At 48.0% G+C, this 72089-nt stretch overlaps 1 protein-coding gene across 1 annotated transcript; it reads right to left on the bottom strand.

The window, feature by feature from the left end:
* Positions 1–25724: 25724 nt before the first annotated feature.
* On the bottom strand, positions 25725–33039 carry LOC149356159 (endothelin-converting enzyme 2-like). Its single transcript, XM_089576264.1, has 2 exons — positions 32728–33039; positions 25725–27767 (listed from the first exon to the last, which is right to left on the bottom strand). The coding sequence occupies exons 1-2, from the start codon at positions 33037–33039 to the stop codon at positions 25725–25727; spliced, it is 2355 nt and encodes a 784-aa protein (XP_089432390.1).
* Between the last annotated feature and the right edge of the window lie 39050 nt (positions 33040–72089).

The raw sequence follows: 72089 nt of genomic DNA, 5'->3' as shown, positions 1-72089 counted from the left end.
GGCCGAAGAAAAAAAACTTAGAAACCTAACCTAACCTAAGCATTAGAAACCTAATCACCCTCAATATAGTCTCCTTGGGACTCGGCACACTTCTCCCAGCGGTGCTGTCATTGTTGGAAGCATTCCGAAAAGGCCTCTTTCGGAATAGAGTATAGCTCAGCTGTCGTTGCAGCCATAAAGTCCTCTCTTGTCTGAAATCGCGCTCCTTTCAATGACCTCTTGATTTTGAGAAACAGGCAAAAGTTGCAGGGGGCCATATCAGGAGAGTAAGGAGCCTGCTCAGCTGCAGGAGTCTGGTTTTTCGCCCAAAAATTCTGAATCAAGTGCGAGGAATATGCTGGAGCATTGTTGTCATGGATGCGCCATTTTCCTGCAGACCTCAACTCCAGTCTCTTGCGCCTCACTGCATCACTTAGGCAAGGGAGGACATCCCTGTAGTACTCTTTGGTCATTGTTTGACCCTGTGGTGCGTACTCGTGGTGTACCACACAGCGGGAGTCAAAGAAAGCAGTCAGCATCACATTGACGTTGCTGCGCGCTTGGCAGGCCTCCTTTGGTCTTGATGACGTGGAATGCTTCCACTGTGACGTGTGGGATTTGGTTTCCGGGTCGTACCCGTACACACAAGACCCGTCACCAGTGATTATGGTTTTCATGAAGTCGGGGTCACTGTTTGCGGAATCCAGCATGTCCTGTGAGACTTCAACACGAAGCTCTTTTGCGCCACCGTGAGCAGCTTCGGCACAAATTTCGCCGCAGATTTCTTCATGGCCAAATCTTCCGAAATAATGGAATGTGCAGAAAACGTGGTGATGTCCAACTCTTCCGCAATTTCTCGGATATTCACACGACGGTCCCGCATCAGCACAGCGTTCATTTCGGCATGTTCATTTCGGCATGTTCATTTCGGCATGTTCATTTCGGCTGGTCATTTCGGCATGCTGATGGCCGACCAGAGCGTGGCTCGATCTCCACCGATGTGCGGCCGTCTTTAAACCAGTTGTACCACTGCTTAATCTGTGTGCTGCTCATGGCATCATCACCGAAAGCCGTCTGAATATTCCGAATGGTTTCCATTTGGCTGTCGCCCAGTTTCTGGCAAAATTTGATGCAGTAGCGCTGCTCCAGTCGCTCCGCCTATTTCCTTGCAATAAAAAACCCACGAGAGCACTGCGCACTACCTTACTCAAACGCTGCGTCCCAGTGACTGACGCTATCGGCAGGCGGGAAAAAATCCGCGCATGCGCACGGAGGTTCAAGGTCGGCTGATGCAAGCGCGCTTGTTTCATATCCATCAGGTGTTCGCAAAAAAATATAACATCGGATACTTTTGTAAGAAACCTCGTATTAGGTCCTTTAGGCTGCTGCAGACAGCAGCAACGTGCAATTTTATTCTTATTTGCGTGTTTTAGACTAACTATAAATTGCCGAACACTTGATCACCCCGCTGTCCATGTATAGAACTTGACTTCGGTCTCATCCAAGGAAGCCATCGTGCAGAGAAGTATTGTGTTGCAACCCTCTTAAAGAGGCCACGACAGGGTTGTTCTTCATATTGGAATTTTGTACTTCAGCAATGAATACACGAGCCTCTGATTCAATTTCCAAAATTTGGGTGCCTGGGGCGCACTGTATATTCGAAAAACTGCGATCGAAATTGAGACCACGAAACTCCTCCCACCGGCAGCGACCGCCATATTGAATGCTGTCGTGTCACTAGGGCATACACGGAGCAACGTCGTCTGTTATCGTTGATGCAATGCGGGCTGCGAGGTCTCTTGTCCCCTGTACTTTCGCGGGCGACTACAGTAGCAGCCGTCCCTCATATATGAGTGACAAGTGCCCCACAGTAACGTAGTTTTCCGGTAGGGTCCGATCACACTAGGCCGATGCGGCGTCGGTCAACGGTCGGTGGGCTGGTCGGTATGCAGATGCCGTCGCTGACGCACCGGTATGTCACGTAGGAACCGACAAAGACGCCAACAAGACCAACGACCGCGTATCGCAGTAGTGTAGAGAGTGAGCTTCGGTGAACTTTTGCCAGATTCTTAAATTTCGGTGGACGGCAGACCGCCGGCCCCATGTTGCTTTTGTAACGAGGCATAGGGAGTCCGCAGGATTCGTGTGTGCGATTTCGGCGATTGCGGAGAGGGAACTCACAGCTCTTAGCGCATGGAAATAGCCGTCGAGCGTAGTTTCGGCTACAGTGACTTCAAAGCGACGACTATCTATATCGAAGGACGCCCTGAGGGAGAAGTGCCGATGTTACGCGGTCTTTGGAGCATGCGTGTTGAAGGTCGGCAGCCGGCAGCAGCTGTCGGCGGCGACTGTGGACAACAAATTTGGATGTTTTTATTAATACAAGTGGAACCCAAACGTGTTTTCAGGTAAACCGATTTAAAATCAAGTATTGGTGACATCGGAGGAAGCAGATGCAATTGGCAAGAAGGGCCTCACGTACGCGAAGCGTTTCCCATGCAGGCGATAGCAGCATCGGCTCTTATTGCACTGTTATCGTAGTGTGTAAACCAGTCAATATACATTATATAAGGAAGAGTAGACAATATTTAAGATATGGAGAGCCCACCTTGCGCCATGCCAAGCAAATGATCGGTACTGTTTGAGCACAGCTATGTAAACAACTTCAGCGTGGGGCTGCAGTAATCGTAATCGTCGCATTCCTGGCGGATCTAGCGCACGCAGAGTAAATGCTAAATGATGTGGTATTATCATCAAGCACTCATTTAGGTGGTGGCGACTATTCGTCGGTGCGGGCAGTGAAACATTCCAGCCGTGTTGGCTTCTGCTAGCGGTTTGGTTCTGCAAAAGGGTTCTACTTGCCGAAAGAAATGTTCGACTTACACACACACACACATACAGCGAGGAGGCAGTCGCATTTAGCGCTCTTCTCTGCTCCTTTCGTGCCGCAAGCTTACTCTTGTGCCATCTGTAGCGATGTCGCGATGTGGCGCTACTAACACGATTCACAATACTAACAAACTACCAGAGGGCGCTACCTTTGTTTTGTGTTATATACCTAAAGCACGCAATAAAGAGTGCGGGACACTTCCGTATGAGTGGACCCAGGCGCTGCCCCGTTCTTCGCGGACCACTACACTACATTGTGAAAATATGATTTCATAATATGAGGCGTGCATGACACGTGCCGTTTTTCATTGCACTGCTTCACGGCTTCTAGGGTAAATAATAAAGCAGGGATGCACCGATTTCTCTTTCCTCATAAATCAGAAAACTGGCGCCACGAGCAAGTCCGTTTTTCCCAAGGATCACTAAGCTCGTGCACTAAGCTGAAGGCTTCTGAAAAGAAAGCACGGAAAATACATGTTATTTCGCTACGCTAAAAGAAACAAAACCTTTTCGGGCAACCGTCGTCCACGTTGTGCGAGCAAGCACCTCAGCGAAGCGAACAGTGTGCAGCAGACGGCGCGGGGCGAGTATGCCTTTGTGACGTCAGCGATCAGAGGTTGCCAGACCAGCAAACAGGTCGCAAGACAAACGAAGAAAATTTGTTGAAAAAATATCTACCGCACACAATAAACTGAAACTTCGGGGAATTGCAGTTTAACGCGTTGGGAATTATATGCAATAAGCAGGGTATGCGCGAAAATAGGCTGTCATGGCCCCAGTAATGACTGCACTCTTTTCTACCACCATTCTTCCATCTTTACTCCCCTATTCCCTCCCCTACGCAGAGTAGCATGTCAGCGAATATACACGCCGACTAAGATCTCCATTTTTCATTAAAGAGCTCTCTGGCTATTTCTCTCTCTCAATATGCAGTCATCAACGTTTTGGGTTTTAATCGCCGCGGTAACCTCTCTCCTCGTTAGTATAGTGGTCACTATCCGCGCCTGTGACGCGGGAGACGGGGGTTCGACTCCCCGACGGGGGTGCGTTTTCTTTTTCTGCTTTCTTTCTCTTCAAGGTCAAAAATGAAAGCACGGCGACTTTGTCTTTGCATGACCTTGTGAAGCTGTGGCTTCAAAATACCTAAAGGTGTTTCAAGGAACTGAGCACACAATATTCCGTCATGAATGTTTGGGGTTTTAATCGACGCGGTAGCCGTTTTCATAGTTGGTATAGTCGCTACAGTGTGTCCCGTTACCTCCGTGAGGTTGTCGCATCTTATCGATTCCTTGTCACCCGTTTTTCCAGAGAATATTTGGCAACTGTGAAGAAAAGGCAACTTAAGAAAGACTTATTACACGTCCTTTTTCCCGCTCCCTTGTATCGGTCGGCCTTTGGGGCCTCACCGGGGCAAAATGTGTTAAAGAGGGTAAGAAGAATGTGGGTAACGCCTTCAGCAAAAACTTTCTTCTTTCAGCTGCACACAGGTAGAGCCTTTGTCAAAAGTTGAGAGCCCAGGGGGTTTGCTTCTAAGCACTATTGTGGCGCTCCTGTAGTAGTAATGGAAGTCCTACGCATCGAGGGAGCAGGACCAAAAATCTTCTTACCTTCAGGAGATTTGGGACGCTGAGGACGCATTACGAGCAAAGCAATGTGGCATAGAAGCAGACCCCCTGGGCTCTAAACTTTTGACAAAGCCTGTACCTTACCTGTTAAAAGCTGGTTACATGAAAGAGACATGTACGTCCCGTGGGGCACCCATTGCCTTCTGTGTAGGAAGGAGGAAACAATTGACCATGTTTTTGTCGACTGTAATAATGCAATCTTCTTTTGGGACGTGTTGCTGCGAACCATAAAGAAAGATTTGCCGCTCACTCCGCACGGCATTAGGTTTCTGCCTGTCGAAGACGATGGAGCTCCATATGACACCATTTTTCTACTTGGCTTGCATGCAGTGTGGCGTAGTGCCATGGCATATCGCCATTGCGATCCTGGAGCCAAATATGTGTATCAATATTTTTTTGAGAGTGTCCTGAAAATTTACGATGTGTTAAAAGACCGAGGTTTTGACGAAGAAATTGTATCCCTTTTCCAGAATCTATCCCAACTGAAGAAGTTGGAATGGTCGCTGGAAGCGAGGAGTGCTGTAGCCATGTAAATAGCCATGTAAATAGTCACAAATGTTGTAATGCACTGTATTCCCCCGCCTTTGAAGGCAATAAAGAAAAAAAAATCATAATTGGTATAGTGGTCAGTATCCACGCCTGCCACGCGGGAGTCCGGGGTTCGATTCTCCGACGGGGAGCTTTTTTTTTTCACTTTGGTTTGCTTCAAGGTCAAAATTGAAAGCACGGCGACCTTGGCTTTAAATGGCCTAGTGAAGCTACCGCTCAAAAAGGTTCTGGTTCAACGTAAACGTTTGCCGAAAAGCGCAGATATTCACGTACAGCTCGGCAGCAGAAATAAAAGGGAATATTTGTAGAAAACAAGGTAAGTCTGCTGGTGGTTAGGGAAAGAAATCGAATTATTTTTTCCTTGCTCAAGTATGTTTACCCCTCCTAAACTCTATGCGTCTTCGCTCTGCATCTAAAAACAGCTGATTCCAATAAGCACGGACCCGTACACAATTACACACCTTGTTCTGGCCGCTTTTCCGCATTTCCGCTTTTCTGCGCTAAAGATTTGCCCAATTACAACAGAAACAAGAACACCGAGGGCGTTTTCAATGTGCATTGTTGACTCAAGACCGTCTCTATAACCCTTTGCTCACGGAACAGACAAAGTTTCACTGCCTTCTCAAATAGATGCCTAAAGGGATGCCATATATTCCCTCCTATATACTCTCGATGCGGTGTTTACGCAGCGGGCATGTAAAAGTTGAATTAAGGGCTCGCTATATATATTCCAATTGTGTCTCAAGGTGCCACTCGTATCCGACAAACGCTTTCAATACGAACGCTCCTCAGATTGAGTTCTAGCACTCTAAATAGTCATATTGTCTATTGTGCCTCTTGTAGGTGTTGACTTCATATCTTACTGGTGAACAGTGCATACAGATTCCGCAGCTGGGACACTGTCGCCGTTAGGAATATATACGCAAGGGTGAATGCTGAGGTTTATAATCATATTTGCTAGCGCTTAGTGAACACATGAGCCAAGAACACAAATGCACAGGACAGACGCTAGTTTGTGTTCTTGTCTCGTGTGTTCACTAAGCGCTAGAAAATATGATTCCAAACGCATTCCAACTAGCCGAAGTTTCCGCCTTAATAAGTTGAGGAAGCCGCCGCGGTGGCTCAGCGGTTATGGTGCTCGGCTGCTGACCCAAAAGAAGCGGGTTCGATCCCGGCCGCGGCGGCTAGAATTTCTTTGGAGGAGAAATTCTAGAGGCCCGTGTACTGTGCGATGTCAGTGCACGTTAAAGAACCCCAGGTGGTCGAAATTTCCGGAGCCCTCCACTACGGCGTCTCTCATAGCCTTAGTCGCTTTGGGACGTTAAACCCCATAAACCAAACCAAACCAATAAGTTGAGGTTTATATCATTCCAAAATCTGCAAGCGTTATTTGGTATATCGATGACAAGTCGAGAGCAAACAATGGACGAGCGGATTTGAGCAGCCGCAATATTCTTTACAATGTGCTTTTTATTTCCGGAATGCACACGGAAGGCCATTTTTCTTCGCCTGCCTGAACAATCGTTTTTTCTCTCCATTTAGACGCCGGAATTTCATATCGTGTCTTGGTGCGCTGCTGCTAGGTTTAGCAATGATGACTGCTATGACGTTATTAAAGGTAGGTTTAGAGTCGCTCCAGTTTTCTTGTACGCAAAGGCTGGTTCGATGGCGACCATCAGGAATGATATCGTGAAGTCGTGTTTCTAAGTTGCGAATTCTCTACATATCGATTGCACGCCTTGTACTCCTTTCCAGGTGAATATTGCATGCAAAGTTTGACGCTGATGCACGTACCTCTCGCGACTGCACATTTTAAGCCCCATGAGAACCGCTGGAGAAGGCCCTTGATTCGATTGCTCGATGGACAACTCTTTTTTCTAATATCGCCTTTTACTGTGCGCGTTCGTCTTCCAAAAGAACATATGTACACTGTGGAAAATCGGAGTAGAGCATATTGACTGAAGCAAGTTCGGATCCTTAACACGTACTACGCAATAAACAGGTGTTTTTTTTTTGCTCTTCGTCTCCATTGAAACGCGACCGGGGCAGCCATGAGTTCAACCAACCCGTGAAATCGTGCTCGCAAAAAAAAAATGAAATCTCATTACTTTGACTGCGAGGCCATTTTAATTTCATACACTGGGGCCGGAAAAAAACTACAGATTAAATAACTAGAGCTGACGCAAAGTAGTTTATTACTCATGTAGCAGTCCTTTTCATTTCACTCTCGGAACTTCGGAGCTACTCACAGAGGAGATCACTGTTGAAAAAACCGAGCGGGAAAATCCGCCGCATATCTTCGCTTGTTTGTTTGCGTTTACAAAACCAATTTCTTCAAGCGCTAATGCGATTTCGGCGCCTTTGCCGGTCAGTTCTTTACTTGCGTAGTAGGAGTCTACGTGCACAGAGTCAGCCGTTTATTTCTTGAGCTGCTGCGCCCAGGACCGTGCTCGGGCCGGGCATGGGCCGGGCTCGGGCCCGAGCATCAAAAAGAGGCCAGTGCAGTGCTCTAACTCTTCGTCCGCTTTTATTTAGGAAAGTTCGCGCAATAGGCGTCTCCGCCGCGCCCCCCGCCCTATGCGACGAGCGCAATCGGACACCGCTGTGACCTTGGCCGGTTCAACTATGGGAGCCGCTGCGCGCGCTCTTGAATTCTGACTCGCCTGAAAACTCCGCAATGTGTTATCTGCCTCTGAAGAGGAATAAGCCTATGCGGGAGTGAAAAGGGAGTAAGGTGTAATCGAGCGCACTCCCGTTTAAAAGCATTGAATGCTTCTCATGTTTTGGAGCAGATTTCTGTCACTAGATGTGCGGAATGCTTTGATGCAGTTAGCATTGGGAGGGGGCTTCTAAACGCGACACCGGAGGTCCTGAGGTCAACAAATAGAGGAGGTTGAAAACTCGGTTCAAAACATCGTAATTGCTAGGACTTCGCATTTTTGAAGAATTTGTTTCCCTTCCTATCCGTAAGTGTTTCGCATTTTTAGAGATGGAAGTCTAACCCAGTGCTTGGGCAGCCTACCCTGCCCCTTAAAGAGAGCGCGCAAGAGGACAGCATGCTACCATTTTATTCATTTCGTGTTTAGAGTCTACGGTGGCCCAAGACCAGTTTCGTCTGGTTGCCTGGGAGATGCTCGCGACACGTGCAGTCCTCTGGTCCTCGTATACCCGCAGGCAGCGACCAGATAACGGAGGTCACCGGTGGCCTGGACGCAGTGCGGACGTACGGTCTTACCCAATTCTGTCTATACCTGCAGATTCGTTACACTGGTCCAGAATTGCAGCGCATCGTTCCTGCTTTCAAGCCGCCTATAGTTGGCATACGAGAGAGCAACGCCTTGCTGACACAAAGAGCAGTGGCGCATAAAAAAATAGCTGAAACTAATTAATTACTTCTGCTACTAAATTACTCAATCAAAGTAATTCATTGTATTACTAAAATTATTACACCAGAAAAGTAATTAATTACAGCATACATTACCAGAAAAAGTAACTAATTTAGTTTCATTTCATTGCACTAATTCAATCAGTGCCATGTCTGTACGACAGGAGTGGGTCGAGTAAAGTCTCGCCTACCCGCACGGAACGAACTTGCCCACGAAATCTGCGCACCAGACACAGGCCTGGCGGCACGCTGGCGTACCTTCGGTGGGCTGCGCCAGATGTGCGACGAAAAATGGCGGACGGCGTTGCGGTGATTTCAGCGTTGCCAGACGCAGTGTGATACTTTTGTTAAACGAAATGCAAATAAAAGCGGCTTTGAGTTTGCAGTCAAACTTTACTTTATATCGTGGCATCAAAGAGCACAAATTATTATTTACAGTTAAACTGAACGACGCGGAGAAATCGCTTGGGCTGCTCTCAATGGTCAGGAGTGATCAGGTCCACATGCTCTCATGCAATGACCTTTTTTAGTAATGGCTTTGTAGTCAAGGCGTGAGCAATCCCACGACATCTGTCGTTTCTGGATGATCGTGATCAGTTTGTCCTTGTACCCACACGCGCCGCTTTCGTCTTCATGCTCAGCTGAGTTGAGAAAACGCTTACATTTTCGTCGCGGTGCTCACTCCGGCCGGCTATAGGCAAGCGAAAAGAGGCGAGAAGCCGAGAGCGTCCTCGTTGGCCCGCCCACCGAGCGGCCGACTGCCGGCGAACGTATCTATGTAGCAGGTAATTCAGGGAAGCCCGCGACTAATTTTTTAAGGCTTTTTGGTTTAGTTTGGTTTATGGGGTTTAACGTCCCAAAACGACTAAGGCTATGAGAGACGCCGTAGTGGAGGGCTCCGGAAATTTCGACCACCTGGGGTTCTTTAACGTGCACTGACGGGGCCTCTAGAATTTCGCCTCCATCGAAATTCAGCCGCCGCGGCCGGGATCGCACCCGCGTCTTTCGGGTCAGCAGCCGAGCACCACAGCCACTGAGCCACCGCGGCGGGGCGATTTTTGATGTATACAGACCGATGCTGCGGAATAGCAATACCTTAGTTGGCGGACATCAGAAAAAAGGTGAATCATGCTAACTATAGTAAGCTAGCTGGTTAACCAATTTCTGATAACTAATTTTTTAAGCACTATAGTTAGGGATCTGGTTGCGATTAGACATTTGTAGCAGGTCCTTAGTAACAGCCGTATCAGTTTTTGGAATATATGGAAAACACGATTACACCGGCGCTGTGGCTCAACGTCTCACCCGCAGACAGTGGGACTCCCTTGAAGCTATCAATCGTGAGGCTATGCGCGCAATAACATTTTTGCCTCGTTTGACGCCCATACCCGTGCTTCAGGAGTTCGCCCAAATTAATACTCTCAGTGAACTCATCGACCAGCGGGTGGCAAACAGAGCTTGCAAACAGTCTCTACAACTTCATCGTTTAAAGACGCTCCCTCCGTGGTCGTATTGTCAGCTCACAGACAATCGCCCCACTGTTTCCCCGTCGGTATCAGCCGCGCATCTGCCTGAAGGGTGCATATTGTACACCGATGCGTCACATACTGCAGAGCGGGGAGTTACCGCTGTATATAGTCCCTCCCATCCGCATCTCAACTCTCGTGCGACGTACACCGCAGATACATGTACCCCCCTGGCAATGGAACTTCAAGCCATTTACAATGCCATTGCTTCCCTTCCGCTCGTTCCCACATTCAATGCAGTTCATATTTATACAGACTCCCTCGCCGCCCTTAAACAGCTTAAGGCTGTTCGACGCACATTCCAGATTACACAATCAATTCACCTACTCTGCGCAAAATACCCATGTCCTGTACGCATACACTGGATTCGCGGTCATGCTCACGATCCACATAACATTCAAGCAGATGCTATGACTCACATTGACACATCAGACGACCCGCCACCTTCCCCTCTTCCCCCAGATCCGTTCCTGTCCCATGTCTCCGATTCACAAGCTCTGCGCCAGCGAACACGCGCTCTAATTCCTCCGTGTTCGCACCCTCTCCCCCGTAGTCTAACTCGGCAGGAGGAGGTATCAGTGCGCCGGATTCGGGCAGGGGCGGCCCTGACTCCATCTGTCCGTTATCGCTGGGGTGATAAATATCTGCCAGCAACTGACAGGTGCCCTCACTGCGGCGCTGCACCGGACATTTGTGATGTGCGGCACCTGTTGTGGACTTGCCCAGCGACGGCCCCTATTAGGAAACGGCTCCTCAGGGAGGTCGGCCTGTGGTGGAACCGCGACGGGGACTATGTGAAGTGGACTATGGACAATCACTTCACCAGCAGCCTATGCGAGTACCTCGCCGAAACTGGTCTACACTCCTTCTTTTAACTTTCTGTAACCTACATTCCACTCCCCCTTTTCTCAACTTATGCCTGAAGGCAGACTTCACGAATAAAAAAAAATTAATTTTTGCCATACCGCGCCCGTGACGGCCACGCCAAAGGCCCGCGCTTTGGAAAAGCGCGTGTCATTAGCGAGAGCAAAACAAAGTCCACATCGCACGTCATTCCGCGGCGCACGTGTCAGGTGACCTCGCTCTTAAGTGATGTTAGCTGTGAGCACCACACCGCGGGTGGGACAGAAAAGGCCACGTGGCACGCGTGCTACGGAGTGAAGTGCGCTGGGAGGTGTTGTTTTAAACTGAGAAAACGTTTATTTGCAAAAAAAAGCGGGGACTAGGGGAGGGTGGTCCGACGTCAATAGCCTATGCAAGCTGTCCATTCGACCCCATACTGGACTGATGTGGGCTCGGCCGGCTTTTTGGTCTTTCCGCTTCAGTCCCCTTGCGATCAACGACAGCAGAGAGGGATAGTGGTCAATTCAAAACTGCAAGGGCACTTTATCCACCTTAAGGGTACGACGCGATAGCGCTCTGGATTAATTAGTGCCCATATACGCGGAATTGGCCATTCTGGACTTTATATTCATAGATCCTAGGGAGTCATACCACTTCTAGCGCAATAGTTCAGCGTTTAAGCGATGGTGGAAGGTGCTGCCACCGGTGGAACATGTGCGACCCATGTTGCTCTTCCCGAGTGGCCATTCATTAATGTAGCTGCCATCTGTCACTGTGGTCAGTTTGCCCACAATCCGGTGGGCAGTTTGTGATGACGCCACAAAGGCTCATGACCTAGGTGGCGCATCTGGTTGTTTCTCCGGGCAGCTTTCGCGCACAACACCTGCGATGCCAGATTGTCTGCACGACGGAAGCTTTAACGCTGTCGCGTTAAAGTTGGAAGATGGGGTAGTAGTCACCACCGGAGGTGCATCCAAAGCTGGCGGTCTTGCAAGATCCACGACGAAAGGGAGAGGTAACCACTACGGGTGTGGTCAGGAGTGAGTTTGACCCATTGGGCGACAGCTCATGAGAAGCGCCGGAAGGTGGCCCGAAGCGGAGTGCAGTGCCCGTTGCTGGCGGCCGGGCTCCTGTAGCGGGCATCTATGAAGGATGGGCTCGATGTCGGTCGGGACCGAGCAGGAAGGGCAAAGGGACGGGGAGGGAGGGTTGGAGGAATGGATTTGGATGACGTGTTGAAGTTGCAGGGAGAGAAGGGTGTGAGCCTGGAAATGTCTGATGACCGCAGTCGGGGCTTTCGCGGCGCCTCTGCGTGGGGGAGGGATGAACAGAGACGGGTAAGGCGCAGGCGGGCTCATAACTTGATTTAACTCTTCTTGGCTTCATGAATGTATACTCCGTTTCATACATCAGGTGCAACGCTGCCAAAGCTAGCGCTCTTTTTTGCGCAGCCTGCATCAGTGACAGAAAATAGTGCGTTGCTTGTGGTGAGCGAAAAATAACAAATGCTTTGCCGACAGGCATCGTGGATAATACATTGGTCATCAGCGTGACAGAAAACGATGTTATTGCGAGCGAATTGGTCGAGATCTGTGATTTTGTATTTTGCGTTTGTCGTCTTTTTCCATTTCACGTTTTCGCTGTCCCCGCTGGCCACCGTGTTTACTCTTTCCATGGAATTCTTTCCTTCCTCCATGACTCTCTCCGTCCGCCTCCCTTTCACTTTTGAGAAAATGGCGTCCAGCTCAGCGGCCGCGGCCACCTCTCCTGTACGCATTTTCCCGAAGGTTCGTGCACGCCAAGCAATTGCGACTGTGTTCTGCTGCACCAGATCCGTTTTCCGGAGAAGTCTGTTCAGGAAGTACTGAGTGCTGTGAGCGAAGACACCGGAGTATCTCCCCGTAGCGTTGCCAAAATCAAGGCGGAGCGTCTGTGCGGGCCTGTGGCGCCTCCGAAGAAAACACCTCGCGACGTGAAGATTTCAAGCTCGCGAATAGTCAAGAATGACAGCTTCACAGTCCATGCCATCCGTCTGAAAGTGCACTGTATGTACGCGAAGAGGGAAGTCCCAGCACTGGGCAGTGTGCTAAAGGCTGGCACTGAGGACGACGACCTGCCGAACTTCAAGAAAACCACATTGTGGAGGTTGATGAAGGACATCGGATTCACATTTCATAAAATAAAACGGAATCCTGCACTGATCTAGCGAAGTGACATCATTGCCTGGCGTCGCAGGTAGTACCTGCGGGCGATCAAGGAATTCCGAGGACAGGGCAGGTACGGGTCGTTCCTTGCTTATTTTTTTACGCAGCACATTTAGACTGGCTTCACATAGAGCTTGATGTTAGCTTTGCAACCTCGTAGTCGGAACAGTGAGTGTTGCTTCAGGATAACACATTTAGAAGAAATCGTCTTAACCAGGTTGCTGTACCTTTTGCGTAGTGGTGATGTTTCACGACCAGTTTTGCGCTACGTTTCGGTGGGCACGTGTCATCATGGGTCGGATTAAATCGCTAAATCCCAATTGGTGCGGCAAGAAAAAACAGCAAAACTGCCAAAAATGTAGCACTGCAATGGGTAGTGCCATCTTGTCGTCACCATAGGAAAGAATGGACACCCACTGTACACCGCCAGTTGCTCCGATGGTGCGAGTTACTGACGCTACTGCTGCGAACGTTGCCAATTTTTGTTCGCAGTCGCCGCGAGTGAAGAGATTTCAAACGTTGCCGAATTAGTCAAGTACCCCATGCAAACATACAGTGAATACAAACTGGCTACCAAATGCCGCCTGGGCGTGAAATATAAGCCCGAACAAGGGAGCAATTAAGCCGAGAGAATTCTTTTTCTCGAGTGTCTTTGAGCGCTTGTTTGTGAGACAGGGGTCAGCAGTGTGTTTTTTGCAGTGCAATGCCTACAGCATGTTTGTTTACTTACAAGCATTGACTAGTGTACTCGGTTGTTTTGCATTTACAGGTGCATCGTCTACCTAGATGAAACCTGTGTCAACGCAGGGCACACAAAAGAATACGTCTGGCAGGACAACACTGTAAAGTCATCTCAGGATGCCTTCCTGAAAGGTTTAACAACGGGATTGGCTGCTCCTTTGGGCAAATGGGCTCGTTTGATCCTTGGACATGGCGGGAGCAGTGCAACTGGATTAGTCGAAGACACTGCTGACTTCTTCAGAGCAAAAAAGGGAAACCATGGTGACTACCACTCTGAGATGGATGGCAACTACTTTGAGAAGTGGTTCACCGAAAAGTTTTTGCAAAACATTCAGGCCAATAGCATTGTCGTCATGGACAATGCTCCATATCATAGCGTGGGTCTTGAAAAAGCACCACTGGCTCTTTCCAGAATAAACCATTTCTCGCAAACACTGCGGGGTCAGCATTCTTTATTGTCCTGTCTCAGTTATTGTTTGCTCTTTCGAAATATTTCTACCTCGCATTGTACAACTTTTTCTGCATTCTTACTTGACGCTCCCACAGCTTGGAACTATTTTTATCTGGCTGCAGGAAAATCCTGCCTGAGCATCTTCTGCTCTTCTAGGAGAGCAGGGAAATCGAGACAGGCTGACTTGCCTCTGTATTGCCTTCATATAAATTTGTGCACGATAACAAATCTAACTCTTGAGGCAGTACTATTTTCTCTCACTGTGTGAATCAACACTATGTTCTAAATTTAACAATTAACACGGGAAAACAGGCCATATCGAGGTGGTGTGTGTAAAAATAATTTGACCCGAAAGTTGCAGACGGCCACTTATTAATCGGGCCACGGCGGAGCACTCACCACTGTGCTAATTAATTAAACCCGACGAATGAACGTCATCTTTCGCACAAACCTCTCGCTTGCATGTAAAACGTATAGTCACAATTCTGCAGAATCGGGAAGAAAACTGCTACTGGTGACCAAAGGCCGGTGGTAGCCCATTGACAACGCATTTAGGACAGCTCATATTAACGCGGTATGCATCAAATGAACAGATGCATGCAATTCATTTCAGAACACGCCATAATAGATTCTGAACAGAACGAGTTTTCTCATTCAAGCACGCGAAATTCAACTTGCGATAAAAAAAAATGTGCGAAAAAAAAAAGTTTCCTATCCGGGATTTGAACCCACGCACCCCCATTGCCTGTCGACTCGACGGAGTGACGTGTTAAACCACACGGCCGCAAAACAGCGCGGAGTGATACAACTCTCTTTATTTTTTTTTCTGCGGACTACTTCCGTAGCCTTCACAGCGTTGAACATGATGTATGAAACGGAGTGTAGTCAGGAGAGAGTGTGTACGGGGTTCAAGGGTCTTCGTGCTACGCCCGCCTTGGTTTATGGGCCTGGGCGGCAAGGTTAGTCTACGATTATTTGCAGATGACTGTGTAATTTACCGAGTAATATCTAGCCCTCGCGACATCGTTGCTCTCCAGACTGATCTTGATGAGCTAACTAATTGGTGCGGCAGGTGGCAAATGGTAATTAACGCCGATAAAACTAAACACCTCAAGTTTACTTCCGTTGCCAACATGAGCCCTAATGCCTACTCAGTTAATAATACTACCATTGAAACTGCAGCGTCGGTAAAATACCTCGGTATAAATTTTAACTCTAATTTATCCTGGAGCACTCATATTGAACATGAGCCGCCGCGGTGGCTCAGCGGCTATGGTGCTCGGCTGCTGACCCAAAAGACGCGGGTTCGATCCCGGCCGCGGCGGCTAGGATTTCTTTGGAGGAGAAATTCTAGAGGCCCGTGTACTGTGCGATGTCAGTGCACGTTAAAGAACCACAGGTGGTCGAAATTTCCGGAGCCCTCCACTACGGCGTCTCTCATAGCCTTAGTCGCTTTGGGACGTTAAACCCCATAAACCAAACCAAACCAAATCATATTGAACAAATCACTAACAAAGTCTTAAAAAAACTTGGTCTTCTTAAACGCCGACTGCACCAAGCCAACCAGGACACAAAACTACACGCATTCAACATGCTGATCAGGCCTGCGATAGAATACGCGTCGGTGATCTGGAACCCTCATCACGTCTATCTCATCAACATGTTGGAATCTATTCAAAACAAAGCTGCTCGTTTCATCCTTTCCCGTTACTCTCGGTATCAAAGTGTAACAGCACTGAAACTATCGCTCCATCTCTCGCCTCTGGTCATGCGCAGAAAATTCAGCCGTTTATCCTTTTTCCATACTATCTACCACAGCAACACACCATTTTCAAGCTCTCATCTTCTCCCGGCACCGCACACATCGGCTCGTGTAGATCACATGCAGAAGATTAAACCTATTTTCGCTCGGACAGAACGATACAAATACTCACCATTGGTCTTGTCTATCGAAGAGTGGAATTCGCTTCCTTCTAGCATTGCGACTATCGCTGAAACATCCTCATTTCAAACAGCTCTTTGGTCCTATTTAGAAAATTCTAACATATGTTGATGTGCGTTCTTTTTTTGTTGTTTTTTGTTTTTTTTTTTCTTGGTTGCTCTAGTGTGTGTGTGTGCTGGCCGTAACGTTCCGCAAAATGTTAGATGCTGTGTTTAGTAACTTTCGAAGCCGGGATTTTTCTTGATTTTTTGCGCGGTTTGCTACATGTGAATGTTTTTCAAATACCTCATATTAGCCTTTTTTTTTGTTCCTCTTATTAACTTGTACCTGCCTTCTTAACTTGTTTACTTCTGTTTTCAGCCGTTTGTATTCTGTGTTTTATATCTGTTGTTTTCTTTGATGAATCCCCCCCCCCCCTATGTAATGCCCGCATTGGGCCTTTAGGGTATTGAAATAAATAAATAAATATCGCCTCGGGATGAGGGTGCCCCAGGGATTCAGTTCAACTTCACAGGTGAGTCTCGTTGTGCGAGCTCGGCTGCGGCGTGATTGATCGCCTGAACAACATCCGAATGCTGAGCGATTCGTCTGAGGCCGTTGATGAGCACAGCAGAGTGAGTGAAGATGGGACTTGTGGGTGTGGAAGGGTCAGGCCAGTGATCTTCAGCAGATGGAGCACTGCCACGGCCTCAGTTTGACTGACTGTTCGATGATGACGTATTTTCCTTTTTGAGCAATGGCATTTCTCATGTAGAAGTAACTGAGAACTTTCCAAGCCCACTGCTTTTTCCCTCATTTCTTTCAATCGCTCTTCAAACTCTATCTTGGTGCTAGCTCCTCTGCTCTTGAATGATGCTCATCCCATGTCTCCTTGTACCACCTGATTTGGAGTATTGCCATGTGCTCCCAAAGCAGGTCTATACCTACCTCATGCTGCTTAATTTATAACCTTGCTTGAACTTCTGGTCTCACGCACAGGACCGCATTGTTGAAAGTCTGATTGGGAACCTTCACCCGTTCCGAAATTTCTGTTACCATTTCGTATTTATAGTAATTGCACAATGTCATATTTTTCTTAGAGAGCTACATTCCTGCTACATTTAATCGTTACATATTTTTGATGCTCCGCTAAATACTAAGCCCAATAATTGATCCACACAAGATACTTGTACTTATCCACTACCTCTAGCATGACGTCATGTGTCCTATGCTCGCCGCCCAAAATATCGTTAGAGGGTATGACTGCGGATTTTTCTTTGCTAAACTTGAGAGCTAATCTATCTACCTCTATACCGCAGATGTTCACCACCCTCTGCAAATCTTTTGCAAGATGTCAACGCCTCTTGCGGCCGTAGTGCGAAGAAGTCAAGAGAAGGCGTTTCCCTGCGCGTGTGGTGGGTTCGCGCACATTTCAAATGCCTTGGCCTGACCTGCAGTGCTGGAAAAGGACGTTAACTGTGAAATAACACCCTGGAGACGATAGCACATTTCGCCATCATACAGTATTCAGAAAATTTTGAAACCACAGCATGTGCTGGTGTGGGTCAGAAGCGTGTATGGAAGAGCCACGCACAGTCTGCGTCACCCTTGTGTTGAGCATTCAAGAAGTGCGCATTAATGAATAAAGATGAAATTAGGCAGTAGCCGATGGTTCTCTGATACAGTACTGCAATTACTCTCATCTAAAGCGCGACGTTGTCCGAAAAAAAAATCGCCTAAAAATGACATGCGCGTAAGAATCGAGTACGTAATGGAACTACGGCAGCAACAGCCTAATGTCATCGGCATCACAAAAATTGCGCCTTGGCTCTTCTTTCGCATGTTGAGCATCGATATTATCGACATCTCCTTAATTTCTGGGCAAGGCGCAAGTAGCTGGACGTATACGCCACTCAGCATCCATCAGATAGAATGCACTAACGGTACTTCATAGAATCACCGCTAAGGCCCGTCGGCATTTTAAACGCCTTCTGCACAAGCGGTGGAAACAGTGGGCTCTCAACTCAATACTCCTGTCGGCAACCGCCACTTGTGGCGTGTATTTCATTCCACGGAACGCAAGCCATCCGTCAAAGACTACGCCGACAGTATTCGCCTTGCCCTTCGTCTTTCTCCAGATGAATTCGCTTCGCAAGCTGCCCTTGAGTTCTTTCCGAATTATGATTGCTCACTTGCAACTGTTCCAGTCAGTCCCAAACATGAGGCAGAGGATGAGATCACGTGCCCGTTCACCATGGCTGAGCTTATAGCTTCCATTGATGTCATCCGCCTTAACACTGCCCCTGGTCATGACGGTGTACCTTATGCCCTATTCCAGAACCTGGACGGTGAAGCACTGACTTCACTTCTCAGATTTTTAAACGAAATCAGGACATCCAGTGAAATTTCATCTGATTAGAAATATTCAGTGGTAGTTCCGATACCAAAGCCCGGAAAATCACCGACAACTCTTGGAGCCCTACGACCGATTTCTCTTACGCCGATTATTTGTAAGCTGCATGAAAAACTGCTTGCCACTCAAATCTCCTAGTGGCTCGACCATCATAAGAAATATTGTTCTGCCCAAATTGGTTTCCGACCAGGATACGGAGCTGAGGATGTCTTGACCGCTTTGCCAACGACGTGATACGTCGCTCACCTCACAGCCGTGTCGTTCGCCCAGTCCTAGCAACAGATATCACGAAGGCCTACGACAACATTCTCCACGCAGCCATTCTCAACACTGTGTCATCACTTGGCATGCCCTTGCAGCTATGACAAGCAATTCATGCCTTTCTTTCGCAACGGACATTTGCTATCCGCGTTAATGGTAAACCCACAGGCCGCTTCATTTCTAATCGCGGAGTACCGCAGGGTTCAGATTTAGCCCCAGCTCTACTTAACAACTCATTCATTCCTGTGATACACAGTCTCTCCACTCTTCCTAATGTTCAAGTTCTAGCATATGCAGACGACATGAACCTCTGGTCCACAAACCGCTCAGCTCAGGTCCAGCAAGACTCCCTGCAAAATGCCCCCAATCTTCTTCACAACTTTCTTGCCGACACCGGCCTCTCCCTCAACTTCTCCACATCCTGCTATGTCCATGTGGGCAATAAAACTGGCCGCCGCATTTTCAAAGCCACCCCGTTCGTGCTCACTATTGAAATGCACCACTTCCTGAAGTGGTACATACCAATATTTTCGGCCTGCACGTTCATGCTTCAGGCAAAGGCATGGCTTGGTCGTCAGCTATGCGCAAGAGTTCTATAAACACACTTGGCCACATCCTCAGAATAGTCATACGCTCTGGAGGTGCCCCTTCAGATACAGCTCGTCGACTTGTTCGTACTGTCTTTCAACCTCGGCTCCTATACGAGGCTGTTTCAGCAACTTACGAAACGACAGTGGTCCACACTTGAAGCACTCAGCCACGAAGCCATGAGAGTCATTACTGGCCTATCCCGAGCAACTCCTATTTGTCTGCTGCAGGAGTACACGCAGCTCAACACAATGGAAGGTTTAATTAAACAGCGACAAACGAATAGAGCATGGAAAGTTTCTCTTCGTCTGATGTTCGAGCCTCAACCACCTCCATGGGACTACTGTCACATTACATAAAACAAGCCTGCTCGTCATAAGAAGTCAGAGTTCTCTCCGCCGTTAACACCAGCTTCTTCTACGCAACATGATAGCTGTATCCTTTACACAGATTTCGCCATAACACCAACAGGAGGATCAACTGCTTTTATAAGCCCGACATACCCTCAACTCTACAGCCGACAAACCTACTGTACTGACACTACATCATCTCTTCCTTTGGAGCTGCAAGCGATTATAAATGCCATAGCAGCTTTACCTGACGACCCTCCTGATAACCAGGTGCACCTATGTACTCACTCACAAGGAGCTCTGCCGCATCTAAAGAAAGTCCGTGGTATCCTCCGGGTTTCCCAGGCCATACATGCTGCTTATCAATCTTACCCGGTGCTTATACTCATCCACTGGGTTCCAGCTCGCACATACGTCCATAGCATCGCACCTGACATGATATCTGGTTCGACTGACGTTCCACAAACTCCACCTGCCACTTTGCCACCAGATCCACTTCTGACACATCTAACATCTTCAGCCTCCCTCAGGTGGCGCACACGTGCTCTTATTCCCCCGTGTACCAAGACCCTTCCCCCCAACCTCTCACGGGTGGAGGAGGTCTCCCTGAGGCGGCTGCGCGTCGGAGAGGCCCTAACGCCTGCTATTCTCAACCAGTGGCAAAGTGAGAAGATTTCTGCGCTGGAAAAATACCCTCACTGCGAGGCACCCGCTTCCGACACCAATATCCAGCACCTACTGTGGACATGCCCAGGAACTTCGCTGGTGCGCGCTCGTCTTCTTCAAGAGGCAGGCCTGTCTTCAAACAATGACTCCAACTTGCACTTGTTGCTAACGAAAAATATTTACGCCCTAGCTTATGTGACTTTTTACACACAACCGGGCTTCTGGGTTTTTTGTAATGTATTATACCGTTCCTTACTAACATCACGTTTTATGCCGTGCGGCACACTTAGCGCCACAACTGTAGCTCCTTTTACTGCCGAACTTCATAAAGCGCTTCAGTACAGATTAGCGCGGGTTGCAGCCCATCAATGTGTTTATCAGGAAGGTGGCACAGTGCACCTGGCTCGGGCATGTTTGCAAACAAGGAGTTCACAGTTGACGAGTTCATAAAACAGATGATAACCTGTAGTCTCTGCATCTGGAACAATGCTGTTCCGTACTGGCGACAAGAATTACCACCTCATCCACAGCCCTGCACGGCATAGATATCTATCAGCCAAGCAGAAAGCAGAACTTTTTTATGAGAACACCGTATACACGTTCTCCAGTAAAAGCGGACGAACACACTGCATTGTTCTCAGAGTTAACGGTGCGCCCCATGTGTTGCGCGTAGGCTGGTGCGCGAGTTGCAGTGTGCACGCCCCGGTCGTTTCCAGCTGCTCGCTGCTGATGCTCATAGTAGGAAGGAAGCGGTAAAAGAAAGAAATAAAAGCGCGAGGTCAGAGGTCCATTTATTCTTACCATCCCTCTGCTCCGGTTGCTTTGCACTAACATCCATACTCTCATTGCCTGGCTCCATCGCAAAATTCACCTTCTATGATAGCGAAAATTTTTATTTTTCTAGTTCATTGAAAAACTAATTCAAGATTTCGTCTGATTATGAATTAGCATCTCACCAGTCTAAAAAAACTGATCAGTGGTGCATCCACAAAAAAAGACAAGCAAGCTTTTCTAGAAAGATTACCTATATCATAACTAAACGACTAAACCTATATAACAAAACAGATTATCACTCGGCTCTCAGTCCCCAGCGCCTGCGAAGCAATGAATCAAAGTGGCGGTGAGGTCTGTGACGTAGCGTAGGGTGTTAAGAATCTCTGGCTCCGGACTGGACGCCATCGGAAACTGAACCTGGCAGCGTTTAACACTAGAACCTTATACAGTGAGGCTGTCCTATGGTTTAGTGAGGTTAGGAAGGCAGAGAGGTGTGCGCCCTATTTGTCTATCTAAAGGGCGAATACGCATAATGCTATTGTGGATTAACGGACAGACGAGAACTAGGCGTGGGATTCCTCATCAACCTACATATAGCTGGATTCATCGAGGAATTCCGTACTATTAACAAGAGAGTGGCAGTTATTCTAATCAGGCTTCATAAAAAGTAGAAACTGAATGTGGTACAGGTTTACGCGCTTACATCCAGCCATGATGACTATAGCTCCGAAAACATTTATGAAGACGTGGAATCAGCATTGAGCAAAGTAAAAATACAATGAACTGTATTGAGGAGTGATTCCAATGCCAAGGCAGGAAAGAAGCAGGTTGGAGACCAGGCAGTAGGAGACTATGGCACAGGTTCAAGGAACAGAATGGGGGAGTTATTAGTAGAGTTCTCAGAAAGAGATAATTCACCGATCGCGAATACCTTCTTTCGCAAATGAGAGAAGCGGAAATGGACGTGCGAGAGCCCCAGTGGTGGAACTAAAAATTAAATAACTTCATACTATGCGCTCACCCTGGCATTGCGTAGTTTATGGAGGTCCTCGGAGAAGTGCGTTGTTGCGACCACAGGATGGTAAGCTTTCGAATTAGCCTAGATTTCAAGAGGTCATGAAATAAAACTACTGAGGCAGAAGCGAATGAACGAGGTAAAGGCGAAAATGAAAGTACAGGGATTCAGGATCTCACTGCAGAACAGATTTCCAGCTTTAACAGAGCACGATGACCTTTATGTTCAAGCAATGCACGATAACCTCACAGCTATCATTACGGAGTGCACAGTAGAAGTAGGCGCTAGGATGGCTCCACGGGATACAGGCAAGCTCTTTCTGGGTACGAATGATCTCATCAAGGAATGCCAAAGCATGAAAGTTCAAACCATACAGACAGAATAGAACTGGCAGAGCTATCAAAGGTAACCAATAGGCGGAAGATAACCGACGTAAGGAAGTTTAATATGGGTAGAATTGAGCATGCACTAAAGAACGGAGGTGGCCTAAAACCGGTGAACAATAAACTAGGCATAGGCAAAAATCAGACGTATGCTTCAAGAGACAAACAGGGCAATGTCATTTGCAATAAGGATAAGGTAGTTAAAATAGCCGAAGAGTTCTACACACATCTATAAAGTAGCCAATCCAATCAGAACGTTAATGAGAGAGACAGAAGCGCACAGCAATGGGACCTCGCGCCAGTAACGAAAGAGGAAGTAAACAAAACCTAAGGAGTAATGCCAAGGGTGAAAAACGAGGTGTTGAAGAATATATCTTCTCTATCCAAATTAGCTGGTTTAGAAAAACGAGATGCAATGTACAACACAAGAAATATAGCACAATGGAACGTAAAAACATACAGAACTTTCTATGGTAATCAAACATTAGAAAATAAACTACCACGACTTCTTAATAAACTCGCACAAAACGATATTGATCTCCAAAACATAACACGCCACAAACTGTTCGAATATTTTTTACACTACACCTAACCTTTTTTTTTCTGTGATTTGTTTACCTAATTCTTTCTTTCACCATCATTGTAAGTTTTCTTTCCAGCCAGGACAATGCTGTTGATTTTATGCTGACTACTGTAACCTGATAACAGCTCTGCTATATGTATTTTTTTTCCTTTGTTATCTGTATTTCCTGTATTTTCTTTTGTGTGTGTGTGTGTGTGTGAAAAAAAAACACTGCATTGCTGTCAAAGTGGGGGCCCGTGGCCTTGTCAAGCTGTCAAACGGCAGCTTTTACTACGGGTCCCCGCCATCATCTGTACCATGGTGGCAAATAAAATTTGAATTTTGAATTTGAAAAGGGTGAAAGCAGCTAGTGCTGATCAGGTAACAGCAGATTTGTTGAAAGATGGAGGACAGATTGTGCTAGAAATATTAGCCATCCTGTATACACAACTCCTTATGATCCCGAGAATACCAAAAGCTTGGAATGCCCCGCCGCGGTGGCTCAGTGGCTACGGCGCTCGGCTGCTGACCCGAAAGACGGGGGTTCGATCCCGGCCGCGGCGGCTGAATTTCTTGAAGGCGAAATTCTAGAGGCCCGTGTGCTGTGCGATGTCAGTGCACGTTAAAGAACCCCAGGCGGTCGAAATTTCCGGAGCCCTTCACTACGGCGTCTGTCATAGCCTCATTAGCTTTGGGACGTTAAACCCCAATAAACCAACCAACCAAAAGCTTGGAATAACGCTTACATCATGTTAATCCATAAGACAGGAGACACCAAGGTCTTTAAAATTTACAGACCAATCAGCTTACTGTCTGTTGTCAACAAGGTATTTACTAATGTAGTCGCTAATAGAGTCACGGCAACTTTAGACTTCAATCTACCAAATGATCAGACAGACTTTCGTAACGGATACTCGACAATAGACCATAGTAACACCATCAGTCAGGTGATAGAGAAAGGGGCAGAATATAAACAGCCCCTATATATAGCGTTCATAGATTAAGAGAAAGCATTTAGCAGTCATGAAGTCATTGCGGAATTGGGGTGTAGAAGAGCCTCATAAAAATACTGGAAGATAGCTATAATGGCTCCACTGCTACCATAGTCCTCCATAAAGTAACCAATCAAATTCCAAAAAAAGAAAGGGGGAAAGGCAGGGGAACACGGTCTGGCCAATGGTATTTACTGCATTTCTAGGGGAGGGAAGAAACGCGTGTTAATTACATCCTAGTGCAAATAGCGATGAAGAAATGGGCTTGGGCAGGGCATGTAATGCGTAGGCAACATAACCGATGGTCCTTAAGGGTAACGTACTGGATTCCACGAGAAGGCAAGCGTAGCAGGGGCGGCAAAAAGTTATGTGAGCGGATGAGATTCGTTAGTTTGCGGGGACAGGGTGGATGCATCTGGTATAGGACGATGTTAATTGAAGAGATATAGTAGAGATATAGTGCCTAGAATATAGTAGAGACCTTTGTTCTGCAGTGGGTGTAGTCGGGTTGATGATGATAATGGCCACCGCTTGCAACCGTTGAGCCCCAGTAGTGTCAAAATGGCACATGTATAAAACGTGATGCAGCGGGGCCTCTACTCCTACGTGGTGCAGCGGGGCCTCTAGCGGGGCCTCTATTTGCTACGCGGATATGAGTTGCAAAGGCGTCTCACAAAACATGCGAACATGTTAGCTAAGGAGGAAGAATGATTACTAAGAAAGAAAATCAACCAATTTTTTATACATTGGCTTCTCCAGCCATGCCTACCATGCTGCTGCTGCTGCTTCCTTAGATCACAGAGCTCAGTGCAAATACAAGAACAGCGATGCCGATAGAAACAGGGATCATTGAGGCACTATGGTAGCAGAACTAAGCATTTTCGCCTTTTACTGATGCACTAGCGGTACATTTGTGTTGTAGTGTGAAATGATGCGACAAGGGCCGAAAGGGTTATGTCGTATTATATTGTCACACATGTAGCACGGCGAAAGGTGCAAGAATATCTGAATATGGACAGAACGGCATTGGAAAGTGGGCTGCTACGTTCAACGCAAGGACTTTCTTCGGTTAGGCTGGCCTAGCTGACCTCTTTAGACATTACTTAATGTGCTAAAGTAGCCAGGATAGTTGGCATGTATATTTATGGTCATTTAGCGCCAATGGCTAGTCTACTACGGGAGAATCCAAGAACGCTTTGGTAACCGAGACGTTCTCCCTCGTCCAGTCACTGAGATGTCCTGCGTGCCCCTTTCTGAAGAGACAGCTGTATTTTTCACACATCGTGGCTTGTTGGCACGAGAAACACTAAGCGTGGGAAACTGCTACTCGCTTCACATGGAAAGCGCTTGGAAGAGCGAGAAGCTCCCGTGGGCGGAATACCCCCGACGACCCCTGTGCACTTCACCTGCAGCATTCACACACACGTTTGTCGACTGGCAGTGCACATGTCCGCAAGAAAATTTTTGCGCGTTCACAAAACTCCAGAAGTTTCCGAGCCCTGAAACTATACATGTACAAATCGTACAGTAAAAAAAAAATCGACGAGTGCATTAGTTCAAGACACCAAAAAGCTGCCCGCCGAGAAAAAAAAAGACAGCGTCAGGGGCTAACCCTTAGGACCGTAACACTCGAAGGCTCTCCTGAACTCCACAAGAGCCCTGGCGGCGACGTTGCAACGTAGCTCCGCATCACCATAGAACTCGCTCATGTGGTTACCGCTGGAGCAGAGGGAATAGCAGGAGGCCACGAAAAAAAGCCTGTCCTCCATGAGGCTCGATTTCGTGGAATGCACGTCAGGGGAGTATCGAATTAAGCCAAGCTTGTAGGCCTTTAAGGCGGCTAGTAGGGCTTTTGTGTCCACGTAATGAGGGGACCACTCCTGCAGGTCACCGTCAGTCTCGTTGGCTTCAGTGAGGAAGTAGTCACGGGCCACTTGTTGCTGGTCTTTAGAGGGCGCGTAGAAAAGTTCCCTGAGAACTTCATCTGCAAGCAGCCTCCCTGCACCGCCGTAGTTGACAGCCAGCGGCAGGTCCGGATGGTACAGAGGGAACATGAAGTACTCTGCGGAGGCTGTTAGTGCGCCATGAACGCTCCATTTGTGGCTCAGCACGGACCTCGGCTTCACGATGTTGGTCAGGTCATGCTGTTGCAGCCGCCACTGAACTTTCACGAGTTTCACCCAGCTGTTGAAAAAGCTAGTGCCGGGGATGGGCTCTGGCAGTACGCTGGCAAGGTAGTTTTCGACGTCCGATTGGGAGGTTTCGTTCCTGACGGTCATGCGGAGCACAGCACCGCTGCGCCGCATCACGAGACCAAGGAGAACGTCTCGAATATCTTGAGTCAGACTGTGGGCTCCTGGATCTTTGGGGAAAAGGCTGAACCAGGCCGCGCCTGTTCTGCTTTCAACCTCCACTAGGCAGCGGCGGGTGTGCGACGACCAAGGAAGACCTAAGAGATGAAGTGTGGCCTCAGCGATATCCTGGTGCGCCATCCAGCCCAGCTCAGTGACTACGCGAAGCCCCAGGCTGAGGGTCAGCGCTTCCCGCGTCTCGAACTTGAGCCGCAGAAGGTACCCAACAGCCCTGAGCAGGCTGGGTTTCTCCGCATGTACCTCAATGTTGGCGGAATAGCGGCGAGCCCAAGGGAAGTGCGCGTCGACAAGGAGAGCCCAGCGGTCGGTGGGGATGCCGGGAGTCACCGCATCACTCATGTTCTGGATCGACAGGCGCAGAATTTTCTGCTCTGGGTCTGCAATGGCGGGTGCCAACGCTTGTAGAGTAAGCATATCCATTTCCTGGATTGTAGAGGCCAATTCGGAGGCTCGCAACTCGCTAACGCCGAAAAGAGCCAGCATGTTCTTGACGTACTTTTGGTAGCGGAGAGACGCCTCGGTTCCCCTTCGCTTACCGCCGAATGTTCGCATTAACGCTACCCAGGCTCCAAATATGTCGCTGCTTCCGATCTTCAGTAAGCAGTTTCCCGTGCCGGCTTGATAAGGAGCAAGATCGAGGGTCACCTGGAACCATAGGTGGATGTTCCAATTTCCGGAGAGGTCAAACAAAATGTCCAGCAGGTCTTTGCGGGATGTCATCGGCCATGGGAGGTGGTGTTCGGCCATGAACATTTTCAGTTCGTCCAAACCGCTTTTAGAATGCCTCATGCATGACATGACTAAAGCGGCAACCTTTTCTTCGGCGTTCCGTGCTGATCTTGTTGAGGTGCCTTGCCTTCTGGCGAACCGGAGAGCCCAGTTAACAGAATTCAATGCATGGGTGTACATATCGTCTTCGGCGACATCGAGAATGGAGACCATATGGTTGTTCTGCCTCCAGCCGTCACACACAAATCGGTAGAAGTTGTCACATGGGTCTCTAGACCAGTTGATAGAATATTCTATGTCAGCCTTGTACCTCTGGCACGCAGTACTGCCGCAGCCAGGGAAAAGGGGCAGATCCGCGGGGTCAGTGTGCAGCCTTGGGGCAGTGGAGCGGGAAAAATCGCCGTGCTGGATCCGAATCCACTGCGTAACCATCAAATAGATGAGTGGAGTGACGACGAAGAGAAGTGTTGTTGCTACTACGGCCATCTTAATCCACAGGCTCAGACGACAATTTGGCTGTCGGGCGAACACTTCAGGAGCGCCGTGACCCTGCGCTCGAGAAAAACAAAAAGCGCAAATTTTTACTGACCCATTTTCTTATGATCAATCATCCCATCCATTTCACATCCCTTCCGCTACTTCCCAGAGGAGATCAGAGCTTGGAACTAATCGAATATGCTCTTAATTGATTCGTCGAATGAATCAACTAGCGCATGTTCAAGATTAATTAAAAGAGCCGAATTAATTCGCAATTTTTCGAACACTGGTTTACTGGGGTTCAACGTCCAAAAGCGACTCAGGCTGAAAGTAAAATAAGCATGAAGATAAAATAAGGCAAGCCGTAGTGTCCTCCGTCGACTGTTTCAAAAGAAAGGCCCACTCCTACCCCTCTCAGCGCTCTTCCACCATCTTTCTGCGCGGGAGGCAGGGTTATCGCGACATAGCCCATTTGATTCGCGGTTTCATAATGCTCATACATGGCCTCCAAGATTGGCTGACGCAGCAGGGCTGAGACAGGTTTAGCAAACCCGGCTTGGACGCCCGATCTCGGAGGTCATGGCTCAAACGTTGCTCTAGCTCCTCTCATCTACTGAGTTGTGGCGCTGTCATCAGTAGCAAAAGATGATTTTCCTATTTGTATAACATAACGCTCAGTTATTATACTGGCTTCGGTCAGTCTACCCCTCAGTGGAGATCAGTTTTGCTTCATGGGCAGCCATGGCTACTCCACAAATTATAGAGCCGTACCGCATCCGCCGTTATCACTATGGTGTTTTGCACGATTAATTCGTTTTCTACGATTATTCGCACTAGTAACGAATATTTGTAATAATGATCTAATCGTATTCGATTAGGTTCTAATGCAATTCGATTCACATTCTGTTCAGTTTTTAGCAATACTATTCTTATTCCATTTGGTTTTTAAAATGATCATTTTCACCCCCCCCCCCCCCCCTTATAGTAGGATACAACTTAAAAAAAACAGCAGCTGTTGAAAGTGGGCCATGGAACGATGGCGTGCTGTATTTCAACAGGAAATGAAATCAGGTTTTTAATGTTGGACTTGATTAAAGAAGCCAGGCATCAGAATTCTAGAGCTAGGTAGGTAATTTTTTGTGCTTAGCTTCCTGTCTAGGTAACAAGAAAAACTTTGAGAGCGGACTACTTTTTTTGTCGTGAAGGAATTCTGTGCGCCGGTCTTGAATGTGGGCGGAGCTTCAATGCAGACTGAATTTCTATCCGGCTATAGCTACCTTATTTAGCCGGTTTGTGCAAAATTTCAAATACAATAATGGGGCGAAGGGGCAAATGGGAAGGGTATGATCTTATTTCCACAAGGCATTTCTTAAACATTCTTCACCAGAAAAAGGCGCATAGTGCGATTTTATCATTTCGAGAATTTCCCGCTTTGAAAAAGGGGAAGGGAAGCGGTCACCCCTCCCAGTCCCCTCCTCTTAATTCCACCCCGAGCGTTTTGCTAAAGGTGGACTCAATGGGAGACAAAAGGCTATACGTTTTTGGTATCTACTCTTCCGGGTTCTAAAAAAGCTGGTTACATTCGAAAAGCAGTCCAGGAACAAGCATTCTCCGTCCTGGACAGTAAAGAGCTCATTCAACCAAACCTGAAATCTTATGTGTACAGCGCAAGATTTCCACACTCCGAGGCATTCCGACGGCGTCCCTATAGTCGGCAACTTCGTTTCGAGCATAAACACTACACGACTGCACTGTGCCGATGATGTGGTTACTTCGGCTCCCGCCTTTTCGTCGATATGGTTTCCTACCAAACAAAGGCTTAAAACGTCATCCGTTGCCCGGCGTCGCGAGCATGCTTTCCTCGTTCAGAAATCTCCAACTCGCACCGTCTTGTAATCCCTACGTGGGTGAAGTGACCCGTCACTTATTCGCGGTCAACCGTTCAAAGCACGCCGGAGGAGCTAGGAATAAAAACTCTTAGGCGATCCTGGGTGGATGGTTTGAATGCGCTAGCTGCGGAACGTTCGTTATATTCGCGGTTTACGCACCAAAGTTCGTTATATCCGAGGTCAGCACATTAGGGTTCTTTATATACGACGTTAACACCCGAAAGGTCGCTATATCCGAGGTGGCATACCGTTGTCACCTGCCCACCTGGTTGTGGGCACCTGCTTTCCCCAGGCTACTCAGAGACGGCGGTCGCAATTTCCGCTTGCACAGACTCGTCTAATGATCACGCATTAACAGTCTTGAGTTGCCTGGCACGTGAGAAGAAATGCTGCACCACCGAAAACACCCACTGGCAAGACCACGTGTTCGTTATTCTCGGCCCCTCCCGGTGAATATTAAGGCGAAAGCCCTTAATGCCTCATCGTTGTCGACAGAAGGCTGTCAGCAGAAGCTTGTCAGCAGAGGTGTCACGCTTCTGACGGGTGTCCACCGAGATATGTGAGACAGTTACTGCGTAATTTGCTTTCCTCGAATACAATTTCCATTTTCTTCATTACGGCCCCTCGTTCTTCTTTCACTCCCACTTCCTCCCTTCGTGTACGGTGCGGTTAAGGTGTCCACCGAGATGACAGAGAATAACTGCCCCATTTCCTTTCCTCAAAAATCGTTGCGTTCAAACGGCAAGACATCGCGCCGAACGAGTGGTGGCGTTCGGTGGACTCCCTGGCAGCAGTACAACACGCTTTCGCGTTCCACTCCTAAAGATGAAGCTTATTCGGAGGTAATTAGCAGCTAATCAGTATTTAGTCCTTATAAGTAATTGGTCATTAATTAGTAATGTGTCATAACTTAGTAATTAGTCATTACTTATGTGTGACGTCACCAGTGCCACAGAGGAAGTCAAAGTGGTGCGGAAAACGCTTCGCCTCTATGTACTTTAGACAGTCAAAGTGCCCGCTGAATTTTTTTTTTATCTTTGGCCTGCGAGAGCGCGCGAGTTTTCGTTTAAGTTATACAATGCCGTCAACGACGCCTATTACTACGGATAAAGCACCTCACACAGCTGACTTTTAAGAAGTTAAAGCAAACGACTTTGTAAACACTCTCGGCCCAGCAGCGATTTTCTCTTTGTAGAGAAGTACGGCTGGCCGAACAGGCGCATCGGTGCGCCGATTCGTCAACTGCGGGCTCAACTGCCATGAGGTCCCAAACAGTATATTAATTATAACGATGCAAACTCATAAGTACTTCAAGAGCTGCCTTAGAATTAATAACACACACAATTAAGCGAGACAGTCAAATAGTGTCGCAGGGGGAAATTCTGAGCCTATAACAAAACTGTATGCGCAAAATCAAAAGGAGAGGCTAGGGAAAGATCGAACCTCAAAGCTTATTTAACAGCGTAAGGGGTGTTTGAGCATTTTACCTATTGTAATGCACAGCCAGGGTCGATTTTAACTTTTAAAAAAAGCAGCGATAAGGTTGCTATCAGAAATCACCGGCCAAATGGTGGCCAAAAAACGTTGTAGATCCACAACAACTTTACTCGCACTACTGCACGACATCGATGCGAACGTTGCCTTCTGTAAGTGCTGGTAACCATTAGGCTGGAACGGCTGCCACCTGCGTGGTGCTGCCACCTCTTCCTACGGCGGCCGCATTTTGCCAAACAGGCATACGAATACACCACTGGTAGCACTACAGATGTGCTACATTTCGGCGTGACTGCTCACGACGCTGATTGCGAATACTACAAGTAAAAACTCCGTGCAGTTGGTGGAATAGATCCAGTAGTACCGCGAGCACTGTAGATGCACACCGTTTGTCAAAAGAAGAGCCCAGAAGGGGTTTGCTTCTAAGCCGTCTTCTGGGTTCTTTTAGCAACCGCGGACTTTTAGAGAAATGAGTAGACGAGTTTCCCGCAACTTCAAAAGATTTAGAACGCTGGCGATGCATAACAAGCCACACAGCATGGCTCAAAACAGAACTCCTTGCGCTCCAGACTTTTGAGAAAGGGCATACGTATACTGTGCGCGAAGCCTTTGCTGAAATGATTTCATTCTTTTCCGCGTATAGCATGAAAGCAGTTCTATATCGTGTATTCGGTCGACGACGTGAACACATGAGCCGCAAGATGCCATTACCTAATTAGGCTCGATAGGGTGCCGTATTGAAGCGAATGCTGACTGAGGATCTTTAAAAAACGAAACGATCTTAGACCACCATGTGCTTAAGCGCGCGCACGCACGCACGCACGCACGCACACACACACACACACACACACACACACACACACACACACACACACACACACACACACACACACACACACACACACACACACACACACACACACGCGCGCGCGCGCGGGCGCGCGCGCGCGAGCGAGAGAGAGAGGGGAAAGCAGCTTTAACGATACGCAATCCTCTCATAGTCGCCGAAGGAAAAGGGTGCATCCCACTGACCTATCCCACACTGTAAGACAGAGTTGCAACTCACTCTCACGCGAGAAACAGATATTTGCTTTCATGAGCGAACAAAAGGCGCATTGAGCAGATAATGGGCTTCCACCTTTTGGCTTCGACCGATCGGTTATTACCACTTTTGCTCAGAAATCCTATTCTTCGAGGGAAAACTGTCTTCGCATGCTTTCGCGACGGAATTGGCAGTGCCCGGAAAAATGTCAAGCATACATCTGAATAACGCGCTAGAAAATTTTGCGCTCGGAAATCTGTGAAACTTACTCTACGCAGCTCTGGATACGGTGTCCTAATTAATCGCACATGACGTTAAGTAAGAGATTTTGGGACAGGCGCAATTCTGCCGCATTTTGCCCACAAACCGGGAGTTCGTTGCGGTTAGAAATGGAGGCTGGCCTGCATTACATGCGTACAGCATCGGCAGCGCATGAAGCGAAGTTTTCTCTAACCTAGTGTAGTCCATAGCGCTCTGGTTACCTTCAGCGCGCACGCAATGCGTCTTGAGCTGGCCTCTCGTCCGTATGAGCACAGGCAATGTAGTCAACACAAGCAGAAATTGCCTAACCTAGACTTATCGACAGCAGCGACGACCTGTTCCGTACCTCATCTCCCGTTCGACGCCCTGGCTGGTCAGGCGCCGCGGTTGAAGACGCTGCGCTGGCGACGGGGACGTCACCCGAGACTGCGTTCCGGGTCACAGGCAGCCAAGACTTCAATCGGAGAAGAATCAGCTCCAGGATGCTGCGACGAGGGGGCAGATACTCCTGCGACATCGTGATGCCCCGGCCACCAGAGAAGGCCTCGAACTCGGACTCGGAGGAAGCGGTCGTGGTTCCACTGCGTGCAGCGCTCGGCACCTCGTTGCCTGGCGCGACGTTGCAGGCTCCAGTCGTTCCGACGGTGGGCACGGCCATGGCTGTCGCTGTCTTGCACGAACTCGAGTGTGCTGTCTCGCAGGAAGTGCCTCTCACGCCTCTGGTGCTCTTGCCCTGACTCGGTCCGTTGGCCGCACCCCTGCTGCTGCTGCTGCCGCTGCTTCGTGCGCCAGGTACGAGACGTAGCGCGTGGCGTCTGCGCTCTCGCGATCACCTTCTTTTTTTCGGAGGGAATTAAAAATACTCCTGGCGACATATTCAGAGTGATCTTGAAAACAAGGTTTAAAAATGGTGCCCTTTGTAGGCCCAAATCCACAGAAGACAATCCACTGAAATGAAATCGAAACCAAAACTTATAATCGAAAACCTTTTTCGAAAATTTTACCAATTTAGCCGCACTGGCGAGGGCCAGACGACTCAGTGTAAACACCAGACCGAAGAGAAACAAGTTATGACAAAAAAGAGAGAAGGACCGAGGGCGGTGCAAAATAATTCGTTTCCAAAGGTTGGAGAAAAAAAAAGGCATTTTAATGCAGATACGAAAATGACTGCTCGAAAACACTAATTCCTAGAATATAACTCACAGCGCTTTACCGTTTCCTTACTCCACATAACTTCTAAAATTAGAGCTTTTACGCTCATTATGATGCCAATACAAGCATCCGCGTGCGACAAACTAACGTTCCAGCAATAACAAGGGTCGAATTCGTACTAGTTTATTTGTGCACCTAAAAGGCATCGCGATGTTTCGGCCGGATTCCAAGCTCACAGGAAGCTTTTACTCTGTTCCAGTGCTTGGAAAGAGTGAGCAATGTGCTTGAACCGTCCCTCTGGAATGTCGGCTTATCTTTACTGCGCGACTAGACGGGCCTGGACTGCGTGTGCACTATAAACAGCTGTTGTCTGAGCTGAGGGGGACATTGGACACACCTTAACCCAGACATGTAGACCGGATGAAGTTTTCTTGACTCTCGGATAACAAATTGATTATTCCTGCTTAATATGAGGGTGTAAAATTGAATATTAGATATTCGCAAATTAATTCGTGAAATATTTTTTACTTTACGTTGTGCCTTCTCAAAACATTCATGGTTTGAATCATTCGGAAATGGTTTCCTTTTGCTTTATGGAGTTTAACTTCGCAAAGCGACTCAGGCTATGAGGGACGCCGTACCGGAGGGCTCCGGAAATTTCGACCGCCTAGGGTTCTTTCACCTGGTGCTCTGAGGTGCACTGACATCACATAGTACACGGGCCTCTAGCATTTTGCCTCCATCGAAATGCGACCGCGGCGGCCGGGATCTAACCCGCATCTTACGGGTCAGCAGCCGAGCGCCATAACCACTGAGCCACCGCGGCAGCTCCATTTCGAAATAATCAAAACTAACGCTCTAAAGTGGCGTTCACGTAAACTAAGATTCTTACAAAAAAAAAATACCGACGATTACGTTACTTCCTAATGCGAAATTTGAGCGCAGCAAATAAGCTCTTTCACCTTTTCGATAGATTGAGGCAAAGAAATCGAGCAACACATGTATGCGCTATCGCAGAATTTTTTTTTTTTATTTTTCACACGTATTCCTTTAACAAAGACTCCACTAACAGTTCTTGACAGTCATGAAGGAAGCTTTTTGGTCGGAGAAATAGACTGATATATGTTCGACTTGGTACATCAATGCTTGATTCTCAAAGACGAGATCTATACAAGTGCCTCGCGAGGTTGTCACAGCCGTGGGACGCGTTACGAGCGAGAGGAACGGGATGTTCTCCCGCATAAGTGTTAGGAAATTGCTGTTTGTCTTTATGTCAACATTAAAGTCCCCCACTACTAACATCGGTGTGGATCGATGGACGGTTAATGCGAGTTGCAGGAAGTGCACGACGTCTTTCGTGAGTGCGGTAGGGGCGAAGTAGGCAGCTACTACCAGCAAGCCGTTGGGCAACTTTGCGGCGCACAGTTCGCCAACTTCATGTGACGTGCCAAACATTTCGACTGGTATTGCAGAGAGACCTGTGCGCAAGTAGATAGCGACTCCAGCCGCACTGTTGTGGTCTCTGCGAGCACCACAGCAGTATAGGAAATGTATGATTTCGAGAGGCTCTTCGGGATCCATCCAGGTTTCAGCAAAGCAAAGTACAGAGGAATGGCGCAGAATGTGATCGTGGTGTACGTCCTTGGCATGTGCGGCAAGGGAGCGTACGTTAAGAATGTGGTTGTGAATGATGAATCAAGTGCTGCCAGCGAATGACGCGTCCATTGGCTGTCTGCGTGTGTTACTGATGTGTGGTTAACATGTTAAGCTTCGCCTGTAAGAGTGGAACGCGACAGCGTCTTGCAACGCTGCCAGGGAGTCCACAGAACGCCATCGCCAATTCGGCTGTACGCCTTGCTGGACGGTAAATTTATTTTTTGAGGAAAGGAAATGTATCTCTCTCGCATATCTGGGTGGACACCTGCACCTCGCCGTAAGGGAAAGGGGGAAGATGGGAGTGAACGAAGACGCCGTATTAGCTAGACGCGCCTTTGTTCATTCCAAACCATTCAGCTGGCATTACGGAGTGGCTAGCGTGCTCGTATCGCACTCCGGAGACCCTGGTTCGATTCCCCAACTCGACCAATTTCGTTCTCGGTTTTATTGAGTTATGCGGTCTAACTAGAAAGGTTAATTAGGCTATTTCATATTTATATTGTATTTCTATCCATCGTGTTCTGTCATTAACCTGGCAATTGTTGGAACTGTCTATGATGTTCGACACAACGTATATGAAACGAGCAACGTCTTACTGAGTGGGGAAGTGCGTGGTGGTGGAGGGAACGCGGCTTCGTACTTATCTGTTCTTTTCAGCAGCGTCTCCTTCCGCGGACGCTGTTGTCGCTGCGGCGCGCGTCTTTCTTTTCTTTTCTTCTGACCTCTTCATTCTCCTCTATATTAATTAGGCTAATTGATTAATTAAGCAATTAACTAAACTCAGTCCAACTTAGTTGCAGCATCACTATACGGTCCCTTTGATTGGTTGCATGGTTACTAGCCAAAGTACAATTGGCCCCATTTGAAATTCGCGCACTGTGACGTCACGAGCATTTCGACCAATTGCAAACCGTGACATTGGGGGCGGAGCTGGTTACAAGGCCGACGCCGACGACGACGCGAAACCCAGGAACGGACGCCAAAGAGCTGCGCTCTAAAAGTGCCAAAAATGACGTGCCGAGTGTTGCAGTGAACATGTTAACAAATATCTAAATGTTGGCCGTTCGGAAAAGAAACTCTATTAGAGAGCAAACTGTCAGTCGCGGTTTGTGTCGCTGATTATGAGAATTGCGCTAGATAATTACCTACTGATCCAAACTTAGTAATGAACTGACCTTTCAGTTAGCACAGCGTTGTTGCTAAGGTCAACGGTGAGTTCGTAGCTGCGGAGAAAACGATGTCATATAAGTTAAATTTTTAAAAGAGGAAAAGTTGGCTCTCTAAAACAATACAGCGCGAGGAAATCTGGTGCCTTTATGCGTAAGCATTGAATGGCTACGTTCGCTGGAGCTTGTCCGCAGAATTACGTCCGAACGAATGGGTTTATGCGAACAAGAATGGTACCATCGGATAGAGCATCAAGAAATCTAGCACGGGAAATCGGGGGGTTGAGGGGAGTTAATTAGTTAATTAACTAGAGCGAAATATTTCGAAAGGTGGGCGGGGCCGGAGCGAAAGTGGCGCCAAATTTGAAAACTCCTCAAGTGTGGCACCACGTGACCAGGAGTGTGGGCGGAGCCAACGCGTGGCGCCCAATTTGAAACGAAGCATGGCGCGAAGTTTGAAAACTAAGATGGGCAGCTGATGGAACTTGATTAAAGGGGCTGTGAAACACTGCTTGGGGGATACCGGCTATACTTCAGGTGGATTCTTTGTCACACAGATGCTGACTTGAAAAGAATTGCGCCCTGGCTGTAACCTTGCTGAGGTTGCCGCAATATGCTGTTTTGAATCGGACCGGATACTAGCCATGTAGGCTATCGGTCCAAATAGTTTGTACAAAGTTTCCTTGGATCACCAAATAAAGAGCCTTTGATTGATTGAATCGATGCAGATGAACGGGTGTTATTCAATGAAGAAATTTCAAAATACACGCAAACAAGACGCTGCCCTCAACTCGACTTTGGCGGGGCTTCCCACTCCTATTTCGCTCTCCCGATGACGGCACCTGGCGCAACCAATCAAAACAGCCTGCCAGAGCACGTCGCGGAAGTTTGCACTCCACGGTTACCTGCTCTCTGCAACTCGTTCTTGCTGAGACTGGCAGCGTCATTTCCATATGCCAGAGCCCCTGCTGGTGTATCTTTATTTTACTTCCTTTGCAGGGCTTTTATCTAAGATAAACAAGTTGTTTTTGTTCATCTAATATAAAACGCAGACAGGCGACAAAATGTTTCTCTATTTATTCACACAATTTGCAGTATATTTACTGTTTGTACAATCATGAAGCACGCTCCAAGTGATGCCATATCCGCTGCTGAAACCCGCCACTGTGTGGGGACACCATCAGAGCCATGGATTTGTTTTTGGGAGAAAATAAAATATTAAAAAACGGAATATACGCGGTATTAGCGACGCTAATAGCACAATTCTAACTTACTGTATGCGGTCAACAGGCAAAATAGTCAACTAAGATAGCATTTCTAGGCTCCTTTAAGACAAATAATTTAGGTATCGATCAGATATCGATCAGATATCGAAATGTGATCCATAAGTGATCGATAAATGATTGACTTCCGGTTTGAGGGTCTCAAATTCCGGTCACGAGTCTCAGTCGACGTCAGAAGTGTGCAAGTGGTATGTCGACGTCTTGCTGTGAAGTCATAAAGTGTGACGTGATGCTTATGCATTTCTCCAAAGGGGGTGCCGGAGTGAGCTCTAACGTTTTTCTTTTTTTCGCACAAAGTTGAAATTTAGTGCATGAGGTGTGCAAGAAGTTCACTGCAGACGCAACGTCCACTGCAATCTAAGCACGAAGAAGCCAGTGTGGGAGTAGAAAGAGAGTAATCTGTCCTCTATAGCTCACACACGCTTTAAGGGCAGGGTATGCTGCCCGAATCCGGGGGCAGATTTTGATCACTAAATATACGGAAGGTTCACTCATGGAAACGGAGGCATATTTCCAGTGGAAATTGTAGTAAATGGATGCAGTTATCAGTGGAAGAACTCTTTTAAAAGTGGCACTGGAGGTCTTCAGGTTGGCAAATAAAGGAGCTTGAAACCTCGGTTAAAATCTGCGTAACTTATAGAACTTCGCTTTTTTTGAAGAGGGAATGTGTTTCTGTTCCCAACCATAATTATTCCGTACTTTAAGGGATGGAAACCTACTCCGAGACCTGGGCAGCGTGTCCTGTCCCAAAAAGGGAGTGCGCTTGAGGACAGCTCATTCCTGTTTTACCCCCATATAGTGTTATTCGTGTTTAGAGTGTAAGATCACATTGGTTTTTGTACGGCGCCAAATGCAAACCATACGGGCTAATTTACCTCTTCATGCGCTTCCTTTGCTTTGTCACTCACAAAAACGACGGCCACGTACTTAGCCATGACTACCCTCTGTCCTTCGCTGACGGACGAAGCACAACAAAGCGAAGGCCGTGGTACAATAGCACGTAGGCTTTGAACTCGGCGCCGTACACATGGCAACACCTGCGAAAACTAAACATGTTTACAGATTTGCCTCTCTGGCTGGGTTTGATGACTTATAGTAAACTCTGACACGTCTGCTACCAAAAACTTTAGTCTAAAACGCAACGTTTCGAAGCAGCTCGGCTCCTTCTTCAGGGGCGAGTGGGGGCAGTAGCTGGTGTCCTTGCGAAAGGTGCGGGGGAGGGGGGTGGGGGAGGGGGAGTGCAGGGGGTGGAGATGCTAAGGCCGTCGTGCGATCGTTTTTTTGGGCGGATTCCGCCAGCACGCGGACCACACGTTTTCAGCCTCCGCCCAGGCGTAAAGGCGTTATGCGATCACTTTGCTGCTTCCGGACGAGCCGGATGGTTCGAGCGTTCCGACTGGCGCGCCCGGCAGTGCCTCCCATCTAATCGCGTGGGGCGGTGCAGGCATGCGTTGCTAGAGAAACCCGCAGCTAACTTCCGGTAGAAATACCCGTATTTATTGTGGCGTATTCGAGACTAATCCGTTGCGTCAACGTTTCTTTTCCAGCCGGATTTTCGTCGAAGGTAAAATCGTGGTCGAATCTGATCGCCCGGATCTCGGTTCAGCCGACCCTGACGGCCGCGAACCAATTCGCGACAGAACTTCGCAACATCGAAGGCGAATCCGATCGTCTGAAGCGATGTCGTGGGAAACAATACGTGTTTGGACCATTTCTACCCAAGAGAATGAAAAACGCGACACATCGTAATCGAGTACTCCTCCTAGTTCGACGACACGTTCTCACAACGGCCTGTCATTTCTCCCCAAAATAACAGAATGCTGCCTGCTCTGAAAGTTACGCAGCCCCAACGATTTCAGAGCAACGACGCGGTTCTTACTGCGAATTCTCAATTGGGTAAGGCCACAATACAGGCTGCTAACAACCGTCCTTAATTAAAATCGTGATAATCACATTTTTTAAATACTTAAGATTAAATACTAAAACTTCAGTCAGTTATGCAAAATAGCACATTGCAGTGTTTTTCCATTGCTGACAGAGAAAAAAAATAATGCACTTGCAGCCTTTCCCAAGCATTTTGCACAGTCACTGTAATACGCTAACATCCTTCTCCTTGGCTCCTGACTGTTAGTGCAAAAGTCATGCTTTCACCTAATCAATATATAAGGTGTATATCGGAATTGTGCATGCATTAAACGTTCACAATTTATCAAAACACTGCTGTCAAACACAAATGCTAATGCACTTGAGAAATTATTATGTTTTCAACTACTTGGAGCAGGTAAAAGCAGTTGTTATTAAAGCAGTTCTACATTTCACAGAACAGTGGCAATGCAGCAACAGTGATATATTTTGTCATGTTTTTCCGGCCATTATTAACGCCAAACTAGAAATAGCACTGTTTGCCTGCACAGGGGCTTAGACGGGCATCACTGCACAGCTTTGTTCTGCACAGTAACAGCTGACCATCAAGTTATGCTTTAGCATTCCTTCCTGAGCACATATTGCAGTTGCACAAGCCAGAATGCAGCGTTGAAAAAATATTGGGAAGCATACCTCGGCACCATGAGAGGGGGCTCAAAAACACTCACACTCACAGCCACTCGCACTCACCTCCACTCATTCACTCACCCTCATGTCCACTCACCCTCACAACTCACTCATACTCACACGCATAACCACTCACACTAACAACCACTCACTCACTCTCGCACTCTCCACTGACTCTCACAACCACTCACTCCCACTCGCACTTATGACCATTCGTACTGACAACCGCTCACTCACACTCATGACCACTCACTCTCATTCACGTGCACTCACTCTTTCCTTTGTTTGCTGACAACGGAGGGGAGGAGAGATTTACTGCCGCGGCCGACTGCCCTCGTGGATCCCCTAGCATAGCCTGAGTCGAAAAGATGTGGTGGTGAGCCGCCCAGGCTCTGTCGGGCTATTTGGCCAAATTTCACAGTTTCGATGCTCGACGAAAATGGTCACTCATCACGCATATTCCATGCACCGAATGCTACGCACGTGTGCTCCTGCACTGGCTGCTGAGACGATGAGTGCCTGTTCAGCGTCGGCTAAGATGCTTAGACAAGTTTTTTAACGGTGTCCATAGGCGTGCGCAGGGTTCTCCATGAAAGTGAGCGAAGTTTCAGCGCAGTGCCCCCCCCCCCCCCACCCCATCCCCAACCTGCTCTCACCGAGGACCATACGGCCAAAACGGACCGCAAAGATCACGAATGATTATAAAACCTGTATTTCCATGCGACGGAATTGCAAAATCTACAAGATATTGCTATGCTCTCGACTGCTTGCACGGCGCCAGTTACTTTTCCTCCATCGATCTTCGCTCAGGGTACTGGCAGATCACTGTCGATGAAAGGGATCGGGAGAAAACCGCCTTTGTCACCCCGGACGGCCTGTACCAATTTAAAGTCATGCCTTTCGGCCTGTGCAATGCCCCTGCAACCTTCGAGCGCATGATGGACTCCCTCCTGCGCGGTTTTAAGTGGACGTCATGCCTCTGCTACTTAGATGACGTGATTGTTTTTTCGTCCACATTCCAAAGCCACCTGCATCGCCTTTCAGCCATCCTTGCCGTCTTTTGCCGCGCTGGTCTTCAGCTGAAATCGAAGAAATGTACCTTCGGCCGCCGTCAGCTCAAGGTCCTTGGCCACTTGGTCGATTCTGCTAGGATCCAACCCGACCCCGACAAAGTCCGTGCCGTGCGTTCATTTCCTACTCCGCTCTCCTCCGGTGATGTGCGCAGCTTTCTCGGCCCATGTTCCTATTTCCGCCGGTTCATCCAGAACTTTGCGGAAATATCCCGACCTCTTACCACGCTCCTCAAGAAGGACATCCCGTTCTCTTGGGGACCCCCCCCCCCCCCCCAAGCTGACGCCTTCAAAGCCCTTATCAGTGCCCTCACTGCTCCACCTGTGTTGGCGCACTTTGATCCTGCAGCCCCTACGGAACTTCGGACCGATGCGAGCGGCCATGGCATTGGTGCCCTACTTGCCCAGCGGCAACGCAACAAGCTTCGCGTTATTGCGTACGCCAGCCGTCTCCTTTCTGTGTCAGAGTGAAACTATTCTATCACCGAGCGGGAATGCCTCGCCCTGGTTTGGGCTATTGCAAAATTCCGCCCTTACTTGTTTGGGCACCCTTTCTCTGTTATCACGGATCACCACGCCTTATGCTGGCTTTCCTCGCTCAAAGACCCTACTGGCCGGCTGGGGCGCTTGGCTCTTCGCCTTCAAGAGTACACATTTTGTGTCGTCCACAAGTCCGGCCGCTTGCACCAGGACGCGGATTGCTTGTCCCGTTACCCTGTCGGTGCGCCTTCCTCCAACGAATGCGAGGCTGACGCCTGCGTCTTATGAATCTCGGCCTTCCGCAACATTGCGCAAGAACAGCGCTTGGATTCTTCGCTACGCTCCCTCATCGACCGCCTCACTGCCAACCGCTGTGATGCGTCCCTCGCCCCGTTTGTGCTCCATGAGAACGTCCTATACCGGCGCAATATGCGGCCTGACGACGCTGACCTCTTGCTCGTGGTCCCTCAACACCTGCGCAGCAGCGTTCTTGAGCAGCTTCATGACGTTCCCACGGCCGGTCATCTTGGAGTCTCCCGCACCTACGACAGCGTGCGCCACCGCTTCTTTTGGCCCGGTCTATACCGTTCTGTCCGCCGTTATGTGGCCGCTTGCGAGCTGTGCCAGCGGCGGAATACGCCCTCGGTTCTCCCTCCCGGACACCTTCAGCCGATTACCATCCCCGTAGACCCGTTTTCCCGTGTCGGCCTCGACCTGCTCGGCCCTTTTCCGGTGTCTGCTATGGGAAACAAATGAATCGCGGTCGCGACGGACTACTCCACGCGCTACGCTATTACTCGAGCGATCCCAACCAGCTGCGCAACTGATGTCGCTGACTTTCTCCTGCACGACTTCATACTCCACCACGGTGCTCCCCGTCACCTGCTCACCGATCGCGGCCGCTGCTTTCTTTCCAAAGTGGTCGCCGAACTCCTCTGCTCCTGCTCCGTCCGTCATCAATTCGCCACGGCCTACCATCCGCAGACGAACGGCCTCACTGAACGTCTGAACCGTACCCTCACCAACATGATTTCCATGTACGTCTCCGACCATCACCGCGACTGGGATGTTAGCCTCCCATTTGTTACATTCGCCTACAATTCTACGCGTCACGATACAGCCGGTTACTCCCCTTTTTACCTTCTCTTTGGCCACGATCCTTTGCTGCCCTTCGACAGTGTACTGCCCGCCACCGCCTACACGAGTACTTACGCTCGGGACGCCATCGCTCGCGTCGACGCTGCCCGTCTTGTCGCCCGCCAGCGGCTGTCGGCCTCCCAAGTCAATCAGAAACGACGTCATGACTGTCGCCGTCGTGAAGTCACCTACTCTTCTGCGTCACTTGTGTTACTCTGGGTCCCTTCCCGCCGTGTGGGCCTTTGTGAAAAACTGCTCCCCCGATATACAGGCCCTTATCGGGTCGTACGTCCGGTGACCGCGGTGACGTACGAGATCACCCCGCTACATCCGCCATCTCCGGCCGCTGCACCCCGCACCGACATCGTCCATGTGTCCCGCCTCAAACCTTACAACTCTTCGTCTAGCTGGCCTGTGTAGTCCGCACCGGGACAGTGTTTTGCCGCGAGGGGGCGTCATGCTACGGAGGCTGGGAGGACGACGAAATGGTTTGTAACGAAGACGACGCTGAGGTGCGCGCTTGTGTGCTGAGAGTCTACTCCAAGTCATCGGTTCCTTGCGTAGGAGGTTACCTCTGCTCTTTCTACTGCTATTTCTAGCCGCCACGTATCAATATCATTCAACAGTAGATTTCATTTTAATCTGTAACATCGGCAGAGGAATATATGGCATGGAGATGATAAGCGACTTGCTTTTTGACACTGAAAATGTGAACAAGGGAGGTGAACGATTCAGGGTGCTTCCCAGCGTTTTCACATGAGGTCGTGTCTTCACTCAAACGAAGACAGTCCTCTTGTTGAAACGTTCGCAGGCACCCTAAGGCTTTTCCTCCCTTGTTCACCACGTGAGTATCGGCAGAGGAAGGCACTCACTGCGTCGCTGAAGCATCATTGTAACATCGCGCTTCCGGAGTAATTTCCATTCTCCTTGGCTCCCGAAAATATGACAGTTTGTTTTTTAAGGCGAAAGCCTTTAATGTCTCATCGTTGTAAGCAGCAGTTGTCGACAGAAATGTCACGCTTTTCAATTGTTCGAAACCGCCGTGACGTCACAGTGCGCGAATTTCAAACGGGGCCAATTGTACTTTGGCTAGTAACCATGCAACCAACATAAGGGATCGTGTATAGCTCCAAGTAAGTGGGACTTAGATTAGTTAATTGCTTAATTACCCAATTATCCTAATTAACTTTTCTAGTCAGGCCATATAAATAAATAAAACCGAGAAGGAAATCGGTCGAGCTCGGGAATCGAACCCATGTCTTCAGAGTGCGAGACGAGCCTGCTATCCACTCCGCCATGCCAGCTCGATGGTGTGGAATGAACAAAGGCGCGTCTAGTGAATACGGTGTCTTCGCTCACTCCCATCCTCCTCCCTTGCCTTCCGGCGATGTTTAGGTGTCCACCGAGATATGAGAGACAGATACATTTCCTTTCCTCAAAAACCAATTTACCGACGAGCGAGGCGTAGAACCGAATGGGCGATGGCGTTCTATGGACTCCCTGGCTGCGTTGCAAGACGCTGTCGCGTTCCACTCTTAGAGGCGAAGCTTGAAATCTTAACCACACATCAGTGACCACACTTTAGGTCAAAAAAGTGCCCCCCCTGAATTTTGACGGGTGTTCACCGAGATATGCGAGACAGTTACTGCGTAATTTCCTTTCCTCAAATACAATTTTCATTTGCTTCATAACGGGCCCTCTTTGTCTTCTTTCACTCCCACTTTCTCCCTTCCTCTACGGTGCGGTTCAGGTGTCCACCGAGATGACAGAGAATTACTGCGCCATTTCCTTTCCTCAAAAAGCGTTGCGTTCAAAGGGCAAGGCGTCGCGCCGAACGGGTGGTGGCGTTCCGTGGACTCCCTGGCAGCGCTACAACACGCTGTCGCGTTCCACTCCTAAAGGCGAAGCTTAAGCGTAATTAATTAGCAGTTAATTACTATTCAGGCATTAATAAGTAATTAACCGTTAATTAATGATTTGTCATCACTCAGTAATTAGTACTCAATTATATGTGACGCCACCAGTGCCACAGAAGCAGCGAAAGTGGTTCGGAAAACGCTTTCGCCTCTACGCACTTTAGACAGTCAAAGTGCCCCCTGAATTTTTGGTTACTGTCACTGCAACAAAGAACCTGAAAAGATTGCCTCAAAATCACCCGGCACGTAAACGGTTCTTCGAACGCAACATTATGGGTCTTCGGCCGTTAAAAAACCTACTTGCCCATAGCACTGCACTTTAAACAGTGACGGAACAGGTCCGACAGAGTAAATGTATGGGACAGACTTGGCGACAAGGGTGCTTAGACGATTGTTGGGTGGTGAAGGGGTCACACCCCCTTTTCCTTGTGCCCACGCCTATGACGTTTTCTACGCAACAATAATAAGTTTCCCTTTACAATAGTCTTGGATGGTGTCTAACTACCAATATTTTGGTCTTCCTTGACAATGACGTTCCGTGACTCTCCATGAACACACTGGAGTCAAGTGGCGACTACGAATACTTTTCGCGGCATGGAAAATGAACCGTGCAATTCAAACGATCGAGTAATTTCCCCAGGGCTAGGGAAATGGCTGGAGTGGGCCGCAAGTAGAGGATTTCCCCTCTTAATAATGATGCTAGGGGCAGTTGCCATTATCAATACATTTACAAAACCTGCTAAGCTTACTATGTGTGACCAATCTGTGGACATGTCTGCAGAGCCACACGTTTTCTGCATTGCACTTCATCCCTGTCTGAAGGAGGTTTTACAAACAAGTGCGGTGTTTTTGAGGCCAGTGCGTGTGGAGACCACGTGCGCATCCGCGTGGTAATGGGGATGCTTGCATTGCACCAGATTATTCTCAACATCATTCGCGGAGGAATGCGTATGCTGCTAATTTGGGAGCCATTTTGCAGCTCACGCCCTTCTTAAACGATAGGACTTCACTGAGAAAAAGCGCTATCCAGAAGTTCTTAGAGGAAACCGCAGTATCCGGTTCAAAGGATACCTCATGCTGATACCTCATGAAGGATGCCTCATGAAGTTAATCTACTTAGTGTAGTAAAAACACAAAAGATAAACAAAATCCCATTTCACAAGCTTATTTCGATTTCAATCGGCCAAGAGCAGAAGCTTGTATGCAGTTGTTGACTTTCCAGGGCAGCTCCTAGCCGCTCAAATTGCCGGCGACCTAGTTGCGCTTACATGACACTGACAGAGCCTTTTCGTGACCACAGAAAAAAAAATATTTTTTTTTTAACTCCGGGGAGACCATGGGGGAGCTTAATTTTCAACAGTTTCCTGTTCTGCGAGCACAGTCCAGTGTCTAACATGGCCGCACCCTTCGAATTGATTCTGAAAAGATCCTGGCTCCCCTTCCGCCCGCCGCCCTCAGTTTTGAAGCGAGAATCTTCACTACGCGGGTCAGAGCCGAGCTTTGCGCGAGTAGAACTGGTGAGTTATGCGCATGCGCGAAACCGAGTGACATCACGCGGCGCGTAGGCGGTCGCTCCTCGCCGCAGCCTTTGCCGCCTGACCTTTCGGCGCAGCCGCGCACTGCTACGCATTTGCGTCGCCTCCTCTCTGTCGCTACAACTGTGCGCTTCGCCTCCTCGCCCACCGTTTGACCTGTTGTTGCAGCCGCGTGTTGCCCGCGTCGCAGCCGGCAACCTTCCTCTCCTCATTCCTGAAGGAAGTTTTAACCGCGCCGATTTCCGTCCCCTCCTCCGCCTTCGTACAGGCAGTGTGTGGATGGCCGTCAAACCAAGCATAACTGAAGCTTTTCGCTTGTATATCCAGGCTTAACCAGAGCTAAGCCACTGCCTGTTTTTCTGTTCTCTATTGGTCATATTTTTGGCTGTGGCGTCCGTCGGATGTTTTTTTCTTCGCTGCCTTCTCGGTATTGGCAGTTTGAACAGCAGCACTCGCTTGCACGATAATTTTAGGTCAAAGAAAAACTGTCACCCTAGCTTGATTCTCATTAGCTTTCATTCGCTTGTATTGGTTTTCTTTTGTAGTTTTTTGCTTGAGCCAAATGGTGACAATACTCAGAGACATTCTATTTTATATCGCTTTCCCGAGCACATAAAAATTAAGTTTAAATTCTACGTCCAACTAATCAAAAAGTGTGCGGCCAATTTCATTGCCACCTCATATCCACCGTCGGAAATCGGTCCAACATTTCATCACAGTTCACTTTCCCTCTCAATCTGGTGGAGGAAAATTGCGTTGATAATGATGATTGAAGGATGCATGACGTCTTGCAGATTCGATATTGCTCAATCACGTTGCTAGAGGAAACTTCTGGAGAGGTTAACTTTTTATTAACTATTAATAAAACAAAAAAGATACAACCAAGGAGAAAACGTATTTACATTTGAGTGACTCATAGTCTTATGTGACGAAACCAGCCCTCGGTCCCTCGGTAAGAGCTGTTTTTAAACCCTATGTCCCCACCCTTGGGGAGGACAGTAACCCATCAGGTTACTCCACAAACATCCATCCAATAACTCACTGGGGAAATAAAAACGTCACTATTCAACAATTGGGAAAGGACAGCACAGCCAATCAATGATTTTGAAAAGACAGCTCATCTCAACTAACACTGTACAAATATGTACACTTTTCCACCATCAAGATTTCGGAGGATTCTCCCAAGCACCGCCTGCTTGCTTTTTGACAGGCGTATCGAGCTGAGATGGGTGACAGCGTGGATGGCCGTGCAGCTACTTTCGTGGAAGAATGCGGGATCGTGTCGCGAGGGCAGGAAGGAAAATAATCTTCGCCCAACAATAGAGGAAGAAAAAAAGCCTATAGTAGTGTTTTTATTTCCTTTTCATTCGGCAATACTGCACGGGCAGCTGGTTCAGCCACTGAGGCCGCATAATGAGAGCAAAAAAAAACGGGGTGGAAGGGAGGTATCCGGAAAAATGTTGCTAATGTAAAAAGCTTATAGAGCCAGGAAGGCGAAATGGTAAAAAGAAATGGTGCTATGTGGCCTGTTCTTCTCAAGAAGATCAGCAAGCCCCGCCTTTCGTTAATGCCTCTTTTCACTGTGTTAAAATTAAAAATATGACACTGGCTCACGCTCACGAGTGTTTTTGAAGCAACTCTGATATCATTAATTGATGTTTATGAAAGTCGTGAAATTTCTTCAGGAGGTGTTTCGAAAGTGGAGGGTTGGGGAGGAATTGAGCATGTGAGCGGCGGATATAAGCCCTGAATCGGAAGCAATTGCCTGTTTGTCCTATGTATTGCATTCGGAAGTCGCCACACTCGATGTAAACAACGTTGCTGGAATCGAAATTTACATCTTCCGGGATAATAACTTTAAAACTTGAATGGATACTTTTTTCAGTGCACGTGGTTTGCATCTGCTTGCAGACTGGGCATTCAAGTAAAAATGTTTCCTTTAACGAAGCGTATACTTCACTAGATACTTTTCAGCAGTCAAGCTGAAATATATATATATATATATATATATATATATATATATATATATATATATATATATATATATATATATATATACACACTCAATGATAAATTCAGCAAGAAGACATTAGAAATTATTTATAATGCAGTGAAAAAGCTGAACATATATTTAATCGACATTTCGGAGAGAGCCTGCGCTCTATTCATGACCTAAGTTTCTGAAAAAAGGACAGGTTGTATGTCCGAAATGTGAGATATATAAATATACAGGGTGTTTTTTTTTTTAACCGTACTTTATCACTGGATTTTTTTTCGGTGTAGCGTACTTCGTCATTTATTATGTTTCCTAGTCACTGATGGTTTCTATTTAGTTGCCAAATGCTGTACGATATGCCTTGTATTTTGTTTCTTGGTCCTAGTCGAGCTCCGCTACCAACTTTTATACTGGAAACCACACAGAAATGTCTAGTGAATAAAACGCAATTTAATTGAATTAGTATCCAGTGTCATTGGAAAACTTCAGTATTCCGGTTTTCTGAAAAAAAAAACATTCGCAATCATTCTAATGGCAATTTTGGCAACAATAGCTTGTACAAATTTTTCGTAGTCAAAGTACCGCACACCTAATGCGCGTATATCAACAGGGATAAAATTAATGAACCATACATCGGTAATAATAATTTTATGCGTTATCCTAGTGAAAAGCTGCTTCGTTTAGTAAACCTATTTATTTATTGTGATGTGTCCGCCAGTGCACGTAAACCTTTCACAATGGTAGACTCACACTTGAAAACGTAGCAGCACGAAAAAACGGGGACAAAATAGACACAAGTACGGCAGGACGTATGCTACTTTCCACTGCATACGTCCTGCATACGTGAAGCATACGTCCTGTCGTACTTGTGTCTATTTTCTCCCCATTTTTTCGTGCTGCTACGTTTTCAAGAAGGATCGATACCAACTGGCCCAAACTTCGGTGCTTTTGCATGGCACACTCAGAGCAGTGAAACAACAATGGAAAGAAGAAAAAAGTTACAAATGAGCAATTGAAGTGATGACGGCGGTGCCAGTGGCAACGAACGATAGAAACAACGGTGAAGGGTGTTAGCGTCCCACTGAGAAAAGCAGGTTTCTCGTGAAAGACCCCAAATCCTGGTGAATTATATCAGGTCCACATGGTGCCATGGCGTTATACGTGCACATCATGTGTACAATGGGACTTGTTTTGAGCGGTGACGCGTCAAACACACGACTTTCTTGCACTTGGCGCGGAGGCCCTCAAAGATTGGTAGATGTTAGTTGAATGCATTCAGTGGGTCCATGTACAGGCAATATTCACGAAAAAATTTAATCATTGGCCCCACAATTCATGCATCGTTGAATACATATGTGCAGCCTAATTGTAATTTTGCGAATTGCACTGTGCTCCAACAAGCATAGACCATTATGCTTTAGATTTCAAGAAATTAAATTTTTTTGACAACGTCGCCTTCCATTTACTTTTGACGGCGAGTGTACACGCTTGAAGAGCGCCGCGACGGTGGCTCAGTGGTTATGGTGCTCGACTGCTGACCCAAAGACGCGGGTTCGATCCCGGCCGCGGCGGTCGAATTTCGATGGAGATGGAATGCTAGTAGCCCATGAACTTGTGCGATGTCAGTGCTCGTTAAAGGACGCTAGCTGGTTAAATTTGCTTCGTCCCTCATAGCCTCATAGAAGTTAAAAGCCATAAAAACAAAGCGCAAATGATACACAGTTGAAGAGTAATCGAAGGTCCCGCGACTGATTTCTAGTTTCCGAGACGATTAGTCCCAGAGCGTGCTGGGAGCGTCGTAACTGTCTCGGGGAGCAGAGAAGCAGACCGAACGCGCCATGGCATTTCTCACAAACCTTTCCAGCACATTGCTTAGTTTTTGAGGAGAGGTCCAGCTGATTTAATTCTATACAACGGAAGTAAGTCTCGGCAGGACAACGCTCCGGTACAGGGTAACATGGGATTCAGTACAGTGTAGGACCCTGCATACACGGTAACCCATGTATGCAGGGTCCTTTTTGACAAACGCCACCTATGCACAGAGCTCACATCCTCTTGGATTCAGGTGCAGTGGTCAGGGAAGCGGGTAATTTGCAATACTGTCAAGTCTTTACCATATTGGAATATCTGACAATGAGCAACAACTTTGTAAAGGTAATTGGTGAAGAGAGAGGCCTCAGGTTGGACCCCTGGGGAACCCCAGGTATCAGAATAAAGAGGCGAGACGTCTGTCCATCGTAGCTTACGCAGCTTTGTCTAGTGTCTAGGTAGCTAGCAAACCACCTGTAATAGCACTTACACAGACCATATCTCAGCAGTTTTTCAAGAAATTTGTTCTGTTTGCTTTGGATTTTACTCACATGATGACCAAAAGTTAAACTCCTTGAGAAGTGTGCTCCCAAAGATACCAATGAGTCAACTATTTTTACCCTCTCTCTACCTGGAGTAATTCCTTGCACAGTAACAGTTCTGTTCTTCGGTGAGAAAAGCGACGCTTTTGTTTCACTACACATTACTGATAAAAAATTCCTGTTCGTCCTGACTAATACCACTGAAAATGTTTCTTCGCTAAATGTTTGAATGTCATTACAATTACTATCTGTAAATAGCAAAGTGATATTTCTGCGGAACAGATGAGTGATAAATGTGGACTTGTCCTTAAACTGAAAGAAAGGAAAAAAAGGAAAGAAGGGGTCCAAAAAGATCGTCTGGTGATCTGCCAGCGGTCATGTGTTTTAAGTACGTTGAATATTCATTTAGCGAAACGTATTCCTTTCGCACGCGTCCTGTCCGTTCTCCCAGTGTTTTCCGTGTTTTCCTGTGCGCCGTTTTTTAATGGATGATAGAAGTATCGTATTTTTGAGTGGTGTCATGCTTGCCTAATGCAACGCATCGTGGGGTGAGAGAAAATTTAACAACTGGCTGATGAAAAAAAAGTCCTTAGAAAGGTTTTCTAATGAATATATTCATAACTCAACATCCTCCTGAGAGAGTCTCAATTTGACTGTTCCTGTGATCGATATAAAATTCTACTTTCTTCCGCTTCGTATCTTCAAAATCACAAATCGTTCCGCGGGCGTGGCATGCCGTTTGCTACGAATATTTCTTATTTTCTTTGTTGACTCAGCGTTTGGAGCGTCATATTTCTTGCGACACACCCCGCAGCTTGAGCGGGTGAGAGTTGAGAAACTTCAGCTGACATGAGGTCGGCTGAGGAGCGCTGGGAGGCCGCTGTGTGAGCGACACTGCTGCTGCGAGTGCTTGTGGTGCTAACATTTAAACTGTACCTCACGCCGACGCTATCTCTTCTGAAATCTAAAAAAAACGCGACTAGTATGGACGGACGGACGGACGGACGGACGGACGGATGGACGGATGGACGGATGGACGGACGGATGGACGGATGGACGGACGGATGGACGGATGGACGGACGGATGGACGGATGGACGGATGGACGGACGGATGGACGGATGGACGGATGGACGGATAGACGGACGGACGGATGGACGGACGGACGGACGGACGGACGGACGGATGGACGGATGGACGGATGGACGGATGGACGGATGGACGGACGGACGGATGGATGGATGGATGGATGGATGGATGGATGGATGGATGGATGGATGGATGGATGGATGGATGGATGGATGGATGGACGGACGGACGGATGGATGGATGGATGGATGGATGGATGGATGGATGGATGGATGGATGGATGGATGGATGGATGGATGGATGGATGGATGGATGGATGGATGGATGGATGGATGGGAGCGCCCCCTTTGAAGCGGGGTGCTGGCAATGTCCACCATGCTCAGCTTTTTTCCCTGTATATTTGTTCAACTCTGTTGTAAATTCTCATTAAAATTCGCCATTTTCATTTACTGCGGTTTCCTACACTTCTAAAATTACGTCACCTGTATGCTTTTCAGCCACCAATCTTGCAATGATATTTTGCTAAATTCCACCGCAGGTTTGTATCACATGACCATTGTTATCGTTAAACCCTAAGTCCTCGGGAAGAGTGACTTTGCCTGCATCAATATCCGGATGGACACCATCATATTTGCGTATGAGGTGTTCAATTGTTTCTACAGGTCTACCGCACACAGCACGTGTCATCTTTAAATTTTTTTTTGTAACGGCGCGTTCTATGACACCGTGACCTAGCTTCAAAGAATAGGGCACTGCCTCTTTGGTTATCATAGAAAAATTCTTTCCTGATCTGCCTTTTCTAGTGTTGATATAGTTCTACACTATGCTTCTTTTCCATTTAATTACTCCAGTTTTTAACTTCCGCGTTTTTAACCTGTCGTTTAATGCTCTTTCTTTCTCCGTCATCTTGTCCGGCATACTTATTGGTTAGTTTCCTAGTTCTTTTCCGCCACTGTGAGTAAACACTCTTTCTGTATAAGTATCTATATACATTAGCTTCCCACCTGTTATCGTTCAATTCCCTCAGGCGTTCTTCATATAGTATTTTACTCTGAGCTTCTCGTGCTTCGAATGATGCCCAGCCCATATCCCCTTGTACTGCCTCGTTTGTGGTTTTGCCGTGGGCACCTAGTGGTAATCACCCAACCGCTCTCTGATTTTCTTCTAAACTCGACTAAACTTCTGCCCTTCAGCACAGGACCGCATTGCCGAAAAGTAAGTCCCGGCACCATAATTCCTTTCCAAATACCGCTCACTACTTCATATTTCTTGTACCCCCATAATCCCCTATGTTTCATCATCCCGGTGTATCTTTGCCCTTTTGCCCTAAGAGACTGTTCATGCTTTTTCGTGTATATCTGCCTTTCGTTTAGCCACATCCCGAGGTATTTGTATTCGGCCACTCTGAGTATTTCGTGGCCTTGTATTGTAAGCACCTGCTCGGTTCTATTGTTTAAAATTACCACACCTGACTTAGTTTAGCTAAAAGCGAACCCTAGAGCGTGTCCTTCGTCTCCACAACAATTAAACAATGTTTCCAAATCTTCCTGGTTATCTGCTAATAGTACAATATCGTCCGCATACATTAAGCCCGGGAGCCGCTGCTAACCTGCATTGGCGCCTAACCTGTACGACAGATTATCACCTAGATTACTTTCTTGCAGCTTTCTTTCCATATTTATCCCACAAAGCATGAACGGCAGCGGTGATAGAGGACAACCTTGCCTTAATCCTTTCTGTACTCCCACAGTTGTACTTTTTATTCCTTCTCATGTAATTTCAACATTGTTTTCTCGGTAGAATTCCTGTCAAAAATCAGTTACCTCATAACCGATACCTGCATATTTTAATATGTTCCACTGCAGTTCCAACTTCACACTGTCCTATCCACCGCTTAAGTCCACAAAGGCTAAATACAGAGGTCTGTCTCCCGCCTTAGGTACTTCAATGCATTGGGTAAGCCCGAACAGGCTATCATCTAAGGCTATCAACAAAGAGATAGCGTTCCTGTCTGGTTTTATGTGATTTTGACCTGGTTTTTTCCGGTAGTTCTTCCTTCGTTTTTACTTTTGCTTTTACCCTCCTTTTTGTCCCTCTGTTTTTATCTCTTGTAGTCTTCGTGTTAGCACTTTTTACATCTCATTTGCCACCGCTATTTTAGCCGTGTTAGTTGTTGGCCCTCATGCACTTGAGATGTTTTTCGCCTCGGTCATCATCATGCTTAGTTACAGCGATTAGTGCTTTTACCACTTTTAAAAACGATTTCTGCTCACTGTTTGTTACGCACAAAAAAAAGGGCAAGTGAAATAATTTCTTCTCGCTGCTTCTTGTTATCTTTCTTCTTTTTTGCGGTCTTGGTCACCCTTGTACTGTATGCTTAACTCTTGAATATTTTTTCTTGCTTGTGGCTTGACACGTGCAGTGATTTTAAGTTTTACCCTAGTGGGCGGTTCCTTGAGGGTATATATGTAGAGGTTGGCGCCTTTTCTCAAATAAAGTTGCAGTTCAGCGCTCGTGTGTGTGTTTCCTCGTCTTGTTTCCTTGTGTAGCATGCGCTGTTGAAAAATTATTATCATCTAAGCGCCTACCCGTTTCGAGCCCATTCTGATGTTCTCCAAATATCCTCTTACTTCCTACTCATGACTGCATTTTTAATTTCACCGCCTGCATTGCCAGTCGGTGTATAACAGATATTATCATTATCGGTCGGAAGGATTTTATATTCATCTTATATTCTTTTTCTTTATAAATAAAATTCATTATACTCTGTCTCCAGCTGTGCTGAATTTGCTTATTTGTTGTGAGGGTCTGCAATGTGTTTATCAGCGTTTACTTGCTTCTTTGCCCAAGTTCATTAATCAGCTTAACTGGAATTTTGTGTTTCCCTGCGGATGTGAATTTAGGAATATTTTCTTCTGCCTTTTTCCAGTTAAGACTAGTCAGTTCTAAGCTGTACTCTATTGTGCTGTCCTATGTTGCTCCCTCACTTGGGGAGATTACCCTCTTGTCGTTGCTAAATGACGCAGATATAACTGACGTAATGTAGTTCACAGCATCATCTCCCTCTAAAAATTTTCCCTCAGCATCTTTAATCTGTTCCTGCTTTCTTTGATTTGTTTCACCCAACCAGCTTATAGGGTTCCAGAATTTGTTTGGCCTCCCTTTTTTCGCGTCGCGAATTTTAGCCAGCCATTGATCAGAGACCTGTTTTATTGTAGCCTGAATGAGGACCTCAACTTGCGGTTTCTTTTGTCGATAAGATTCCAAATTTTGGCCGATAACCTCGTCAGATAACGGCGCCCTCTTTGCTTCTCTGTATAGCCTTGTTGCCCCGTCGTTGTTCGATGGCCTCCTTAATTTCCATATTCAACCAGCTTCGTGGCTTCCTCTTTCCTTTCCAGCGGTTTACTCCATTTACTTGTTTCATTTTTGTACTAATGAGTAGGTCTAACTGATTATAATCGCACTTTCCTATGGGCGTTTCTCGATTGTTTCCTCTATTTTTGCTGCTATTAGGGCTATTTGTTCGTCGTTTAATTCTGCGTTGTTTTTTTACTTCGCTGCATTTTTCCTTTTACCAGGGCTAGCAACTCTAGACTAATATGTTTATGATCACTTCCTCGGCTGTACTCCCCCTCTTCGTCTATTTCCATTATTGCGAGCTTGCTTGAGATTCCCGGCGATATTAGACAGTAGCCAATTTTCGTCTGCCTGTTACGGAATTCCCACGTAGTTTTTCCCTCACATTTAGTTTCTCTATTGAAAATAACTAGGTTGTGCCACTCACAGAAGTCTAGCATCAACTTCTCGTTACAATCTGTGCATCCATCCAGATCATCGATGTCGCCATTCATGTCACCAAGCAGAATAATATCAGCACCGGCTCCAAACTGCTCTATATCGTCATCGAGGCACTTAACTAGATTCTTATTTTCTTGCCTGCATTTGTCCCCTGTACCTTAATAAACTACCCCTAGCCATTCCCTTTTACCAGCAATTGTACCTGACACTTAGACATATTCTTTGCAAGTTGATTTTATTCTTTGCCAAATTGTTCTTTGATGTATCATCATACCTACTCATCCTCCCTTCTTCTCTGTTGATTTGTTGCACCCTTCCCAGACATAGCCGTCGAATAAAGGTGGATCTTCTAGATCTCTCTGATGTGCCTCGCATAAAGCTTACACCTCTACTTCTTTGTCCTTTAACTGCTGCTCTATTTCTAGCCATTTCGCTCCCTTTCTACCCCCTTGCATGTTCATGTAACTGATCCTGGCGTTAAATTTCTTTTTTGGTAGTTTTCTTTCTGGGCCTTCTAGTAGCCATTTGTTTGGGCTTAGCCGCCATTGTTACATTTTCTACTTCGTTTCTACCTACCCCGACTCCCTGAGCCACCGTGGTCCCCTTAAAAAACTACTGCTAGTCCTGCCAGGCGCCAGCCGATCTCTGCTCCGACCCTTCCAGTGAAATGAATGCCATCTCGTCTGAAGCCTCTGCACAAGCCTGCACTGTGCACTTCTCGGCCACAAAGCCTTTCTCGAGGCTTCACTTCCTTATATCTCGATTAATATTCAGGACGTCGTTGCCCACCTCCCCATTCCTTCCTAATTGTACCTCCGGCACTGTGCACCCTACGATCTGCGCTTGCTGTGCTATCGCCCTTATACCGTCAACTCCCTCAGCTTATATTTTCCCTACTCGTGCGGCGTCACCATTCAGGACATCATTTAGCCCCGCCGATATCATTACCAAGTTACGCCTTCCAACATTCTCAGAAAGTTCACTTTTCGTGTCTCTCAGTAGCTCGATCATTGTCCTCCCTGGGAATACCCCGACTGCTACCCGCCTATCACCCTTTACATGCTTCATTATAGCTCTTTTGAAGCTCTTCATGTTTGACTCACCAGCGATAAGCACTAGTGTACTCTGCCCCTTCCTCCTAACTTATGGATTTTGCTGCATCTTACCAGTGACTGTGACCCCATTCCTTTGGTTTAGCTTGTTCCCCTTCTCTCCATCGCCTCTAGACTTCCAAGCTGCCACCTGTGCGTAGCTGTTCCTGTCTGAACCTGTTTGACTTACTTGCTTATCACTGTCCATGCCAGTGCAAGCCTCATTCACGTTCCTGACGCTGGAATGTTCGCCAATGTGGCTTCCAATGGTGGTGTCAGCCATTTTTCCCCCAACCGACCAAGCTGTTCTTGAATTTTTGCGCTTGTGTGTCTTCTCTATATGTAACTCTCTTTCTACAGCATCCATACGCAGCACTATTTTGGTGTTCGCCTGGTCAGCCTTGTCCAGGCATGCACCTAATACGCAGTGTTTGCACATCAAATCTGCGCCTTCGGCCTCTTCCACCTATTCGAACCGCGTTTCTTTTAAATTCACCGATATCTCACACTCCTTGCATTTAATCTTCAGTAGATTGACCAACTTAGCAGCAATCAATTATTGCTACCACCAAATTCTAGGATATCTACAGGCTCAAAACGAACCAAAAACGCTTACAAACATGTGCACAAATAAAATAAAATTCTGCCTACCGCAAATGCCGATCACTTTGAGAAGGAAGAACTATCATTCTGAAAAAAGTTAACGCACAAATAAGCACTTAAAAACTATAGCTGCCGGCCTGAATAGACCCGGCCGATTATGGGTCACTCACCTAAATTCTATTCTTTATCCTGCACTTCCCCTAGCAGCCCAAAACTAAACACACCCTACTTTCAAAATATAAAGAGAATCTACTCATCTATTTTACGCAGCCTAGTCGCTCTCGCAGTCCGTCCGGTTCCGGTCTCCATGTGTTATCCTAAGAGCACCTAAATACGCGTCCGCACAGCACGGCTGTCAAGTGTCAACTGGAGCACTAGCCCGCAGCGCCCCCTGGTGTCTGTGATGCTTCACACCGCACCTTACATCCATGTAATGGCGACCTTTCTCTGTCGTGTCCACAGCTGTTCACATTGGTTCGTGCAGCATACAGAAGATCCTACGTTTCGGGTAGTTTTACGTGCTTCGAGCACCCCGAGCAAATCTATTAAAATCGGGCTAAACGCGACTTGTACCCGAAAATGCGCGTCTTCTAGGAGACGAAGCCTACCAGTGCACAAAGCTGAATACACCGCAGGTAAATTAGCCGATATGTTTTGGCTATTCTAGATGGTTGGTTTCACATAACTAATGATTTTAAACCGCTTTCGCCGATTTTCATTCGTCACCTGACTTATCTAATTTGAGGAATCTCCGAAAAGTTTGTTTCCGAAAAAGAGACTTCGAGAATCGGCTGCAGACCTGACGTCTTCTTGGCATTGTTCTTTCACGCTCTACCTAGGATAATAACGTCCGTACTAAAGGCTCTTGTTGAATTGAAACAGTCGCAGTAATACTGAACAATGGATGTTTTCGCATGGCGGATCTGCGTAGGCCCAAAAGTGGTGCTCAGGAGATTGTAATGCTCGCTGCGAAATTATTGCAGTAAATGAGAAAACTAAGAAGCATCTGATTTGGTGAAGAGATTTTTAGAAAACCCAGTAATTTCCACTTTCTTTAAAATAAGAATGCTCAAAAAGTGCGTTGGAAGTCCCGAAAAAAACGAGTGATCATATTAAATTGCCTCCTGCTGCTTAAAATTTTCCGTACGCCATAATAATGAAACAACATGTAGTCTTCCCGAATAAGAGCTGATACATTGTCGGCACGTTTTTGCCAACCAATTCTGGAGCAAATAAATCGGGAAACCGAAGGGCCAGGAAGGCACGGCAAGAAGCCTTCAGGAAAAGTCATTGCACGAAACGGCACCCCGCCTCCTTTTCAAAAGAATGTTTAGCGAACATTACGAGATCGTAGTACAAAGAAAGGCTAGTGTTGCCAAAGCCGAGAAAGTCGTGATAGCCCTTTCACTTCAATATGGCCACAACAGTGCAAACCTCTTTACGATCATGAGCGCGCCTGCGAAGCCTACTTTGAGGGAGTCTTTGTAGGACGGCATCTCAAACCATGAGCAACCTCCCCAACCAGTTATTACGCAGTCCGCTACTGCACCCTGCCGGTCCCGGCATACAAGGGCATCACGGGTAACTAGGTGGCCAACCAACCAGATAAATTTTACGCTTTCCGAGGCCCATGACCGCCCGACCCTGAACCCTACATACCCAAAACATACGGAGAAATTACCGAGTTTCATAAACTAATTAGCCAGAGATTTGCCCCTCTGCACAAACCGCTCACTAGACAGAAGCCACAATTTCGAGGAACTTGCGCGCGCGGACGTTCCCCAACATCGCGCGACATACAAAGATTTGGCCAGAGAAACATCCTACAGACGGGAGCCAGGCCTGTGGAGAGATATCTACTCTCCTCCACGTGGTCTGTAACTGTCCAACGTAACTCGAGCTCTCTGACAATGCAGAAATTAACTGCCAGAAGTGGGCGACGGAAACGGCTCAGTATTAGCTGTCGTCACAGCGCATGGTGGTTCACCAGGCCTGCTAAGCGTCCTTGGTCAACGGGAACACGGACCTGGGAAGACCGCTCGAGCCTTCCCCCTGCGCGATCAAAAGATCAATAAAGCTTATTTATACTACTACAGCTTGTGCCAGCCACTCATCGAGAGTCGAATCGTCAATAAACACATGCTTAGGTGAGCGTATGTGGTGGTGCAAAAGGACGCAAAAAGAAGCCCTGTGAGCGCCTTCATTTCATTTCTCAGTGAGTGGACACTTGTACGCTACTCTGCGGTGGTGGTGGTGGTGGAAAACATTTACAGATAAACTTCGGGAGGTGAGGCATGAGCTGACCCAGAGGGGGCCAGCCCTGACAAGTACTAGGTGGAGGTCCCTAGTTCGGGACCCCAGTGGCATCGGCCGCTGCCCGGGCTCGCGCGACCAGGGCCCGTTGGGCCAGCAGGTCAGAACAGCCGAGCAGGGTCGCCTGCCAGTTCTCCCGGGTTAGGTTGGGGTGAGGGGGGATAGCAGGGTTGTAGGGGCAGGCCCACACCATGTGGTAGATGTCCGAAGACTTCTCCGCACAGTGCGGACAGCTACCAGAGAAAGAAGGGTCGAAGTGTTTGAGAGCTGCCGGGCACAGCAAAGCATTTGTATATAGGCGAAGCCGAAGCCGCTCCTCCACCTTTGAGAGACCTTTACACGGGCGGGGATAAAGACCATGGCCAGATTGATAAAGTAAAGAAATGTCTTTAAACGAGTAAGCTGGAGTGAATTCGAGTTCCTGATCGTCGGGGTCGGAGGGGAATGTGCGGTGAGAGAGCGCGCGGGCGACGGCGTTACCTGCCTCATTTCCCTCAAGGCCCATGTGAGCAGGAGCCCAAACGACACGCCGGTGAGCGGGGTCCCCGGTATAGACGCTGTTTTGGAGAATGCGGTAGGCTAGATACGGTACCCAGCCCTGCTCGACGTTCCAACATGCCCCTCGCGAGTCGGAAATAATTGTTTTTGAATTGGAATGAGATGCAGCCAACGCAATGGCGACCTCCTCCGCGTGTGTTATGTCACGGGCTCGGAAAGTAAGGCCGTTCACTGTTTTGGATTCGTGGACGACTGCGGCGGTGAACCATCCCCCATGGTGGGGGCCGGAGGCATCCACGTAGTATACGCCGGGTTTCGATCCATAGTGGCGGGCCAGGGCTTCCGCCCGCGCCAGGCGCCGGCCATTATGGTCCTCACGGTTCATTTTCGCGGGAAGAGGGCGCACGTGGAGGGCGCATCTCCACTGGGATGGAATACGTACGCGCTCTTCCATGAGAGTGGTGTGTTGGATGTGTAGTCGGGCAAGGAGGCGGCGACCCGACGATGTCTTCGAGAGACGTGTGTATTGGTTGGTCAAGTGGGCTTCCCGGAGCTCCCGAAATGTGTTCACCATGCCCAGCCCCAGGAGGCACTTGTTGGAGGTGTTCACGGGGAGGTCCAGAGCCAGCTTAATAATTTTGCGGAGGATGACTTCGAGTGAATTCTCGTCTTGCTTCCGCAGGTGGAGGTATGGAGTCGAATATAGAATTCGACTGGTTACAAATGCATGCGCCAGCCGCAAGGCGTCCTTACATCGTAACCCCCTGCGCTTGTTAGAAACCCGGCGGACTAAGCGGCCCACCTGGTCCCCCACCTGACGGAGTTTGTCCAATGTTGTTTCTGACCGTCTGTCTTGATGTATAAAGAGCGCCAAGTAAATTTCAGGTTCTTCTTCCTCTTCTTGCACCACAGGTGCACCGCCAGAGACGGTTGGTAACTCGGACTGAAGCTCTTCGCACCAGGGGTGCCCCGTCAAAGACGGTCTCTCGATGAGTGCAGACGCAGGGATGAAAAAGGCAATAACTGAAGATTTATATACAAATATACACAGAATATACAAGTTCAGGCACAACGGCCAAAAAGACAAACAACCAAAAGGTGGATCTGGCTAATACTAGGGGAGGCCCCTACTCGGCGTTGCCGAAGATGCATAACATCTCACCTTAGCGCAGAACCCTGCTTCCAGCTCCGGGGCCCGGTTTTAAAGCCCTAAAGGCCCGGCCCACATTTCGTAGCTTCCAATCATATTGTGCTCTCAACATGATTGGTTCTTCAAGAGCCTGGCCAGCCCTCCAGCTGCCGTAAAGTAGAGCACTCTCTCCACCACAAAATAAAAACAAACACAAATAGACATCCGTGCCAGCACGTGTGCGAATCAGTACCGCGGGTGGGGGGACACCCGTATACCTGCCGGCGCGTTCGCGAGCGGCCGCGTTCCAAGAAAGGAGACGCTTCGCTTTGAGCACCCCCAGCCGCGTTCCGATGACCCCCGCGAACGCTACCGAACCCTTACACGCCCTTCCCAAGATTCTACAAAGGGCTCAAATGCCACTTTTAGAATTATAACAAAGGGATCGGTACGGGTCACAAAACCACCCTGTGGGTGACATACCGCAGCTACACAAACACTGGCACGAACAAAACCAAAAACAAAAAAATATGCACACGGGCACCAACACAACACAAGCAAATTGCACACTCAAATACATACAGTGGCATGCCTGCCGTGCGCCGTAACACAGCGTCCAAGTTGATGGGCTGTACGCAGTTCACCAGCATGCACACCCGCGTCCTGCTCGACACACACACACCGACACTCGCAACTAGAGCGTTCAGTAGCACTGATACGGGCCACGTGAGCCTCCTTGGTCGCACCGAGCGTCCCTGCGTGCGTTCGAGCCACCACGCGTCTCAACACTAAGAACGCCTAATGGCCACTATACTCATTAGGTTGGTGCCACAGCGGGGCAAGAACTCGAAAGCCGGTGCCCTCCAGGATCAAAAACATCCCGGTTCTCGATGGGTCTAAACCCCTGACCACACAACGCACCTAAGGGCACGCTCTCTCCGGCGCGCCGGTACGAACCGCGTGCTGCACAAGGAGCATAGCCCCTGGGCCGTCCAAATATATCAGTACGGTCAGTCTTGCTACATTTGATGTTGCGACCTGTAGCACGGAGCGTACTGTTCCTCGCACCGACTTTCAATTTGAAAGCCTTGCCCTTGCCTCCTGGTACTTTGCTTCGCTTCGAGCCATTTGCCTCGTTTCTACAAGGGCAAACATTTAAATTGCCGCTCCCTACTTTATAGGAGCTTGTCGGCTCCGTAGCATTGTTTAACTCTGGGGCTGCATGAGCCCCCTCACAGTCATTCGGCCTGGATTTGTCTTGTGGCAAGCCGCCACACATTTCCCTGTCATCAGATGACCTGATCGGACGCACATCGGGTGCGTTCGACAACTGGACGGCGCTGCGTTCCATCCCGATACTTTTTCCACCAGAGATTCCAGTTTCGCGGAAAGCTGGCTCTCTTTTTACTTCTTCCTGGCTATTTTTCGTTCGCTCTTTTGACGTGTCGGAGGTCACAACCTCCGTCACCGAGCCTGCAGGAATATGACCGTTGTCCTGTTTGTTATCGGACACCTTGGTCTCAATTGGGCCTGGATCATCAGAATTGGGCTGCTCCTGTTCTTTGCTAGCCGCCCGCGGTGGCGGAAAAGTTTTGATATTTCCGCACCTTTCAGGAGTCCTGTTTTCATTTCCTGAGCCTTTTCCGGCCTTTCTTAACAAAGATGCGTTCCCGCATACCGGCTGATTGCTTTCAGCGTCCTCACTGCTGTTTTCCTGACCTGTGCATGACAAGCACAATCCTTTGTCTTCCAGCACAGGCGGCCTCACCTCTCGGGACTCAGAGCAGTTCTCCCTGAATGACTCACTGGCTCTCCTAGACTCCTTGATCTTAGAGATCTCGAGCTCTACCTGCTGGCGTCTGGCTTCGATTGCCTTCAAGACATATTTAACTTCCTGAGGTTCCTCCTCACGAAGCATCGCCTTTCCGCCATTCACTTTCGCGAGTTGAGCCTGAAGGTCCGCTAAGCGCGCCTTCGCTAACTCAACCTGGTACCTCACATCGAGTGAGGGCCGGCATGGATAGCCCTCCATACCACCGTCTGTACTCCTCAACTGTCCTACCGGCTCGAACACAGGGACGTGAACAATGCGACTAAGGAAACTCACGGTTTCGATGCGTCGATCCTCATTGCCAGCTCCTTGGCATCGCAGTCCACCGCCACTTTCACCGCACGCTGCGAAGAGCTGTCGGACGCCGCTGGTCCGCCGCCGGTGACCGTCGAGTTCTCGACACGCTGCTTTCCTTCACCGGACGCAGTCTCGCGTCGCTGGACTACTGCCGTGGTCCTTGCGTCCTTGCCGCCGTCGCTCCGCAGCTTCTTCCTCGAACGCTGCTGTTGCCTGGTCGTCGCCTTTTACCCTGCCTTCAAGTCTTCTTCCTGCGCCGTATTCCGATGGCCGCAGGATCCTGTCGACTGCGCCAGTAAAGATCAGGTTCTTCTTCCTCTTCTTGCACCACAGGTGCACCGCCAGAGACGATTGGTAACTCGGACTGAAGCTCTTCGCACCAGGGGTGCCCCGTCAAAGACGGTCTCTCGATGAGTACAGACGCAGGGATGAAAAAGGCAATAACTGAAGATTTATATACAAATATACACAGAATATACAAGTTCAGGCACAACGGCCAAAAAGACAAACAACCAAAAGGTGGATCTGGCTAATACTAGGGGAGGCCCCTACTCGGCGTTGCCGAAGATGCATAACTTCTCACCTTAGCGCAGAACCCTGCTTCCAGCTCCGGGGCCCGGTTTTAAAGCCCTAAAGGCCCGGCCCACATTTCGTAGCTTCCAATCATATTGTGCTCTCAACATGATTGGTTCTTCAAGAGCCTGGCCAGCCCTCCAGCTGCCGTAAAGTAGAGCACTCTCTCCACCACAAAATAAAAACAAACACAAATAGACATCCGTGCCAGCACGTGTGCGAATCAGTACCGCGGGTGGGGGGACACCCGTATACCTGCCGGCGCGTTCGCGAGCGGCCGCGTTCCAAGAAAGGAGACGCTTCGCTTTGAGCACCCCCAGCCGCGTTCCGATGACCCCCGCGAACGCTACCGAACCCTTACACGCCAGTACCCGGACTTCGATTTTTTCAGGGATTGGACCTGTCTCAAGAGACAATGAAATTTTGGCTGTGCACCTTGGTGAGGGGCATATGTGCACAAATTCAGACTTTTGGGTGGAGCATTGGAGGCCGCAGCGGCCAGCATAACGGTCCACTATAGTCGCCGCCTCCTGCATGTTGGCCTCAATGTCTCCAAGGCAACCGTGTGTGGCCCACAGGGTGATGTCATCGGCGTACAGCGCATGCTGTACACCGGCGACAGCGCCCCGCTGGGCCGGTAGGCGCATCATAGCCAGATTGAATAAAAGGGGAGAGAGCACCGCGCCCTGTGGTGTACCCCTGGTTCCTGAATGAAAAGGGCCATGTTCCTTATCCTGGATTCGAATGTAAGATTGTCTGTCTGTCAAAAATTACCGAATGTATTGAAAGGCGTTTCTGCCGCAGTTAGTTCGAGAGAGGTGGGTGAGAATGATCTCGTGGGTAACGTTGTCGAATGCTCCCTTCAAATCCAAGGCGAGTACGACCTTGTCATTGTGGGGGCATTCGACGGGGTCGAGGACAGCCAGATTGAGTTGTAGCAGGACATCCTGTGCAGATCTGTGTGGGTGAAACCCGAACATGGTGTCTGCGAAAAGATGTTTGGATTCCATGAACTCGGACAACCTGTCGCGTACCATCGTCTCCATGAGTGTGCCCACACAGGAAGTCAGAGAGATGGGGCGGAGGTTGTCCGTGTTGATGGCTTTTCGAGCTTTAGGAATGAAGGTGACCAGGGCGGTCTTCCAGTCGATGGGGAGTGGTACTTTCCCAAGCCAGATTGAGTTAATGTAATTCAGTAAAGACAAGTATGTCGGGCCAGGGAGGTTGGCTAACAATTTGACTGTAATTTTGTCCCGACCCGGAGCGGTGCCACGTTTCATTTTTGCCAGGGCCGCCCTCAGGTCGTGGAGCTCGAACGGTTGATCCAGCTCAACGTTCTCAGAACCTGCATAAGAGTACGCCGGCCCGCGGGGGTTCTGGGTGGTGCACAAGTACTGGTCCCGGAGCTTGTGCGCCAACTGAGTTGTGTTGCCCTGAAAGCTGTGTATGGCTCTTTGGAGGTGTTCTTGAGTTTCCGTGCGTGTCTGCGTGGGGTCAATTAGGGCGCGAAAAAGTCGCCACGTGTTCCGGCTTGACATTTGCCGCGCGGCCGTGTTGCATAGTGCCACCCAGTTGGAGTCGGCGAGTTGGGCCGCATACTCAGCCGCTCGTTGAGTGAGCTCGGCGATGCGAGCTTTAAGTTTCCGGTTGTGCTTCTGCCGGCGCCACCGACGGACGAGGCAATGCCGGGCCTCCCAGAGGTGGAGCAGGTGGTTGTCCACATCAGAGACCGCCTCTGAGAGCTTAATTTGAGTTTAGGAGGAGCGAACGCTAGAGACCAATTGTTCTGACCAAGACTGGTATCCTTGTTCATGTATTGGTGTGGCAGTATTATAATTTTGCCTGAACTTGGTCCAATCTGGGAGTCGGGCTTGTGTTGTTGGTCGCGCGAAAGGATAGGTCCTAATCGTAATGTTCAGGAGGCAGTGGTTGCTGCCGAGGGTTTCCTCGGTGTTGACCCAGTCTGCATACTGAATGTTGTTGGTGAAGGTCAAGTCCGGACACGTATCCCTTGTCACGGAGTTGCCTATACGAGTTGGATGGATGGGGTCAGTGTGAAGAGTGAGGCCCAACGTTGACGCAAGCTCCACCAACTTGCATCCCCGCTTCTCTTCACGGCAGTAACCCCACATCCGAGAGGGAGCGTTGAAATCGCCCACAATCAGGAGGGGGTCCCGACCCGCAACTCTCAGCGCGCGGCTAAAGAGGTCCGCCAATGATACATTCGGCAATTTCGGATTGCAATATATATTGACTATGTGTAACGGTGGGTCCTGCTTGCGGAGTGGGAGGAGGGTTACCATTACATAGGAGTATTCAAGTTGTATGTCTAAGTCGACCTGGTTGGCTGTATAATTTCTATGAACGCACAGACAAGACGAGGGGTCCTGCTGGAACGTCGTATAATTTGTTAGTGTGGCGCCTTTCCCTGGCTCTTGGAGGCAACTACCGCTGGCAAATGCTCAAAGGTTGATAGGAAAAGCCGTAGGTCGGCGCGCTTGGAACGGGACCGGAGCCCCCAAGAGTTCCATTGAGTAATCGTAATGGGGGAAGCCGATTTGGAAAGGGGGGAGCGCCTACACCAAGGGTGTCCCTCCATGCTCAGATTTTGACGTGAGAGGTGGAAGTGGGGCTGCCCCCGAGCCAGATACCAGGGGCTGAAGCTCAGCACCTGGAAGGGGGCAGGCTGAGTCCGATCGCACCGACTAACAGGGAAGGCTCCAGGCACAAAGTGCATGTTAAGACATACCGTCGCATCATGTCCAAAAAGCCCTACAATGCCGGGACTACTTGCTTTTAAATATACGTAACACCTAGCAGAGAACTGCTAGTCGCAGTTTGCACCAGCCATCGATCGGGATTGGAAAGGTCAATAAACAAATGCATGGGTGAGCGTATGTGGCGGTGCATATAATACTGCATATTCACCTAAGCGCAGTGTTGGGTGAAAAGGAATAAATTCATTATTAAATTGAGTAAAGTACTTTTTTTAGTTTTTCAAGTTCCACAGGCGAGAATAAGATGCGATTTCGTGTAAGATATGTGCGTAAGAACATTGAAGGTACGACATAAAAACGCTCCTGGTGCGTCCAGATCTTCCATTCCCTAAGGACGGTCTTTACAAAGCGCACCTTGTTGCTTATCTCCTTATCCCAAGCTGTCTGCCATTTATCCTTTATATTACTGTGTAGTAATTTTATGCAGTGTGTATGGAGCATTCAGAATTTTTTTTATCTCACAAGTGTGACCTTATGTAGCATTCAGAAGAATTTAATCATACGTCCCTATGTTATTACTTTTTCTGTTATGTGTTATGTTTCCTCCTAAGAGAAAGACTGCAGTTCTGGAATGGAACGCTAAGAGTATCTGTGTAGATTATGCTGTCTTCAATACTGTTATTAATCTGCATACCTCTACCGTGGCTGCACAACATTGGGAAGCAAAAATTAACGCACAGTTTAGTGCCTTACTATTTCTTGACAGTTTTCGTTACTACTGAACCTCCAAAATAATCTGCGGTTTCTGAGCCACCAGTGTCAAATTCTGTGTAATTTATAATTTTTTCTTGCTGTGCCAGGTATTCCTGTACTATGTGTTCGTGTGTTGTTTGTTTTTTGAAGTGTCTTAATGTGAAGTCGCATACAGTGGGAAGGCTGTAGCATGGGGGCAGAGGGTCGTGCCTAGAGACATCAGGAAAGGCTTCCAGTATTCCCAACTTTTCACAACTATCCTCGAAGCGGAGAAGTACATGGTGTGATCGATTGGGGTTTATTGTTGAACAGTGTTCTGAAGGTGCACTTTGTAACTGGTATAACATAGGTATTTCGGCAGTGAACTGGATGTTTAGGACATCGGTGGGTGTTAGCATAGTTCTTCTGTCTATAACTGGCGGTTCAGTGGTTTCGACAGATCACTTGTATATGTATGCACCTGTTGATACGCAAAAACCTAGGTTTTCTACAGGATCCAGCCGTTTAACGTAGGTTGGTCTCGCTGACCCGTACAGTAGACATCCGTAATCTTATGGAAAGCGTACAACAGCGCGATAGATTTGTAAATGACGTAATCTCTCAGATCCCCAGTGTTTCCGTCAAATTACTTTAAGTACGTTCAGGGACTTCGAGAGGCTCTGTCTGAGAGCATTTATGTGAGGTATAAATGTGAGTTTTTCTCAAATGTAATGCATAGGAATGTCTGTTTACTTTTTACAGGCATTTTGGTTTCGTTTGGGTCGACTTGTAGGCCTCGTCTGAGCGAGAACTGAACAGCCACTATTTTCTCTATAGTAAACTCGAGTTCATTCCTATCTGCCCCTATCATTAGTTTGTTTATTGTCAACTGTGTTTGTCTTTCGCATGTTGCTACGTTTGAAGATGTGCAGGCTATTTGAAGATTGTTGACACAGATTGAATATATAATGGACTTCGGGATTGTCTTGCCCATGGAATTCATTTTTATAACGAAGAGTGTTGTGCTTAAAATGCAGCCCTGAGGTACCCCATTCTCCTGAACGAAGTTTCTCGAGAGGGATGAACGCAGGCGTACATGAAATGAACAGTTGGATAGGAAGTCACTCAGGCAGTTCAGCTTACTGCCGCGGATGCCAAGCTCTGCTAGGTTGCGAAGAATACGGTGCCTCTCGGTTGTCGTACGTCTTGTAAAAAAAAAAGCGGCAAACCGGTGCCGTTTGTGTGTAAAAGGCTCTAGCGGTGTATTTCTGAGGCGAACTAGATGGTCAATTGTTGAGCGTGCCTTTTTAAAACGCATTGATGGATGTGAAGGAGTTCGCTGGATTCAGGGACAAAAGTTGACATTTTATTAAGAACACTTTCATAAGGTTTGGCGAGAGAGCTTGTAGGTCTGCTAGCCTATAGCTACTAGGAGAGAATGGTGGTTTTCCAGGCTTCAGGAATGGTACTATAGCAGAGGCGGTGCGTTCAACGATAGAACCTTAACCAGTGAGTTTAGCTTAGCAGTGATATTCGAGTAATTAGCGGGTATTAAATGGGATGTCATAGGGCTTAGTGAGATTAGGAGGACAGATGAGGCGTATACAGTACTAAGGGGTGGGTACGTACTGTGCCATCGTGGATTAGGGGACAGACGAGAAGTACACGTGAGAATCCTCATCAATCAGGATATTGATGGTGACATAGAGAAGTTCTGTAGTATTAACGAGAGGGTGGCCGCTATCGTTATTAGGCTTAATGAGAGGTACAATCTGAAGATAGTGTAGATCTACGCACCAACGTCTAGCCATGATGACCAGATCGTTGAGAGCTTCTCTGGAAACATGGAATCGGCAGTGAACAAAGTAAATTCACAGTACACTGTACTGAGGGGCGACTTCAATGAGAAGGTAGGCAAGAAGCAAGCCGGAGACAAGGCGGTAGCTAGGTGCCTATGGCATAGCGTTTAGGAACAAAAGAGGATAGTTATTAATAAAGTTCGCAGAAATAAATAATTAACGGATCATGAATACCTTCCTCCGCAAACGACATTACAGGAAGTGGACGTGGATGAGCCCCAATGATGAGACATCTTTCTGATCTGTCTGTCTCGTCTTCTTCCGTCCCGTCCGTCAGCGCTGTTTTGCCGTACCATTAACAAAAAAGGAAATAGACTTCATACTATGCGCTCACCCTGGCATCATGCAGGGTGTGAAGGTCTTCGCAAAGGTGTGTTGTAGCGACCAAAGAATGGTGAGGTCTCGAATTATCTCAGACTTGAAGAGCGAACGAAAGAAACTAGTGAAACGAAAGCCCGATAGCGATGTAGACGTAAGAGGCAAAGTTGAGGAATTCAGGATATCACTGCAGAACAGATATTCGGCTTTAACTGAGGTAGTCGATCTTAACGTTCAAGTCACTGAGTATTAATTTCATAGCTATTGTTACGTAGTACGCAGCAGAAACTAGGTAGCAGGATGGTTCGACAGGATACCAGCAAGCTATTTCAGAAGACGAAAGATCTTATGAAGGAACGCGGAAGCATGAAAGCGTCTAGCCCTACAGACTAAACTGGCAGAGCTATCAAAGTATATAAACGCAAGGTAGCCGACATAAAAAATGGCTGAGGCTTAGCTAAGGTTAAGCCTAGTCAGATGCGAAGCATATTTATTTCTAGGCTTGGTAATACATGGCTTTCCTTGGTTGAATACTTGGTCATTTTAATAGAACCACTAGAAGCCTTCATCGTGGGGGAAGACAACGGCATGGCTACAGCGGAACGCCGACTAACCCCGAGACGCGCGCTGGGTGAGCGCCTGGATTGCCACGGAAGCCGCGTCCGCCTGCCCGGTGGAGCGAGCGTTTCACCTACACTGAGTGTGAACACGCGTTCGAAATGCGCGAGAGTGTGACGTCACCATACCACGTGATTCACACGGCGTGCAACCGCAGCGACGGCACAAGTTGGAGCCCCGTCTGTCATCTGTCGTGACGTCATTGTGTCACGTGCTGTGACGTCACCATACCACGTGGACTGCACGACGTGCAACCACAGCGACGGCACAAGTTGGAGCCCGTCTCTCATCTGTCGTGACGTCATTGTGTCACGTGATGTGACGTCACCATACCTCGTGGTCTGCACGGCGTGCAACCGCAGCGACGGCACAAGTTGGAGCCCCGTCTCTCATCTGTCGTGACGTCACTGTGTCACGTGGTGTGACGTCACCATACCACGTGGTCTGCACGGCGTGCAACCGCAGCGACGGCACGAGTTGGAGCCCCGTCTCTCATCTGTCGTGACGTCATTGTGTCACGTGGTGTGCACGGCGTGTAACCGTCACGAAGGGCTTGGGTTACCTATTGTAATATGCTTCGCATAAAAAAGTTTAATATGTATAGAATCGAGCATACTTTAAAGAACGGAGGTAGTCTAAAAGCAGTAAAGAGCAAATTGGGCGTAGGTAAAACCAGACGTATGCGTTAAGTGTTCTTTGACGGGCCAGTTGGTTCGTATTTCAAGTTAACGGGGCGCGAAAGGGACATGGACAAAAAGAACGGGCAAGAAAAGACGAGCGCCGACTATCAAATGATTTATTTCGTGCTTGGCATCATCATTTTGTACAAACACCACAACCATTGGCGTGTCGTGTCAATGTGCACGCAAACACGTATACACCCAAAAAAAATCTTGGGTACAAATATGGCATTCAAAACACGTCACATGGCCGGCACTGCATTCTTAATCTATACGCGTCCTGCTAAGAAACCTGCAGTTTCTTGTAGCTGAGTACCATGGACGGTGTGCTGATGCACACGTTGCTAGGTTCCTTAATATAGTAGGCCTCAATGATTTCGCGTTCCTGTTGCTCCTTACCATTGGCGATAAACTTGGCCCTATGAATGAACGGTTCGCATTTTTCTGGGTAACATTTTTTACACACATTGCTTTGGTTTGGTAGGCTCCCTCCTGAATTAATTTTCAATGAGAGCTTATGCTCACGTGCTCCCGCGTTAAAGCATCGGCCGATTTGGCCAATGTAGACACATCCGCATTTTAGCGCAATCTCGTAAATGACCTCTGACTGAGAAGCAGTAAACCATACTTGCTTCTTGGTTGCGCATACCTGAAGTCACCTCGTCATCATTGGGCAAATTGTATCCAGCTTGCAGGGTGCTGAACTAACGACAATCACACCAAAGCTGCCACTGACCTTCTTGATATAGTGCGCCGACTTATGCAATCGGCCGGTGCTTCAACGAGAGAGCGCGGGAACATGTGCACTCGTTGAAAATTAATTCAGGAGGGAACCTACCAGACCATTGCAATATGTGTAAAAAATGTGACCGAGAAAAATGCGAACCCCTCATTCATAGAGCCAAGTTTATCGCCAATGGTAAGGAGCAACTGAAATGCGAAATATGTGAGGTCTACAATATTAAGCAAGCTAGCAACGTGTGCATCAGCACACCGATCGTGGGACTCAGCTTCAAGGAACTGCAGGTTTCGTAGCAGGACACGTGTAGATTAGGAATGCAGTACCGCCCATGTGAGGTGTTTTGAATACCATATTTGTAAGCGAGAAATAAAGAAGTTTAATATGTTGAGACTCGAGTATGCTGGTGAGGATCAGGTAACAACAGATTTTTTCAAGGACGGAGGGTCAGTTGTGCTAGAAAAACTAGACACCCTGTACAGGCAATGCCTTATGACCCGGAGCGTGCCAGAAGCTTGGAAGAACACTA

The sequence above is a fragment of the Amblyomma mixtum genome, chromosome 3 (genome assembly GCF_055824585.1).
Source record: "Amblyomma mixtum isolate Tamu chromosome 3, ASM5582458v1, whole genome shotgun sequence".
Taxonomy (NCBI): Eukaryota; Metazoa; Arthropoda; class Arachnida; order Ixodida; family Ixodidae; genus Amblyomma; species Amblyomma mixtum.
The sequence above is the reverse complement of the archived record's forward strand: the minus strand, read 5'-3'. Positions and strand labels throughout refer to the sequence as shown.

Excerpts from the sequence above, each read along its gene's own strand:
- LOC149356159 (XM_089576264.1), bottom strand. The coding sequence starts at position 33,039 with ATGGCCGTGCCCACCGTCGGAACGACTGGAGCCTGCAACGTCGCGCCA. Across the intron at positions 27,768-32,727 it reads GGCGTCGAACGGGAGATGAG|GGTCACGGCGCTCCTGAAGT; the intron begins GTACGGAACAGG and ends TCTCGAGCGCAG.